This window comes from Salmo trutta, chromosome 18 (assembly GCF_901001165.1).
Source record: "Salmo trutta chromosome 18, fSalTru1.1, whole genome shotgun sequence".
NCBI classification, from domain to species: Eukaryota; Metazoa; Chordata; class Actinopteri; order Salmoniformes; family Salmonidae; genus Salmo; species Salmo trutta.
The window spans coordinates 49,148,732-49,202,880 of record NC_042974.1 but is presented as its reverse complement, the minus strand read 5'-3'; the positions used below and the strand labels follow the sequence as shown (position 1 = coordinate 49,202,880).

Sequence of the window (54,149 nt, the reverse complement as noted above, 5' to 3'; positions counted from 1 at the left end):
TGGTTAAACATCAGTACTATGATAGCAGGGGCAGACTGGGACAAGAATTTGGCCCTGGCATTTTATCCACACTAGCCCACTTCACTGAACGCGCACCAGCCCATGATTTGGTCGAACCCAAATGATGAGTAGACCTAATCATCTTATAAAGTCATTCATAGTGCTTTATTAAGAAATGTAATACTGGACTACTGAGGTATTCAATAAATAAATTAATCTAACACATCCAAGCAGAAATGCATGATTCAAGATATTTTAATGTGCAACCTAATCCAATGGTTGTCATGTATTTCAGGTTGACAATTACACTATAGTTGCTATATTTTACTGTCAAAATAGGACTCCAGAATTTCCTGATAGTTTTTGTTCAATAAAGATGAATTACATATCTTTATGTGCACTAATATCATAGGCTAATTAATTTGGGGTTCAACACCTGAGGAATTGGAGACTCAATACACTAACTAGATCTCTAAATAAATACTTATAGACCTATAAGCCTATGCTCTCGTCTGTGCTGCTCCATATCAGATATCTTGGTTGTAAAATAGTTGCTATTGAGCTGAATATTGAGAGTTAAGAAATAAAGATTATATCTACAGAAAGCTGAGACCCTCTTCTCTTCAACAGGGACAAGGGGATGAAGCTTCCAAAGCGGTGTTTTTCCTACAATTGCATTTTAAATTGTTATACGATCAGAACAAATGTTTCTCTCGAGCGCATGGGGTAGAGGAGTGGCTTTCGCTTCACAGCCACAGGCCCCAGCAAAACAGGGACAGGGACAGTTTCAATACAGGAATAAGGAAAATGCACTTTACTGTTTGACCAAATCCTGGTTTCAGCTGCCCAAAATTGACTTTTGAATGAGGTGATAAGGTAGAATGTGCTCCATCTGCGTTTATAGGCAAACTACCTGCCCTCCAGGACACCTACACCCCCCAATGTCACAGGAAGGCCAAAAAGATCAAGGACAACAACCACCCAAGCCACTGCCTGTTCATATATTTTTATGTACATATTCTTATTCATCCCTTTACACTTATACACACAAGGTAGTTGTGAAATTGTTAGATTACTTGTTAGATATTACTGCATGGTCGAAACTAGAAGCACAAGCATTTCGTTACACTCACATTAACATCTGCTAACCATGTGTATGTGATAAAATTTGATTTGATATTGGACCAGCCAATCTGGCATTTGCCAAAATTGCCAGATGGCCAACCTGCCCATGTGATAGGATGAAGGAGACTTGCTTAACTAAGCTAATCTATTAAATTGCCACTTTTATACTATTCAAGCATAGGCCTATATTTTTAGGACGTGGAACATAATTCTTTACATGTGCACTGACTTATGTGTGGTCCCTTTGAAGGTACATTGTAAATGGGCAGAATTTATCCATCCTTAATATTTAACTTATGAAAGATGTTGACATTGATAAGATTGGTTCCTTTGGAGGTTAAGCCATTCAACAGTAATGTACATTTGGTATGCCACTAGCACCCTCTAGTGAATTAAAGGTCTCATTCCACACTTACTTAGTGCTGTACACAGATTTATTCAATGAGACATTCCAACCAAATGCTAACATTCACGTCAATGCAATACTACTTTCTTAAAATGTTCTACTGTCATGTCAGCACAGCAAATCACACTTCTTTCGTTTTACATTTCTCACAAAAGCAAAAATTATTTCAGACAAATGCAGATATACCACATTCGGAAACGAAATAACCTTTGTTAATGTTTGTAGAGCAGATGGAAGTACAGTTTACACTTAAAGATTAAAATGAACTTCTGTTCACTACATTTACCATGAACAGAAGAAAAATATTTACATATCCAATTACACATCAGATTGCATTTTGTTAGGGTCTATCTGTAACAGTATATACAACTTCAATACACCGGCTTCACCTTTGCAATGCACACAACCAATTCTGTTTTCCATTAAAACTCAATTACACTGAAAAAAACATAAATGCAACAATTTCACAGATTTTACTGAGTTACAGTTCACAAGAAAATCATTCAATTTAAATAAATTCATTAGGCCCTAATACATGGATTTCACGAATGGGAATAGATATGCATATTTTGCTCACAGATAACTTAAACATTTTTAATAAAAGTAGGGGCGTGGATCAGAACACCAGTCATTATCTGGTGTGACCACCATATGCATCATTCAGCGCGACATCTACTTCACATATAGTTGATCAGGCTATTGATTGTGGCATGTGGAATGTTGTCCCACTCTTCAATGGCTGTGCGAAGTTGCTGGATATTGGCGGGAACTGGAACAAGCTGTTGTACACGTCGATCCAGAGCATCCCAAACATGCTCAATGTATGACATGCGAGTATGCAGGCCATGAAGAAGTGGGATATTTTCAGCTTCCAGGAATTGTGTACATATAGATCCTTGTGACATGGGTCTGTGCATTATCATGCTGAAAAATGAGGTGATGGTGGCGGATTAATGGCACGATAATGGGCTTCGGGATCTCGTCACGGTATCTCTGCGCATTCAAATTGCCAACAATAAATTGTAATTGTGTTCGTTGTCCGTAGCTTATGCCTGCACATACCATAACCCCCCCCGCCACCATGGGGCACTCTTTTCACAACATGGACATCAGCAAACCGCTCACACACACACACACGATGCCATATACACAGTCTGCAAGGTACAGTTGAAAACGGGATTCATCCGTGAAGAGCACACTTCTCCAGCGTACCAGTGGCTATTGAAGGTGAGCATTTGCCTACTGAAATTGGTTACGACGCCGAACTGCAGTCAGGTCAAGACGAGCACGCAGATTAGTTTCCCTGAGACGGTTTAGAGTTTTTTTGCAGAAATTCATCAGTTGTGCAAACCCACAGTTTCATCAGCTGTCTGGGGGGCTGGTCTCAGACAAAGAAGCCGGATGCAGAGGTCCTGGGCCGGCGTGGTTACACGTGGTCTACAGTTATGAGGCCGGTTGTACTTACTGCCAAATTCTCTTAAACGTCATGACTTACGGTAGAGAAATTAACATTCAATTCTCTGGCAACAGCTCTGGTTGACACTCCCTCAAAACTTGACTGCACATTTTACAGTGGTCTCTTTTTGTCCACAGCACAAGGTACACCTGTGTAATGATCATGCTGTTTAATCAACTTCTTGACACGCCACACCTGTCAGGTAGATGGATTATCGTGGCAAAGGAGAAATGCCCACTAACATGGATGTAAACAAATTTGTGCACAAAAGTTGAGATAAATATGTTTTTTGTGCATATGGAACATTTCTGAGATATTTTATTTCAGCTCATGAAACATGGGACCAACACTTTACATGTTGCATTTATATGTTTGTTTAGTGTAGTTTGGACCACTTCTTTGTTCAGCCAGATATTTAGGCTCTCTTCTCATGTGCATCATTGTTGATGGACAACACATTAATTCATTGATAACAGCTGTGACAATTGGTTTATTTGCCCCGATTGACTGGGTCTCCAATAAGTTCTGGGCATCGCTCCTCTCCTTTTGCGATACTGTCACACTTGCGGAGTAAGTCATAGTTTATTTTGTCAGTTATTACACTGTCTTGCTTGTATTGAGTGTGCTTGTCGACAAACTCCCTCATCCACTTTGCCATGGTCATCAGTTCACCTACATCAGCAACAAGGAGAAAGTGAGCAATATCAGGATTTTGGGGGGTTTTGATAATTAAGATGTTACACTAACATATACACCAAAAACAAACAAGTTAATGTTTAGCATTTATAATCTTATACATTTTCATGTGGCTTCAGTTCAGATTCATCACTAATGCACAAAGAGCTACCAAACCTTGTTGACGGTGTCAGGGAGCAAAATGTGCCTTCCACTATTAGAATGATGCATGCTTTTACTAAGCTCCACCAATGATGTGGAAATCCCATGGGCCACAACAATACCCCATAAAAACGTGTTACCCAACCCAGTGTCAAATTGTCGTTGTCCATTTGCTAAATATACTGTACCTGAGGCGCGTCTCTTGATGAGCTTCAGGTAGTTCAGGATGGTGCATCTTGTATCGACGTCCACCTCCATGTTTTCCAGGTAGCAGTTAAGGATTGGTATCAGCCCTTGAAAAACACCTTCCTAAATGATAAGAAACAACAACTGTTATAGTTGAAACTCAAGAGTGCACAATGTTATCCTACGAACCAAGCTAGATCTACTCAGGCTTTTAGAAAGCTAGCCAGCTTCACATTCCAGGTCAGGCTTCATCCATACTACAAAGGTGGATATTGTTGTCTGCCCAGGGTTGTCTGCCCAGGGTTGCCATGTCCATGGTTTGCCCGCAAAATGGGCTACTTTGAAAACAATGTAACATGGTGAAAAGGTATTGGTCGGAGGTTGCAGGTTTTTGGGCCACTTCTAAATTGCGCCGCAGCTGCCATGGAATTTTTCTTTAATTATTATTATTTTATTTCACTGTGACCTGCTACTGCTGACGATCAGGCAGTGAGTGGTGGGGAGGGAGGCAGTCATGACAAGTGCTGTGAAAACAACAAACAATTTAATTAGCACTAGCTATATACTTCTCCCCCTATAATTCTTGTTTGCCTCGTTCGTTGTATCCTGACCGCCCCCCAGTCCTACTAATCACTAGCCTACTAGAGGCAACACAGCAAGGGAGAGAAACTGAGAAATAGTCATCCAACAGTTTCAGAGAGAGGATCAAAGAATGTGCTTTCTCACTTGGTATGTTGCCAGGGCTTTAAATGAAGGTTGTCCCGTCATCCCGGGGACGCAAAAAAAAAAACATGTTTGGGATGGTTTAAACAGATTCTGGGACAGTTCTGGGACAACTACTGTACATCAACAAATATTTAAAAGCAATAATGCTAATGCAACAGATCAGAACGTTTATCTTAAAATGTTTATAAAATATTATTTCTTCACATTATAAGTGCAGTAATACGCACACGGCAGTAGGCAAAAAAAAAATGCATGAAATGAAATGTATGCATTCACTACTGTAAGTCGCTCTGGATAAGAGCGTCTGCTAAATGACTTAAAATGTAAAATGTTAAAATGTAAAAAAATGGGAGAAGGTTCCAAAATGCAATTAGCGGTTACACACTGTTCTAAAACACGCATGACACATGCAAGCGTTTTCATGTGACAGATTAAAATATGTTATACATTTAGAAAGAGGAGATCTAAAGATGCAACAACTAGTATGGGTGTCTAATATGAGTAGGATTGTGCCTTTGCCTGGTGGACAAGGAAGTCGATTTGAAAACCAATAGAACAATAGAAAATACTGGTTTCAATAGCACATTTTATAGTGTTTATAAAAGAATTTCCTCAACATATGGTCTGATTTTCACCTTATAAAATGATGTAAAACCTCTAGGTTTTGAACAATTAAGTTTATGTTAAGTTAAGTTTCAAAATGCTGATTGCAAGGTGGGTAATGTGTGCGTTGTGCAACAGACACTGGCTTTTCTCTTGGCTCGTGCCCATTTGATCTGAACGAATCATGCACCGAGTATGTCAACAGAATCAAGCCTTTTAGATGTTAATTATTTGACATTACTGTCAAACATGACTGGCTTTTAGACTATTTCAAAGTTACATTGAAGTTTAGCTAAATTTTCTGCCGCCTCCATGTCAGCATCGGTGTAGACATGATAGGCTGTAGCCAATATGCATATAACCTAGGCTACACTTTTACATGTAGGTTAATTATTTCTGTACAATTATGCAAAATATTATTCCAATGTTGGCCTTTTTAGAGGATTATTTTTTAAATATACATTTCTGGCTCAGTTGACAGCTGCATTTATCTATCAGTAGTAGGCTACTCATTACCTTTTTAAAATCACTGTGAATGACCTAGGTCCTATGACCATAGCCATGTTGGCATATCAACCCCCCAAAAAATAAACTCAGCAAAAAAAGAAATGTCCCCTTTTCAGGATCCTGTCTTTCAAAGATAATTCGTAAAAATCCAAATAACTTCACAGATCTTCATTGTAAAGGGTATAAATACTGTTTCCCAGTCTTGTTCAACGAACCATAAACAATTAATGAACATGCACCTGTGGAACAGCCGTTAAGACACTAACAGCTTGCAGATGGTAGGCAATTAAGGTCACAGTTATGAAAACTTAGGACACTAAAGAGGCATTTCTACTGACTGAAAAACATCAAAAGAAAGATGCCCAGGGTCCCTGCTCATCTGCGTGAACGTGCCTTAGGCATGCTGCAAGGAGGCATGAGGACTGCAGATGTGGCCAGGGCAATAAATTGCAATGTCCATACTGTGAGACGCTTAAGACAGCGCTACAGGGAGACAGGACAGACAGCTGATCGTCCTCGAAGTGGCAGACCATGTGTAATAACAACACCTGCACAGGATCGGTACATCCGAACATCACAGCTGCGGGACAGGTACAGGAAGGAAACAACTGCCCGAGTTACACCAGGAATGCACAATCCCTCCATCAGTGCTCAGACTGTCCGCAATAGGCTGAGAGAGGCTGGACTGAGGGCTTGTAGGCCTGTTGTAAGTCCTCACCAGACATCACCGGCAACAACGTCGCCTATGGACACAAACTCACCGTCGCTGGACCAGACAGGACTGGCAAAAAGTGCTCTCCTCTAACGAGTTACCGTTTTGTCTCACCAGGGGTGATGGTCGGATTCGCGTTTATCGTCGAAGGAATGAGCGTTATACAAAGGCCTGTACTCTGGAGCAGGATAGATTTGGAGGTGGAGGGTCCGTCATGGTCTGGGGCGGTGTGTCACAGCATCATCGGACTGAGCTTGTTGTCATTGCAGGCAATCTCAACGCTGTGTGTTACAGGGAAGACATCCTCCTCCCTCATGTGGTAACCTTCCTGTAGGGTCATCTTGACGTGACCCTCCAGCATGACAATGCCACCAGCCATACTGCTCGTTCTGTGCGTGATTTCCTGCAAGACAGGAATGTCAGTGTTCTGCCATGGCAAGCGAAGAGCACGGATCTCAATCCCATTGAGCACGTCTGGCACCTGTTGGATCGGAGGGTGAGGGCTAGGGCCATTCCCACAGAAATGTCTGGAAAGTTGCAGGTGCCTTGGTGGAAGAGTGGGGTAACATCTCAAAGCAAGAACTGGCACATCTGGTGCAGTCCATGAGGAGGAGATGCACTGCAGTACTTAATGCAGCCACACCAGATACTGCTACTTTTGATTTTGACACCCCTTTGTTCAGGGACACAGTATTCCATTTCTGTTAGTCACATGTCTGTGAAACTTGTTCAGTTTATGTATCTTATGTTCATACAAATACCTATACATTAAGTTTTCTGAAAATAAACGCAGTTGACAGTGAGAGGACTTTCTTTTTTTGCTGAGTTTATATACAGTATGTTGACATTTAAATTGCACCTCAGGAAGATTCTGGGACGGTAAAGTAAAAGTTAGTCTGGAGTCCTGTATGTAGCAAGCTAGCTAGCGAACATTGTCCAGAAAGCTGAAGTCAGAGGAGAGAGAGAAAGTGTTACGCAGCAGCGCATAGGTGAGGACAGAGGAGAACTGATTACGGACTATAAAAGTATAATAGCAGTGATTGAAAGTAGAATAAAACTTGATGTACTAGACTCATGATGGATCTCTTTCCTATCCATCTTGCTCCAGAGGGATGGATGACTGCGACATCAGGCTGCAGCCACACATGAATTGACATTTTTTATGAAGTAAGAAGCTAAAAAGCAAATGGTTGGAGCTATTGATTTTTATACTTCAGTTGAAAATACTATTGTTTTAGAGCAATGTGACTTGTACTAACACGATATCACATCTTAACCATTCACTATCAATCACTTCTGGTTCAGAAAAAATCATTTTGTGTGATGAACAAATAACAAAAGGGAGAAATGCAGAAAACAAGGTAAAGCAATTTGACCAGTTGTATTTAGATTGTCATTATGGAGACACCTTTGGATAAATGTGGCAACTCCTCTGTTGCTGCGAAAAAAAGAAAAAAAACTTGGGCGGGTTTTGAGTGGTCATTGGGATAGAAATTTTAGCTAGACCTGGCAACCCTGCGTCGGCCTGGAGATAAATCTAGCAGGCTTGAACTGCACATGCATGAACAACATTGCTAGTCGAACGCAGAATTCTTCATTGAGACATTACTGAAACATCAAACATGGGTGAATCAGTGCCATTTTCATTTGCGCTGAAATCAAAATGAAAGAACAGTTATCTTGCAAATTCAGCATGCTATGGTGTGAAATAGGCTTTTAGAAGTGCAGTCTATTTTATTACTTATCGTCATTGCCGTCTTTGGTGTACTTATCAATGCATGATCACCTTCTTCCAACTAATATCACTCCTGAGGAACAGCTTGTTGCATTGATGCCATAGACATATAATCCATAGATGGGTTTTGGAACCTCTAACCACCATGGCAATTTGACTGTTAAACTCATGGGTACACTAACAATGGCTACCAGTCTTGACTTGAATGGGTACTGTCATTATGGATTATACACTACATGACCAAAAATATGTGGATGTTGGAACACTGCTGCGGGGACTTGCTTCCATTCAGCCACAAGCGCATTAGTAAGGTCGGCACTGATGTTGGGCGATTAGGCCTGCTCGTAGTAGGCGTTCCAATTCATCCCAAAGGTGTTCAATATGGTTGCCATCAGGGCTCTGTACAGGCAAGTCAAGTTCATCCACACCAATCTCGACAAACCATTTCTGTATGGACCTCGCTTTGTCATGCAAAGACATGAAAGGGCCTTCCTCAAACTGTTGCCACAAAGTTGGAAGCACAGAATCGTCTAGAATGTCATTGTATGCTGTAGCGTTAAGATTTCCCATCACTGGAACTAAGGGGCCTAGGCTGAACAATGAAAAACAGCCCCAAACCATTATTTCTCCAAACTTTAAAGTTGGCACTATGCATTGGGGCAGGTAGCGTTCTCCTGGCTTCCGCCAAACCCAGATTCTGCCGTCGGAATGCCAGATGGTGAAGTGTGATTCATCACTCCAGAGAACGCGTTTCCACTGCTCCAGAGTCCAATGGCGGCAAACTTTACACCACTCCAGCCAACGCTTGGCATTGTGCATGGTGATCTTAGACTTGTGTGCGACTGCTCAGCCATGGAAACCCATTTCATGAAGCTCCCGACAAACAGTTATTGTGCTGATTTTGCTTCCAGAGGCAGTTTGGAACTCGGTAGTGAGTGTTGTAACCGAGAACAGATGATTTTTACGCACTATGCGCTTCAGCACTCGGCGGTCCCGTTTTTTGAGCTTGTGTGGCCTACCACTTCGTGGCTGAGCCATTGTTGCTCTTAGATGTTTCCACTTCACAATAACAGCACTTACAGTTGACTGGGGCAGCTCAAGCATGGCAGAAATGTGACGGACTGACTTGTTGGAAATGTGGCATCCTATGACGGTGCCATGTTGAAAGTCACTGAGCTCTTCAGTAAGGCCATTCTACTGCCAATGTTTATCTATGGAGACTGCATGGCTGTGGGCTCAATTTTATACACCTGTCAGCAATGGTGTGGCTGAAATAGCCGAATCCACTCATTTTAAGGGGTGTCACCATACTTTTGTATATATAGTGTATGTCTATGGTTGGTTGGGGCTGTCAATTATACTTTTGCACATTTTTAAATACAATCGCGCAAATAAATTACAGTTTGGAAAGCAAATGCTATCATTACTAAATGTGTGATGTGTATTTTAACCTTAAAAAAAAATATTAAACACAAAAAGAGGGATGATACAATCTTTGCGAGAGGGAGGGCATCTGATTTAATTAGTCTTCAACTTGTGGCTCAGACACTTCATTCAGGATAAATTGAGTTATCCCTGAGTTAGCCTGTTTGAAGCAGGTTAGTTTTGAAGGATTTGTTGCCATAGAAATTTACCTCGCTAAAAGGTGAGCCACTTTCTTGGTACCGGTTATCCAAATTTGAACTCAAGAGTTGACTAAAGTTACCATACGAACTCCTCAAACCTGACTTGCAGTAAAGGGCTCAGGAGAAAGATATATTAAAATAGAACTATTATTAATAAGCACCTTTCCATTGATGATTGTGTCAATGCTCATCAGTATGTAATGGTCACCCTCACTGTCCAAGCCGTTCTGGGCCGCTGAGGAGCTATCGAGGACAGGGTTACAGCCTATGACACAAGAGAAGAGGAAGCATTAAACTGTTTAGGCATTTTGACAAAAAACGCCCCGACCAGGTTTCAAAACACTGGACTTGTATCATCTCACCTTTATAGATGTCCTTCCGGAAGTAAAACATGCCCTCTTGGACTGCATTTCTTTCCTGGGCCGCTTTCATGTTTTCATCAACCTGTTCAAAGACAAGACAAAACACACTAAAACAAATGGTGTTATATCATACAGTGCATTCGGAAAGTATTCAGACCCCTTACATTTTTCCACATTTTGTTAGGTTACAGCCTTATTCTAAAATTGATTAAATAGTTTCTCATCAATTTACACACAATACCCCATTATGACAAAGCGAAAACAGGTTTAGAAATTTTAGCAAATGTATTAAAAATAAAAAACAGAAATACCTTATTTACGTAAGTAAGTATTCAGACCCTTTGCTTTGAGACTCGAAATTGAATGTACTGGGAACTCCACAAAAACAACCAGTCTAACTTAATTGAATTTCATAAAATTCAGCGAATGAAAAGTCTAACAAGAAGAAAAACCACATTCTCACCTTTGACAAGGGGATGAGAAAGTCCAGTTTATAGGACAGGATAACCCTGGTGAGCAGGACGATGAAAACAACGTAAGCAGAGTTTTCAAAATCGGTAAGTTGCACCTGAAATAAAAGAAAACGTGCACTAAATATTTCTACACTAACATTGAACAAAAAGAAGTTAAGACACAGTACATGTAAATCCTGTTGCAAGTATTGTTTGTTCATGTAACCCTATTTAGCAGACATACATAAATTGCCACTGAGCGCATTTCAGGTAAATATCCAAATTATATTCAATCTTTTGTGTCAGAGTTGTAAGGCTTACGCTACCTCCATGGGGCGGAACTCAACTCGCCATCCGATGTCCGAGTTTGGAGGAGGAGGTTTGAACCTCATTGTCTGCCAGTTGGTTGACTGCAGATTCTACAAGAGAGACGTGACATGGAAAATACATTTTGATTATATAAACTAAAATTCCTCCTTTTAAAATCTGTCACAAGCAATGGTTTGGTTTTCAGCAGTAATGCAGCCACAGTAAGTCAGTATAGGGTGGGTATCATTTTAACCTCAAAGTGATCCGACTCGTTTTCATCATCCAGGTGAATTTTCTCTTCAAAGAGTGACAGCGGATCCCGGATGAAAAGATGGGCTATGTGTTGGGCCAGCAGTTTGTCGATCCCTACAAACACAGATTCTGATCACTTCTTTATAGAACATTTTATGACACAGCCAGTTTCAATGCTTAAACAAAACATCACTTCATGTATGATTATTTTACTATTCATTTTAAAATAATATTTTACCCCAGTCACTTATCATTCACCATGTTCTATTACTGATGTCTTTGTTACAGTGTTTACCTGCATCCAGCAACTCTTTGTTGATCTCCTCGTCTATTGTCAGATCTATGTCATTGTACTTATCGCCACAACTGGAGAGGTAGCTGTCGATTGAATCATATCTTGATTTCAAGATTCGAAATTTGTTGCTTTTCAAAGGCTGCAAAGACAACACATTTTCATAGACATTAAAAGACGATAAATATGAAAAGTAGGAAAATCTTCTGACAATTCAACAAACAAATAACTGAAAACCTGCTCTGACTAACATTACAATTGAACACCAGGAAATCAGAGAAACTCATAATGCCTATCTGAGCCGGACACTCAACCCCCTAAAGCAACTAGCGACAAGCGAGTGGGCCTTATTTGGCAAGGTCATGTTTCTTTAATTAGGGGCCAGTTTTTCCTGATTCATCTGCTCACCTCCAGCCCTCTCTCTTCCCCGGTCCTGTCATCCACCGAGGCAGAAATAACTCCCCAGCGACAATCAATGTCTGACACATAGCCTCTGTAAAACGGCGAAGCAGCACTGAGGGCCATCTGTAAACAGATCAACAGTTAGCTTTCTAGTTTCCACCACACAAAAAGCACTCGAAACAACCAAAGCGTTATTGAATACTGTAATGATTCAAACAAAGCCATTTACGACACCTTTGATAAAGAAAATTACTACTTGATGCAATTTTTTCTGTACATTTTCTAAGCATATCTTACCACTATGGGGCAGAATGTTGCTAGTTGGTCATAAAGGTACCTCGCCTCTTCAATGCTGCAAGCTTGGAATGTCACCTGGAAAAACATCATAAAAAGGTTCAAGTTAATTTAAGGACTAATCAACAGGCTTATATAAACATGCCCACAACCTTTAAAAAATATATTCTCTAGTCTAGTATATGAACATGTAATTTATGATGTGCGACTGTAAAAAGGAACATGCATCCAAAGGCAAACAAATAACAACAGTATACAATGTTACTATTAGTATAATATGTAGCATATACCTGAAGACAGCAGTTGCCCATTCCAAAGCCCATGGCATCCATGTAGATGTGATCAGGGAGAGCTGCTCTGGCGGCCTCCCCATCATCCTCCGGAAACTTCTCCACAAATGGAGATGGAGTGCACTTGTCTTTAAAGACTAACAAGGAGAAAGAAGCACAGTGGAAAAAAAGATACCGATAAGCAAGCCGTTCATAGAAAATTACAAAATGCATTTGACTGAGTGGTGTAATTTTTAAGTGCAAATGGTGAAGACCTGTTTTTATTTACACTTACTGGGTACGTTGATCACTACCTTCTCTCCTCTTCTGTGACGAATGTTTCTGGTCAGGGTGCTGAAAAAACATTCACAACATTCTGTATTCAAGGGAATTCAAAAGAAGAGCTCAAACTTTGACATATCATAGCAGTGAGACAACATACTGCAAATATACACACAAAAGTATGTGGACACCCATTCAAATGAATGGATTTGGCTATTTCAGCCACACCTGTTGCTGACAGATGTATAAAATCGAGCACAAAGCCATGCAATTTCCATAGACAAAAATTGACAGTAGAATGGCCTTACTGAAGAGCTCAGTGACTCAACATGGCACCGTCATAGGATGCCACCTTTCCAACAAGTCAGTTCGTCAGATTTCTGCCCTGCTAGAGCTGCCCTGGTCAACTGTAAGTGCTGTTATTGTGAAGTGGAAACATCTAGGAGTAACAACATCTCAGCCAGACCTCAGTAATGCTCTTGTGGCTGAATAGAAGCAAGTCCCCACAGCAATGTTCCAACATCTACTGGAAAGCCTTCCCAGAAGAGTGGAGGTTGTTGTGGCAGCAAAGGGGGGACCAACTACATATTAATGCCAATGATTTTGGAATGAGATGTTCGACGAGGTGTCCACATACTTTTGGTCATGTAGTGTATATGTGGAACAAAGGTAGCGCAAAGGTAGTCTTATAGTCAGCTGGCCCCTCCCCAGATTATGTGTTAAACGCTATACAACAAAGCTTTCTTAGTGTCCAACATGCTTTCTCTGCCCTTAACCTTGTTCTGAACACCTGCAAAACAAAAGGTCATGTGGTTTGGTAAGAAGAATACCCCTATCCCCATGCTTACTACCTCTGAGGGTTTAGACCTTGAGGTAGTAACCTCATACAAGTACTTGGGAGTATGGCTAGATGGTACACTGTCCTCCTCTCAGCACACAAAGCTGCAGGCCAAGGTTAAATCTAGACTTGGTCTCCTCTATCGTAATCATTCCTCTTTCAACCCAGCTGCCAAACTAACGCTGATTCAGATGACCATCCTACCCATGCTAGACTACGGAGAAGTAATTTATAGATCGGCAGGTAAGGGTGCTCTCGAGCGGCTAGATGTTCTTTACAATTGGGGAATCAGATTTTCCACCAATGCTCCTTATAGGACACATCACTGCACTCTATACTCCTCTGTAAACTGGTCATCTCAAGACCCACTGGTTGATGCCTATTTATAAAATCCTCTTAGGCCTCCCTCCCCCTTGTCTGAGATACCTACTGCAGCCCGCATCCTCCACATACACCTGATCTGCCAGTCACATTCTGCTAAGGATCCCCAATGCGCAAACATTCCTGGGTCGCTCCTCTTTTCAGTTCGCTGCAACAAACACTCAAACTGGACTGTTTACTCTCCATCTCTTCATTCAAAGACTCAATCTTACTGACAGTTGTGCCTGCTTCACGTGATGTATAGTTGTCTCTGCCTTCTTGCCCTTTGTGTCGTTGTCTGTGCCCAATAACGTTTGTACCATGTTTTGTGCTGCTACCATGTTGCGTTGCTGCCATGCTGTTTTCTTAGGTCTCTCTTTATGTAGTGTTGTCTGTTGTCGTGATGTGAGTTTTGCCCTTTTTAATATATATATTCAAAAAACAGCGCCCATCCCCGCAGGAGGCCTTTTGGTAGGCTGTCAATGTAAATAAGGATTTGTTCTTAACCGGCTTGCCTAGTTAAAAGGTTAAATAATATACACACACACACACACACACACACACACAGAGTTGAAGTCGGAAGTTTACATACACCTTAGCCAAATGCATTTAAACTCAGTTTCACAATTCCTGACATTTAATCCTAGAAAAAAATTCTGTCTTAGGTCAGTTAGGATCACCACTTCATTTTAAGAATGTGAAATGTCAGAACATTAGTAGAGAGAATGATTTATTTCAGCTTTTAATTCTTTCATCACATTCCCAGTGGGTCAGACGTTTACATACAATTAGTATTTTGTAGCATTGCCTTTAAATTGTTTAACTTCGGTCAAACATTTCGGGTAGCCTTACACAAGCTTCCCACAATAAGTTGGATGAATTTTCGCCCATTCCTCCTGACAGAGCTGGTGTAACGGAGTCAGGTTTGTAGGCCTCCTTGCTCTCACACGCTTTTTCAATTCTGCCCACAAATGTTCTATAGGATGGAGGTCAGGGCTTTGTGATGGCCACTGCAATACCTTGACTTTGTTGTCCTTAAGCCAGTTTGACAACTTTGAAAGTATGCATGGGGTTATTGTCCATTTGGAAGACCCATTTGCAGCCAAGCTTTAACTTCCTGACTGATGTATGGAGATGTTGCTTCAATATATCCACATAATTTTCCTACCTCATGATGCCATCTATTTTGTGAAGTGCACCAGCCCCTCCTGCAGCAAAGCACCCCCACAACATGTTGCCACCCCCGTGCTTCACGTTTGGGATGGTGTTCTTCGGCTTGCAAGCCTCCCCTCTTTTTCCTCCAAACATAACAATGGTCATTATGACCAAAGAGTTCTATTTTTGTTTCATCAGACCTGAGGACATTTCTCCAAAAAGTACTCTCTTTGTCCCCATGTGCAGATGCAAACTGTAGTCTGGCTTTTGTGTGGCGGTTTTGGAGCAGTGGCCTCTTCCTTGCTGAGCGGCCTTTCAGGTTATGTCAATATAGGACTTGTTTTACTGAGGATATAGATACTTTTGTACCCGTTTCCTCCAGCATCTCACAAGGTCCTTTGCTGTTGTTCTGGGGTTGATTTTCACTTTTCGCACCAAAGTACATTCATCTCTAGGAGACAGAACGCGTCTCCTTCCTGAGCGGTATGACGGCTGCGTGGTCCCATGGTGTTTATACTTGCATACTATTGTTTGTACAGATGGAAGTGGTACCTTCAGGCGTTTGGACATTTCTCCCAAGGATGAACCAGACTTGTGGAGGCCTACAATTTTTTTCTGAGGTCTTGGCTGACTTCTTTTGATTTTCCCATGATGTTAAGCAAAGAGGCACTGAGTTTGAAGGTAGGCCTTGAAATACTTCCACAGGTACACCTCCAACTGACTCAAATGATGTCAATTAGCTTATCAGAAGCTTCTAAAGCCATGACATAATTTTCTGGAATTTTCCAAGCTGTTGAAAGGCAGTCAACTTAGTGTATGTAAACTTCTGACCCACTGGAATTGTGATACAGTAAGTGAAATAATCTGTCTGTAAACAATTGTTGGAAAAATTACTTGTGTCATGCACAAAGTTGATGTCCTAACCGACATGCCAAAACTATAGTTTGTTAACAAAAACTTTGTGGAGTGGTTGAAGAACAAGTTTTAATGACGCCAACTTAAGTGTATGTAAACTTCCGACATACATACATATACATTCAAGCCTACCTGAATCTTGGGTGTCTGTTTATGGCTTCATCTGGGAAAAACAGTGATTTGGACACTCCTTTTTCAACAGGTGTTGGGTTGTACTCTGGCTGGGTGAAGCCTGGACAACCTAACCTAAAACCATTGTTACAAGAATAACAATAATGTTAAGGTACTAAAAATGAAATAAACAAAGTTTCAAATGGTTGAGTGAGTGACAGAATAGGTACTAAACTACCTTGGGAATGATGTGATGGTGGCAAGGGTTTCATTCTTATTCAGCACAGATGAGGCCTCTCGCCTCCTCTTTCCCATGTTGTCCTCCACTGTGTTGAACTCTGACATCGTCCCACCGTATGGCTGCCCTGGAGTCCCTTCGATCATGTAGCTGCCATACTCTGGCCTCCAAAGGGTAGGATGGCTCCAAAAGAAAATCAAAGCATTATAAGAAAAAAATGTAAAAGCCAACTTCCGTTTTTAGAGGCCAATGAATAATGTTGTCTAACAAAACAAGGTCCTTGATCAGATAGAGTCCATTGTATTATGCTGATCTTTCACATTAAAGTAAACATGTTTTTTTAAATCTAATGTGAGACACTATCTCAGCAGGGGGGAAAATGCTGTGTTTGTGCTTCAGGGCACGTGCTCTTCAGTATGTGCGACAGAGGCAGTAATGAGGAATGCTACAGCTCTAGCTACAATTCCCCACTGACACTGGTATTTCCCCTGGGTTAAGTAGGCTTCACAGATTTAGGACGTCATGGGCAGTTAGCAAGCAAACCATTACTGTGGGGCTTGTACAAACACATGTACATCAAATAGAGATAAAGGCTTTAACCTGCAGAAACAATTTAACAGCTCAAGGTGTAGCGGGCAGGGTGACTCAATAGTGTATTTGTAAGAGCATAGTTAAAAAAAGGAGAAAAAAAGAAAGTAAAACTCATGCTGAAGTTGCATACTTGTAAAGTAGCTTTTGCATGAGCGAGCCATAAGGGAAGAGCCTTTATTTATTTTTAAAGTTGCTAAAGGGGCTAACGGAACACCGTCTTATGCAGTGACAAAAGATGTCTTTAGTACCTGCAATGTAAAAAAAAGAATAATAATTACAACCAAATGTCTATTTTTTTATGTAAATGACATGTTATAGAACGGTCAAGACACTTTTTGTGATTTCACTTGTTTGAGAAACCTATCCTAACCAGCGATTCACTTCCTCATTGCGCAGTACAAAGCTCTGAAAATATGAACACTCCAAAAACACCCAAATACGTCCTTTTGAAACCGAAACGCCCTCAGTAAAGTAATGCAGGTCTTTAGATGTTGTACACATGAAATTGTCATTCCAAACTATATCCGCAATGTTATATTAAATTTTGTGCGACTCGAGCAGTTTTCCCCTATCCAGCTGTTCCATTTGAGTCACAACAAAATGTAATATAGCGTTGCTGATAAAGTTCAGAATGACAGTACGGGGAAACAAAATATATATGAAAATACATTTGAAGTCGGAAGTGAACATACACCTTAGCCAACTATGTGTCAACTCAGTTTAACACAATTCCTGACATTTAATCCAAGTAAAAATGCCATGTCTAAGGCTCACCACTTTATTTTAAGAGTGAAATGTCAGAATAATAGTAGAGAATTATTTCAGCTTTTATTTATTTATTTTGTCCCATTCCTCCTGACAGAACTGGTGTAACTGTCTGGTTTGTAGGCCTCCTTGCTCGCACACTCTTTTTCGGTTCTGCCCACAAAATTTCTATGGGATTGAGGTCAGGGCTTTGTGATGGCCACTCCAATACCTTGACTTTGTTGTCCTTAAGCCATTTTGACAACTTTGAAAGTATGCATCGGGTCATTGTCCATTTGGAAGACCCATTTGCGACCAAGCTTTAACTTCCTGACTGATGTCTTGAGATGTTGCTTCAATATATCTACATAATTTTCCTACCTCATGATGCCATCTATTTTGTGAAGTGCACCAGTCCCTCCTGCAGTAAAGCACCCTCACAATATGATGCTGCCACCCCCGTGCTTCACGGTTGGAATGGTGTACTTCGGCTTGCAAGCCTCCCCATTTTTCCTCCAAACATATAACGATGGTCATTATGGCCAAACAGTTCTATTTTTGTTTCAGCAGACCATTGGACATTTCTCCAAAAAGTACAATCTTTGTCCCCATGTGCAGTTGCAAACCGTAGTCTGGCTTATTTTAATGGCGGTTTTGGAGCAGTGACTTCTTCCTTGCTGAGCGGCCTTTCAGGTTACGTTGATATAGGACTTGTTTTACTGTGGATATACTTTTGCACTTGTTTCCTCCAGCATCTTCACAAGGTCCTTTACTGTTGTTCTGGGATTGATTTTCACTTTTCGCACCACAGTACGTTCATCTCTAGGAGACAGAACGTGTCTCCTTCCTGAGCCGTATGACGGCTTTGTGGTCCCATGTTGTTTATACTTGCGTACAATTGTTTGTAAAGATGAATATGGTACCTTCAGGCATTTGGAAATTGCTCCCAAGGATGAACCAGACTACAATGTTTTTTGAGGTCTTGACTGATTTCTTATGATTTTCCAATGATGTCAAGCAAAGAGGCACTGAGTTTGAAGGTAGGCCTTGAAATACATCTACAGGTACACCTCCAATTGCCTCAAATGATGTCAATTAGCCTATCAGAAGCTTCTAAAGCCATAACATCATTTTCTGGAATTTTACAAGCTGTTTAACTTCTCTAGGGTAGGGGGCAGTATTTTGACGTCCGGATGAAAGGCGTGCCCGTAGTAAACTGTCTGCTACTCAGGCTCAGAAGGTAGGATATGCATATTATTAGTAGATTTGGATAGAAAACACGCTGAAGTTTCTAAAACTGTTTGAATGATGTCTGTGAGTATAACAGAACTCATATGGCAGGCAAAAACCTGAGGAAATTCCAACCAGGAAGTGTGGAAATCTGAGATTTGTAGTTTTTCATGTGACTCCCTATCCAGTATACAGTGACTTAGGGTTCATTTTGCACTTCCTAAGGCTTCCACTAGATGTCAACAGTCTTTAGAACGTTGTTTCATGCTTCTACTGTGAATAGGGAGAGAATAAGAGCTCCTGGAAGTAGATGAGTGAGAAAATGACATGAGCTCAGTGGCGCGCACTCACATGAGAGTTAGCTGTGTTCCTTTTCTTTTTTGAAGACAAAGGTCTTGTCCGGTTGGAATATTATGGAAGATTTATGATAAAAACACCCTAAAGATTGATTCTATACATCGTTTGACATGTTTCTACGAACTGTAATATAACTTTTCATCTGAACTTAATGCGCGAGCACAGCGCATTTGGAGTACTCGACCGAACAAAAAGGAGGTATTTGGACATATATATGGACTTTATCAAAACAAACGAACATTTATTGGGGAACTGGGATTCCTGGGAGTGCATTCCGATGAAGATCAAAGGTAAGTGAATATTTATAAATGTTATTTCTGAGTTTTGTTGACTCCACAAAATGGCGTGTTTGGTTTCGTGTCTGAACGCTGTACTCAGATTATTTCAAAGTGTGCTTTCGCTGTTAAGTCTTTTTGAAATCTGACACAGCGGTTGCATTAAGGAGAAGTGTATCTATAATTCTTTGAATAACAGTTTAATATTTTATCAACGTTTATGATGAGTATTTCTGTAAATTGATGTGCTCATTCACCGGAAGTTTTGGGAGGCAAAACATTTCTGAACATCACGTGCCAATGTAAAACGGGGTTTTCGGATATAAATATGAACTTGATTGAGCAAAACATACATGTATTGTGTAACATGAAGTCCTATGAGTGCCATCTGATGAAGATCAAAGGTTAGTAATTCATTTTAGCTGTATTTCTGGTTTTTGTGACGCCTCTCCTTGCTTGGAAAATGGCTGTTTTTTCTTGTCTAGGTGCTGTCCTAACATAATCTAATGCTATGCTTTCGCCGTAAAGCCTTTTTGAAATCGGACAATGTGGTTGGATTAACGAGAAGTTAATCTTTAAAATGGTGTAAAATAGTTGTATGTTTGAGACATTTGAATTATGAGATTTTTGTTGTTTTGAATTTGGCGCCCTGCTATTTCACTGGCTGTTGGCAGTGTGTCCCGCCGGTGGGACGCTAGCGTCCCACATACCGCAGACATGTTAAAGGCACAGTCAACTTAGTGTATGTAAACTTCTGACCTACTGGAATTGTGATACAGTGAATTATAAGTGAAATAATCTGTCTGTAAACAATTGTTGGAAAAATTACTTGTCATGCACAAAGTAGATGTCCTAACCGACTTGCCGAAACTATAGTTTGTTAACAAGAAATGAGTGGAGTGGTTGAAAAACGAGTTAATGACTCCAACCTAAGTGTATGTAAACTTCCGACTTCAACTGTATATGCAATCACTACTGTAAGTCGCTCTGGATAAGAGCATCTAATAAATTACTAAAGGTTTGAGCCCCCGTACTGCACAACGAGGATGAGGAAGTGAATCGCTGGTTGGGGCAAGTTTCTCAAAAATAAGTTAGATCGCAAAAACTGTCTGTACCCTTTTATAACATGGCATATACATCAAAAACAGCGATATGATTGTAAAAAAGAAAGATTCTACTTTAACATAAGGCAGATACATAGCAGACAGTTTCAACTCAACCCAATAATCTGGTCATTTTCTAAACAGATTTAAAGCTGACTTACTTGGGGTTTGTCTTTTCACCTTTGTCTTGAAGGGTTTCCAAAACCTCCCCACCATTGAGAACAAGACGAACCTTTTCATTTTTCTCATCCATTTCAATCAACATGTATTCCACCTAAAAAGGGGAGAAAATAAAAACATTTTGCATAACCAGTTTATATTTGAAGCCTGAAAAACTGTGCGCAAATGCAATGCCTATCATGTTGAAATCCATTAGGCCTACAGCACATGTTGACATCACTGACAGCACCCATTGGCTAAAAACTAATTGAAAGTAGAATCAAAGCTCATGTTGATTAGTGTTAACAAAATGTAGCCTGACGCTGCGTTCATAACCAAGTGGGAAGGTGGAAATGACCAGTTGTGAAGTGTATAAATCCTAGGGTCGTTCCACCTCAAAAAACACAAGAAAGAGGACACCCACCATCTCAGATTGAAAAGATTTCATAACTATCTAATCAATGTGTAGGCTGCTAGTAGACTACAGAGATTTGGCTAAATGAATTGAGCTGCGAGTTGGAGGCTGATCTTTAGTCTCTCGTCACGTGTCCTGTGTGGCTGCGGTTTTACCTCAGTTTTCAAAATGTGTGAAGTCTACTCTCGTCAGTGTTAACTCTAGGAGATGGGAGCGGGAGATACACCACATGACCAAAAATATATGTACACCTGTTCGTCGAACAAAATAATGGCCATTAATATGGAGTTGGTCCCCCTTTGCTGCTATAACAGCCTCCACTCTTCTGGGAAGGCTTTCCATTGTTGGAACATTGCTGAGGGGACTTGCTTGCATTCAGCCACAAGAGCATTAGTGAGTGGGGCACTGATGTTGGGCGATTAGGCCTGGCTCACAGTCGGCATGCCAATTCATCCCAAAGGTGTCCGATGGGGTTGAGCTCAGGGATCTGGACATTTTGCCACAACTTTGGAAGTATGTTTGGGGGCATTTTATAAAAGTGGCCAGTGATATGAGTCTGTAGTTAAACAGCAATCACCAACTCAGAGAGGCTGCTAACAGTCTGATGGGCTTGAGCTTGAAAAACAGCTTCTGTCTCTCGGTTCCAGCTTTGATGCACCTGTACTGACCTTGCCTTCTGGACGGTAGTGGGGTGAACAGGCAGTGGCTCGGGTGGTTGTTGTCCTTGATGATCTTTTTTGGCCTTCCTGTGACGTCGGCTGCTGTAGGTGTCTTGGAGGGCAAGTAGTTTGCCCCCGTTGATGCGTCACCCTCTGGAGAGCCTTGCGGTTGAGGGTGGTGCAGTTGTCGTACCAGGCGGTGATACAGCCCGACAGGATACTCTCGATTGTGCATCTGTAAAAGTTTGTGAGGGTTTTAGGTGACAAGCCACATTTCTTCAGCCTCCTGAGAATGAAGAGGCGCTGTTGCGCCTTCGCCACACTGTCTGTGTGGGTGGACCATTTCACTTTGTCTGTGATGTGTACGCAGAGGAACTTAAAACTTCCCACTTTCTCCACTACTGTCCCTTCGATGTGGATAGGGGGGTGCTCCCTCTGCTGTTTCCTGAAGTCCACGATCATCTCCTTTGTTTTGTTGACGTTGAGCGAGAGGTTATTTTCCTGATACCACACTCCGAGTGCCCTCACCTCCTCCCTGTAGGCCGTCTCGTCGTTGTTGGTAATCAAGCCCACTACTGTTGTGTCGTCTGCAAACTTGATGTTTGAGTTGGAGGCGTGCATGGCCACGCAGTCATGGGCGAACAGGGAGTACAGGAGGGGGCTGAGCACACACCCTTGTGGGGCCTCAGTGTTGAAGGTCAGCGAAGTGGAGATGTTGATTCCTACCTTCACCACCTGGGGGTGGCCCGTCATAAAGTCCAGGACCGAATTGCACAGGGCGGATTGAGACCCAGGGCCTTCAGTTTAATGATGAGCTTGGAGGGTAATATGGTGTTGAATGCTGAGCTGTAGTCAATGAATAGCATTCTTACATAGGTATTCCTCTTGTCCAGATGGGATAGGGCAGTGTGATGTCGATTGCATCGTCTGTGGACCTGTTGGGGCGGTATGCAAACTGAAGAGGGTCTAGGGTGGCATGATCCTTGACTAGTCTCTCAAAGCACTTCATGACAGAAGTGAGTGCCATGGGGCAGTAGTCATTTAGTTCAGTTATCTTTGCCTTCTTGGGTAGAGGAACAATGATGGCCATCTTGAAACATGTCGGGACAGCAGACTGGGAAAGGGAGCGATTGAATATGTCCGTAAACGCACCAGCCAGCCAGTCTGCACATGCTCTGAGGACGCGGCAAGGGATGCCGTCTGGGCCAGCAGACTTGCGAGGGTTAACACGTTTAATTGTCTTACTCAGGTCGGCCACGGAGGAGAGGGGGGGCTCAGTCCTTGTTAGCAGGCCGCGATGGTGGCACAGTATTATCCTCAAGGCGGGCAAAGGTGTTTAGTTTGTCTGGAAGCGAGATGTCAGTGTCCGTAACGTTGCTGGTTCTCTTTTTGTAATCAGTGATTTCCTGTAGACCCTGCCACACACACACACGTCTCATGTCTGAGCCATTGAATTCCAACTCCACTTTGTCTCTATAGCAACATTGCTTGTTTGATTGACTTGAGGGAATAACTACACTGTTTATATTAATTCGGCCATATTCCAGTCCTCTTTTCATGGTTAAATGCGGTTGTTTGCGCTTTCTGTTTTGCGCAAATGCCACCATCCATCCACGGTTTCTGGTTAGGGTAGGTTTTAATAGTCAGTGGGTACAACATCTCCAATGCACTTCCTTATAAACTCACTCACCGAGTCAGCGTATAGATCGATGTTATTCTCTGAGGCTGCTCGGAACTTTTCCCAGTCTGCATGGTCAAAATAATCTTGAAGCGTGGATTCCGATTGGTCAGACCAGCGTTGAGTTGTTCTAGTCACGGGTACATCCGGTTTGAGTTTCTGCGTATAAGACGGTAGGCGCAAGATGGAGTCTTGGTCAGATTTGCCGAAGGGCCTTGTATGCATCGTGGAAGTTAGAGTATCAGTGATCGAGTGTATTGCCCGTGTGAGTGCTGCAATCAATATGCTGATAGAATTTAGGTAGCCTTGTTCATATTTGCCTTGTTAAAATCCCCAGCAACAATAAATGCAGCCTCAGGATATATGGTTTCCAGTTTGCATAGAGTCCAGTGAAGTTCCTTGAGGGCCGTAGTGGTGTCTGCTTGAGGGGGAATAAACACAGCTGCGACGATAACTGACAAGAATTCTCTTGGGAGATAATATGGCTGGCATTTGATTGTAAGGAATTCTTGTTCAGGTGAGAAGGATTTGAGTTCCTTTATGTTGTGATTACACCATGAGTCGTTAATCATGAATTATACACCCCCGCCATTCCTCTTCTCAGAGAGGTGTTTATATCTGTCGACGCGGCGCATGAAGAAGTCCGGTGGCTGAACCGACTCCGACAACGTATCCTGAGAGAGCCATGTTTCCGTGAAACAGAGAATGTTACAATCTTTGATGTCTCTCTGGAAGGCAACACATGCTCTAATTTCATCTACCTTGTTGTCAAGAGACTGGACATTGGTGAGTAGTATACTCTGAAACGGTGGGCGGTGTGTACGCCAACAGTCTGACCAGCAGGCCACTCCGTCTGCCTCTTCTGCGGCGACGTTGTTTTGGGTCGGCTTCTGGTATTAGATCTACGGTCCTGGGTGGTGGTCCGAACAAAGGATCCGTTCTGGAAAGTCGTATTCCTGGTCGTAATGTCGGTAAGTTGACGGTGCTCTGATATCCAATAGTACTTCCCGGCTGTATGTAATAACACTTATGATTTTCTGGGCTAACAATGTAGGAAATAATACATAAACACACAATACTGCATAGTTTCCTAAGGACTCAAAGCGAGGCGACCATCTTGCTAATGATCCAGGTATATTGTGTAGCTGTCTAATAAAATGTTTCTACAAGCACCGAACGCTGGCCAGGCACCATGCAAGCGCCACCACCACTACCAAACCTTGAACCAGCTGCTAAAAAAGGCAGCACAGAAGTAGAAAAGGACACAAATTCATTCTGACCTGGAAAGAGGAGTTCCATGGGTTTGACATGACACGAAGGGAGATGTCATGTACAGCTCGAATTATCAGCATTTCCCCGGTTTTGCAGACACGTACAGCGCATTCGGAAAGTATTCAGACCCCTTGACTTTTTCCACAGTTTCGTTACAGCCTTATTCTAAAATGAATTCATTTTTCCCCCTCAATCTGCACACAATACACCATAACGACGAAGCAAAAACATTTTTTAGAAATGTTTGCAAATGTGTGTGTATATATATATATAAAACTGAAATATGACATTTACATAACTATTCAGACCCATTACTCAGTATTTTGTTCAAGCACATTTGGAAGCGATTACAGCCTCTCGTCTTCTTGGGTATGATGGTAAAAGCTTGACACACCGGTATTTGGGGACTTTCTCCCATTCTTCTCTGCAGAATATCTCAAGATCTGTCAGGTAGGATGGGGAGCGTCGCTGCACAGCTATTGCCACGTCTCTCCAGAGTTGTTCGATCGGGTTCAATTCCTGGCTCTGGCTGGGCCACTCAAGGACATTCAGAGACTTGTCCTGAAGCAACTCCTGCATTGTCTTGGCTGTGTGCTTGGGGTTGTTGTCCTGTTGGAAGGTTGAACCTTACCCCAGTCTGGAGGTCCTGAGAGTTCTGGAGCAGGTTTTCGTCAAGGATCTCTCTGTACTTTGCTCCATTCATCTTTCCCTTGATCCTGACTAGTCTCCCTGTTTCTGAAAAACATCCCCACAGCATGATGCTGCTGTTTTTTTTGGTACTCTTCCCAGATCTCTGCCACGACACAATCCTGTCCCGGAGCTCTACGGACAATCCCTTCGACCTCATGGCTTGGATTTTGCTCTGACATGCACTGTCAACAGTGGAATGTTATATACAGTCATGGCCAAACGTTTAAATAAATAAATAAATATATATTTATTTATGACTAGTAAAAAAATATATATATATATTTAAAAAAATAAAAAATAATTTATACACACACACACACACATACATACATATATATATATATATATATATATATAGTTGACAGAATGCCAAGAGTATGCAAAGCTGTCCTCAAGGCAAAGGGTGGCTACTTTGAAGAATATAAAATATATTTTGATTTCTTTAACCATTTTTTTGTTACTAAATGATTCCAGATATTTAGAACACCTTTGTATTGAGGGTTTCAGGTTCCCATGAAATGTAAATCATCTTATATGAGAACAAAACCTCTCCATTTTCTAAGAGACTAGTATTCATACAAATGGTTCCATATCCTGAATAATAAACAAGTTACTGAACAAAGTTGTCTAAATCAAAGACAGTTATGCAATGGTCAGCTGCTTTGAATGGGTTCAATGTTTATGGACGGAGTATAAACATCAAAGCATCCATTTGCAGGGGTGGAAGTAACGAATTACAACTACTCACGTTCCTGTAATTGAGTAGCTTTTCTGTGTACTTGTACTTCGAGTATTTTTCAAAGGCTGTACTTTTACTTAAGTACATTTTGAATGAAGTACATTTTCAAAACTATCCATTACAGAGTACAATCTAGAAAAAGGATACACATCATGGCAAGCACATAAAGTTTGCGCCTTTTGTAGCAGCTAGAAATGTTCACTTGTTTGCCAGTGACAAGTAACATGACCAGATGGACCAATACAATTCAATTCCACGCATCGCACAAAAACAGCCCAATCATAGCTGTGTATGCAAACCAAATGATGATCGGTAGCAGGATTTTCTGGCAGTAAAAAAAAGGTAGCTACATGCCATGAAAAAAAAAAGGTTTCCTAATAAACTTGAGAAATAAATGGAGCCTAACGAGATTGTATTGTCTCCTGAACCTGCTGAGACACACAGAGACAGGTCTTCTGAAGACCATGAGGAAGGAAATCTCTGGCCGCATCTCAAAGAACACTTCAGCTTCAAGCAGAGAAGAGGAGACATGGAATGTAAGCTCTGCTTACCAAAGATGGTGGAGGTAGCTGCCTACAAAAACTCTGCGTCAAACTTGAGGAAACATGTAATGGTACGAAAAGTAAAGTTGTAAATATATTTTATCACCATTAATGGCGTTTGTTGTGTAGGCTAACAAAGTGTTGTTATTAGCCATTTGCAATCAATCTGTAGCATAATGCTAACATTAGCTAAAACATCCTGTTGCTAGCTAGTTAGAAGCTAACTCTGACCAACGTCTTTACACAGCTGAAGGAACTATAAGCTGTAGTGCGGGCTACTACCACAAGGACATTATAGTGGCTAGTAGCTAGCCATCCACGTGGTGCGTCTCACAGGCAACTGTTGACAAGCTTGTCATTAATTTGTGAGGGCCAACAGCCATTCTCTGTGGTTGAACAACCAGCTTTTAAAGAGTTGGTAACCACCCTGCATCCTCAATGCAAAGTCATCTCCAGACCTACTGTTCGTTCAAGAATACATGAAGCTGCCAATCACCTAAAGAAGACAGTTATGGCACACCTTGGCAGGGTAAATTATGTTGCCACCATCGCTGATTGTTGGACAGCTCATCAAAGGAGTTACATCGTGGTCACATGTCACTGGACAGATGAAGAAACTCTGGTGAGACATTCTGCTGCACTCGCTGGCAAAAGATTGAGAGGTTCCCACACATTTGATGTGCTTGCAGGTGCCCTCGGTGACATTCATTGTGCATACAGGATCAGGGGGAAAGTGGTAAGAACCACAACAGACAGTGGATCAAACTTCAAAGCATTCAATGTTTTTGGTGAGCAGAGCCAGGCAGTCGAGTCAGCAGACCGAGACTCAGATGCTGAAGAGCCAGCAGAGCAGGTTGAATACCAAGACCCCTATTCCATCCTGGAAAATGACAGTGGCCTAAAATATAAACTCCCTCAGCATCAACGGTGTGCATGTCACCTGCTGAACCTCATTGCAACAGATTGTGCGTTGGCAGAAACAAATAGTGATAGCTACAAAAAGTTGTTCAGGTTGTCTTTTGCCAAAAGCCAAGCCATGTGGAATAAAATGGGGCGATCAACCTTAGCTGCTGAAGTTGTAGAGAATGAGTGCAAACTGCAGTTCATCCGTCCAAATCAAACACATTGGAACTCAACTTACCTGGCTGTGGAGACGACCACACGTATCATACAAGAGAAGGGGGAGGATTCCATAAGAAATTAGTGTGAAGAATTAAAAGTGAAAGTGAGTAGCAATTATTTGAATCAATGTTATGTTTTCCTATTACAGTAATATTTATTGTCCATGAAATTTTAGAATTCTAAGAGGTACTACATTTACCTTAGCTTAATCTTTCAGGCTGAGCCCGGCAGAAATGTCCTTCTTGAATGAGTACTGCAAAGTGATGAAGCCTTTGGTATTTATGCTGCAGTAGTTTATGTGTCGGGGGGCTAGGGTCAGTCTGTTACATCTGGAGTATTTCTCTTGTCTTATCCGGTATCCTGTGTGAATTTAAATATGCTCTCTCTAATTCTCTCTTTCTCGCTCTCGGAGGACCTGAGCCCTAGGACCATGCCCCAGGACTACCTGGCATGATGACTCCTTGCTGTCCCCAGTCCACCTGGCCATGCTGCTGCTCCAGTTTCAACTGTTCTGCCTGCGGCTATGGAACCCTGACCTGTTCACCGGACGTGCTTGCTGCACCCTCGACAACTACTATGATTATTATTATTTGACCATGCTGGTCATTTATGAACATTTTAACATCTTGACCATGTTCTGTTATAATATCCACCCAGCACAGCCAGAAGAGGACTGGCCACCCCTCATAGCCTGGTTCCTCTCTAGGTTTCTTCCTAGGTTTTTGGCCTTTCTAGGGAGTTTTTCCTAGGGAGTTTTTCCTAGCCACCGTGCTTCTTTCACATGCATTGCTTGCTGTTTGGGGTTTTAGGCTGGGTTTCTGTACAGCACTTTGAGATATCAGCTGATGTACGAAGGGCTATATGAATAAATTTGATTTGATTTGATTTTTGGTCTCAGCTTTGAACATTCTACAGTCTGAGATCAACACGCATATGTGGTGGCTGCTGCCAGTGATCTTCTTACTAAAAACAAAACTTCAGAGGCTGGAAGCATCTTGCCAAATGTGCCTACCACTTATCAGAGCCATTCAGAACGGTCTCCAAAGCACTTTGGAGAAATGATGGAGGAGCCACAGCTTATTGCTGCTGCAATCCTTCTGCCAAAGTTCAAGACGTCTTGGACTGACAAAGCTGATGTCATCACAGCCGGTATGATTTCTTTACTCCAAAAGGTTTTAACCCCATTGTCCATATGATGATATCTTTTAGTCTGAGTCTTTTCTTAAAAAATGTTTTTTGTTATGTTTTCTTTTTTTCCATTATTTAAGTTGCATTACAGGTGCTGGACAATAACCTTTGCATATAACTATGTTTGGGCACAGCCAGACATGAACTCACCTCATAGAATTTGTTAGGTCTGAATGTATTTGAACAACTCAAATCAATCTCAGTATCTGAGAATAACAAGTTCGGAAGTCTGTGTTAGAGCTATTGCAATGCCAATAATATGATTGTGTTGCCAGCCACATACAGAGTTTGCTGAAACACTGAATATGTGAATGTTGTGTTGTTTCCAATGTACAGGTTTGGCGTACCTGAAGAATCATCTTGACACAATCACACAGGACGAGACTGCTCATCTAAGGCAGCATTCATCTGGTGAAGAGGATTTCTTCATCACTGACAACCAAACAGTCAGAAGGTACAAGGGAGCTGGATGGGTATCTTGCTAGTCCATCGGACAAAATGGATTTACTTCATTTGTTTCCGTACATAAAGAAGTTGCCGCCTGTGAGCGTCTTTTTAGCTGTGCTGGACTACTCTTCACTGCAAAGCGAGCTAGGATAGACTCAATTAACTTAGAAAATCAGCAAATTCAGAGGCAAGTGAAGTGAGTTAAGTGTTCAATAGGCAGTTCCACAGAAAATATGCCTTTTGAACATTTGTATATGTGAAGTTGAAGATTTAATATTAAAATCAGCTGTGCTGAATCTTATCTTGTTGGTTATTTTCTGGTGTTTTATGGAACATTTAGCCTGTCAAGCATTACATGTAAACAATATTACATATAGAGGTCTTCCCTGTGGCTCAGTTGGTAGAGCATGGTGTTTGCAACGCCAGCATGGTGTGTGCAACGCCAGGGTTGTGGGTTCGATTCCCACGGGGGGCCAGTACAAAAAAAATATGTATGAAATGTATGCATTCACTAATGTAAGTCACTCTGGATAAGAGTGTCTGCTAAATTACTAAAAATGTAAATGTAAAAAATGTAAAAGGTATATATAGAAAAGTTTTTGTAAAAGTTATTGTAAAAGGAGAATAAAAATAACCATCAATTTTTACTGAGTACTTAATAAAATGTGCTACTTTTTACTTTTAGTTTACACCAGTACTTTTACTTGATTACAATTTAATTAAAGTAACAGTACTACTGCTTGAGTAGGATTTTACAGTACTCTTTCCACCCTTGTCCATTTGTGTGATTACTGGAAACATTTGAATGATTATCATTTGTATGAACTACTGTACTGATGCCCAGATGTGACTGATATCAACACTAGCTACACTGTTACTGTAAATCGGTTACATCATCACAATCAAGTTGGCACGTTGTCAACATAGTTGCAACTTCACTGGTGATAGAGCACACTCACTGACATTACTGAGATCACATGTAATGCAAAAAATACGTTTAAGTTAAAGTTCAGCCATGGCAGCCTTACCTCATCGCCCCATAACAATACATCCTTCTGTCGTTCTTTCACCTTGTTATAGATGTTGAGAAACTGAACGATTCCATGCTTCCTGACATGGTCTGCATACTTTTTGGTTTCTTCCCAGTTGAGCGGTGACCCTTGTGACAGCAAGCCCATAGCACAAGCGTTCGGCACCAACAGCGGGACTAGCTCGTACTATTTTGTTTAGCTACCGTTAGCTATTAATACTGCTCGTTAGCTAACGTTATTTAGCCAAGTTCGGCGATGTAGCTAGCTAGTTACTTTAAACAAAACAAAACTCGAGCCAAATTAACACTGATTTAGTTATTTAAATTGTAACGCTGATACTTATTAGCTAGCTAGACAAAAAGGGGGAGGCCTTCACATATCTCTTGCTATCTAAAAAGCTAATACAATGAATGTCCCACGCGCGGAATAGAAATGCCAAGGTTGTTACCCCATACAATACCTATTTAATTCAGAATAGCAATTGCACTTAAATATATTTCCCCGTGATTGAATCACTTCCTTATAACGTTAGTGAGAAACGGTCAATTCAATCCGCTAGCCAAGCATCCACTGTTTGAGTGTGCAAAACGTCCTAGTTCACAGACTTAACGTTGACTGAACACACGTGATCGTGTGGCGCGCGTCATGTTATGACTCAGCAATCTTTTCCTCCTCCCTCAAAACCTTCAATGAACATTATTCTTAATTTGGCATGCCAAAACCAGTCTACTAAGTGTGTGTACAAAAAATATATATATCTTTTTTAAAGATTATTATTATTATTATTATACGTGTATGTGTATTTTTTTCATTGTATTGTAAAATAATTAATAAATCTTACAAAAAAACTATATATTTTCGTACACACACTTTAGTAGACTGGTTTTGGTAGGTCTACTATAAAATAATGTTAATTTAAGGGTTTGAGGGAGGAGGGTAAGATTGCTGAGTCATAACATGACACACCTCCACACAGTCACTTGTTCAGTCAACATCACCACCCCAGACGCAGCTGCTCACACCCCATCTCCAGCACCCACATCACTCTGCCACATGGTCTCAAACTGGACCATTTTGTTTCTCTCCTTCACCCACACACTTTCAACATTTAGATCAAAAGCATTTTACCTTTCCATTGTGTTAACAATGGAGGGTTGGCTGATTTCCAGTTTTTAAGTTTGTGTTGACGAGAAAAGTATCTTACTGCACCTTCTTATGCCATATCTTTAAATATGCATACAGACAGATTAAAAATACATTTACATTAATACTTCCAACAGCCAACTTTCTAACTCTGCCCATAATTTTGGGACTTTATAGCATTCCCAGAAGCCATGAATTATTGAGTCATTATTAGTTTTACACTAGAGACACAACTCTGCTATTGTGCTGTAGAATTTGTGAATTTTGTCTCGTGTAATACATTCTATACATTAATTTATACTGGATTAAGAGCACATTTTCGTTAACTGTAATTTAGGGTTTTAACTGTAATTTACGGTTTCTGTGACATTAGTTCTCCATGTGGACCAATTTATGGGTGAATTCTGAATAACTATGAAAGGATTGTTCCATAGAGTTGTGTTTTTAGGGAGTGATATTGGTTCTTGTACAATACGTTTCATTTTCTTCTATATTGTTATAGTATTCTTAACTATGATGTTGTTAATGTTCTTAGCTTTATCTTTTGAAAATAGACATGTGAAAAGATTCTGGGGATGACCATGCGTATCTTCAATATGTGTAAGGATCTATGTGTAGCTGGTGCAGAGGAGTCAGGCGCAGGACAGCAGAGATGAGTAAATAAAAGTAACTTTAAGTGCCGGAAGACATGTGTAAACAGGGCCTCCGCAGTCTGTAGGGCCGTAGGGAGACCGGGCAAAGGGAGGAGATGGCAGAACTTAGAAAAGGATCGTGGTGTTGCCCTGTGAGGGAGGAAGATCCGTCAGGAAGTCCACCGACAGGTGCGACCACGGCCGTTGTGGAACGGGTAGGGGTTGTAACTTCCCTCTGGGCAGGTGCCTGGGAGCCTTGCACTGGGCGCACACCGAGCAGGAGGAAACATAAACCCTCACGCCCTTGGCCAAGGTGGACCACCAGTACTTCCCACTAAGGCAACGCACCGTCTGACCGATGCCAGGGTGACCAGAGGAGGGTGACGTGTGGGCCCAATAGATCATCCGGGCGTGGACAGCAGACGGAACGTACAGGCACCCAGCTGGACACTGGGGGGGTGGGCTCTGTGCGTAATGCCCGCTAGATGTCCGCATCCAGCTCCCACACCACCGGTGCCACCAGGCAAGAGGCTGGAAGTATGGGAGTATGATCCATGGACCGCTCCTCTGTGTCATACATCTGGGACAGTGCGTCTGCTTTAGCGTTCTGGGAACCTGGTCTGTAGGATAGAGTGAAAACAAAACGTGTAAAAATCATGGCCCACCTTGCCTGGCAAGGGTTCAGTCTCCTCGCCACCCGGATATACTCCAGATTGCGGTGGTCAGTCCAGATGAGAAGGGTGTTTAGTCCCCTCAAGCCAATTTTTTATTTATTTATTTATTTATTTCACCTTTATTTAACCAGGTAGGCAAGTTGAGAACAAGTTCTCATTTACAATTGCGACCTGGCCAAGATAAAGCAAAGCAGTTCGACAACATACAAAAACACAGAGTTACACATGGAGTAAAACAACATACAATCAATGATGCAGTAGAAAAAAATAAGACTATATACAATGTGAGCAAATGATGTGAGATAAGGGAGGTAAAGGCAAAAAAAATGCCATGGTGGCAAAGTAAATAAAGTATGGCAAGAAAAACACTGGAATGGTAGATTTGTAGTTTGAAGAAAGTTAAAAGTTAAAATATAAATAATATGGTGCAAAGGAGCAAAATAAATAAAATAAATAAATACAGTAGGGGAAGAGGTAGTAGTTTGGGCTAAATTAAAGATGGGCTATGTACAGGTGCAGAGATCTGTGAGCTGCTCTGACAGCTGGTGCTTGAAGCTAGTGAGGGAGATAAGTGTTTCCAGTTTTAGAGATTTTTGTAGTTCGTTCCAGTCATTGGCAGCTGAGAACTGGAAGGAGAGACGACCAAAGGAGGAGTTGGCTTTAGGGGTAACCAGAGAGATATACCTGCTGGAGCGCGTGCTACAGGTGGGTGCTGCTATGGTGACCAGTGAGCGGAGATAAGGGGGGACTTTACCTAGCAGGGTCTTGTAGATGACCTGGAGCCAATGTGTTTGGCGACGATTATGAAGTGAAGGCCAGCCAACGAGAGCATACAGGTCGCAGTGGTGGGTTGTATATGGGGCTTTGGTGACAAAACGGATGGCACTGTGATAGACTGCATCCAGCTTGTTGAGTAGGGTATTGGAGGCTATTTTGTAAATGACATCGCCGAAGTCGAGGATTGGTAGGATGGTCAGTTTTACGAGGGTATGTTTGGCAGCATGAGTGAAGGATGCTTTGTTGCGAAATAGGAAGCCAATTCTAGATTTCACTTTGGATTGGAGATGATTGATGTGAGTCTGGAAGGAGAGTTTACAGTCTAACCAGACACCTAGGTATTTGTAGTTGTCCACAAATTCTAAGTTAGAACCGTCCAGAGAAGTTATGCTGGATGGGCGGGCAGGTGCAGGCAGCGATCGGTTGAAGAGCATGCATTTAGTTTTACTTGTGTTTAGGAGCAGTTGGAGACCACGGAAGGAGAGTTGAATGGCATTGAAGCTCGTCTGGAGGGTTGTTAACACAGTGTCCAAAGAAGGGCCAGAAGTATACAGAATGGTGTCGTCTGCGTAGAGATGGATCAGAGATTCACCAGCAGCAAGAGCGACATCATTTATGTATACAGAGAAAAGAGTTGGCCCAAGAATTGAACCCTGTGGTACCCCCATAGAGACTGCCAGAGGTCCAGACAGTAGGCCCTCCGATTTGACACACTGAACTCTGTCAGAGAAGTAGTTGGTGAACCAGGCGACGCAATCGTTTGAGAAACCAAGGCTACTAAGTCTGCCGATGAGGATGTGGTGATTAACAGAGTCAAAAGCTTTGGCCAGGTCAATGAATACGGCAGCACAGTATTGTTTCTTATCGATGGCGGTTACGATGTCGTTTAGGACCTTGAGCGTGGCTGAGGTGCACCCATGACCAGCTCTGAAACCAGATTGCATAGCGGAGAGGGTGCGGTGGGATTCGAAATAGTCGGTAATCTGTTTGTTGACTTGGCTTTCGAAGACCTTAGAAAGGCAGGGTAGGATGGATATAGGTCTGTAGCAATTTGGGTCAAGAGTGTCACCTCCTTTGAAGAGGGGGATGACAGCAGCTGCTTTCCAATCTATGGGAATCTCAGACGACACGAAAGAGAGGTTGAACAGGCTAGTAATAGGGGTTGCAATAATTTCGGCAGATAATTTTAGAAAGAAAGGGTCCAGATTGTCAAGCCCAGCTGATTTGTAGGGGTCCAGATTTTGCAGCTCTTTCAGAACATCAGCTGAATGGATTTGGGAGAAGGAGAAATGGGGGAGGCTTGGGCGAGTAGCTGTGGGGGGTGCAGTGCTGTTGAATGCAGTAGGGGTAGTTAGGTGGAAAGCATGGCCAGCCGTAGAAAAATGCTTATTGAAATTCTCAATTATAGTGGGCTTATCGGTGGTGACAGAGTTTCCTATCCTCAGTGCAGTGGGCAGTTGGGAGGAGGTGTTCTTATTCTCCATGGACTTTACAATGTCCCAGAACTTTTTAGAGTTGGAGTTGCACGAAGCAAATTTCTGTTTGAAAAAGCTAGCCTTGGCGTTTCTAACTGCCTGTGTGTATTGGTTTCTAACTTCCCTAAAAAGTTGCATATCGCGGGGGCAGTTCGATGCTAATGCAGAACGCCACAGGATATTTTTGTGTTGGTTAAGGGCAGTCAGGTCTGGGGAGAACCAGAAATTTCTTGAAAGGGGCATGCTTATTTAAGATGGAGAGGAAGGCATTTTTTTTAAATAACCAGGCATCCTCTACTGACGGGATGAGGTCAATATCCTTCCAGGATACCAGGGCCAGGTCGATTAGAAAGGCTTGCTCGTTGAAATGTTTCAGGGAGCGTTTGACAGTGATGAGTGGAGGTCGTTTGACCGCTGACCCATTACGGGTGCAGGCAATGAGGCAATGATCGCTGAGATCTTGGTTGAAAACAGCAGAGGTGTAATTAGAGGGCACATTGGTTAGGATGATATCTATGAGGGTGCCAGTGTTTGCGGCTTTGGGGTTGTACCTGGTGGGTTCATTAATAATTTGTGTGAGATTGAGGGCATCAAGCTTGGATTGTAGAATGGCTGGGGTGTTAAGCATGTCCCAGTTTAGGTCGCCTAGTAGCACGAGCTCTGAAGATAGATGGGGGGCAATCAGTTCACATATGGTGTCCAGAGCACAGCTAGGGGCCGAGGGGGGTCTATAGCAGGCGGCAACGGTGAGAGACTTGTTTTTGGAGAGGTGGATTTTTAAAAGTAGAAGTTCAAATTGTTTGGGTACAGACCTGAATAGCAGGACAGAACTCTGCAAGCTATCTCTGCAGTAGATTGCAACACCGCCCCCTTTGGTCGTTCTATCTTGTCTGAAAACGTTGTAGTTAGGGATGAAGATTTCACAGTTTTTGGTGGACTTCCTAAGCCAAGATTCAGACACAGCTAGGACATCCGGGTTGGCAGAGTGTGCTAAAGCAGTGAATAAAACAAACTTAGGGAGGAGGCTTCTAATGTTAACATGCATGAAACCAAGGCTATTACGGTTACAGAAGTCATCAAAAGAGAGCGCCTGGGGAGTAGGTGTGGAGCCAGGCACTGCAGGCACTGCAGGGCCTGGATACACCTCTACATCCCCAGCGGAGCAGAGAAGAATAAGTATGAGGGTACGGCTAAAAGCTATAAGAATTGGTCGTCTGTGACGTCCAGAATAGAGAGAAAAAGGAGCAGGTATCTGGGGGCGATAAAATAGCTTCAAGGTATAATGTACAGACAAAGGTATGGTGGGATGTGAGTACAGAGGAGGTAAACCTAGGCATTTAGTGATTATGAGAGAGATATTGTCTCTAGAAACATCATTGAAACCAGAAGATGTCATAGCATGTGTGGGTGGAGGAACTGAGAGGTTGGATAAGGTATAATGAGCAGGGCTAGAGGCTCTACAGTGAAATAAGCCAATAAACACTAACCAGAACAGCAATGGACAAGGCATATTGACATTAAGGAGAGGCATGCTTAGCCGAGTGATCAGAGGGTCCAGTGAGATTCAGACAGCTAGCCGGGCCGTAGGTAGCAAGCTGGTGGAAGATGGGAGGGAGGTCTGTTTTTAGCCGCCTCGTGCGTTTCCGTCTGTGGGTTAGTGGGGTTCCGTGTGGAAGGGGGGACCTGTCCAAGTTGGCAAAATAGTTAGTTATAGTGGCCCAAGAAAAGTGTCCGACAGACCTATTCAGATCGCAGCCGAAAAGACAGCTAACGATTAGCTGGCCGCAGATGGGCGATCAGGTTACGTCGCGACGGAGGGGCCCGTTGGACAACTCCCTCGGGCAGATAACGTCGGTGATCCAGTCGTGAAGACCCAATGGGGCTCCGCATCGGCAGTAAAACGGGTCAGGATAGGTGAGTTGTAGCCCAGGAGACACTTCAGCTGGCAAGCTCAGGAATAGCCCACGAGTGGCTGACGGAACTCTTCAGCTGGCTAGCTAGCTAGCTCCGTAATAGTGTGTGTTAATTCCATGACCTACGTTGCCAATAGTCACTCAGGTAGCAGCTAATTAGCTGCAAGATCCAGATGTAAATGTCCAGAGCCTGCGGTAGAAATCGAGGAAAGGAGAGAAAATAGGTCCGATATGCTCTGGTCTGAGTCGCGCTGTACAAAAACTGCCGATAGCTTTTCGAGCTAATGGATAGCTGAGGACAGCTAACCGTAGCTAGCTGAACTTCAACGTTAGCCAGTGAAAATGGCTAACCTCTGGCTAGCTTCTGTCGTGGAATTCAGATGAGGTAAATAATACTTTCTTTCTTTTTTTTAATTGATGAGGCGGGTTGCAGGAGAGTGCTTTGAGGTTGAGTATTTAGAATAAAAAAAATGTAAAAAGATAAGTGAAGAAAAAAATATGTAAATATATATATATATATACACACGGGACACGACAGGACGTCTGAACTGCTACGCCATCTTGGATATATATGTCTCCACGCCTTCAGAGCCTTCAGAGCCTTGTACAGCGACTGCAATTAGATGGCATCATGTTAATGTTAGTACTTAGCTTCGTCTGGTGGAGGTCCTGATGAACCACGTCCAGATACAGCGTCCGGAGTGAAAAAGTTGAACGAAAAAAAGTTAAGTGAGGGAAAAACAAAAAATATAAACGGTAAAAGTAAAAACCGTAAAGTTGTCAGTTAGCAAAGTAAGGTTAGCAACAAAATGCACAGCAGCAGGTTAACAAGTCTGCCAGAAATGTCAGGGAACTTGCAGGGGCCTTGGTGGAAGACTGGGGTAACATCTGTGTGGAACTTGTTCAGTTAATGTCTCAGTTGTTGAATCTTATGTTCATACAAATACTTACACGTTAAGTTTGCTGAAAATAAACGCAGTTGACAGTGAGAGGAAGTTTATTTTTTTTGCTGAGTTTAGGTATGCACGTCAACTTTGACATCGGTTTTGCACATCGGTGTTAAACTAGACATCGGGCCGATACCGATGTTGGCATTTTAAGCTAATATCGGCCGATTCTGATATGCTCACCGATATATCGTGCATCCCTACATGGAACAATTTAATCTTCAAGCTCCTTCCCTGACTGAGATCAGAGAGGGATCTCCCTTGCAGTTGCATGTATTAAAGATTCACTATTATACCTTAAATAGTCTCTGCCTAGATTTTTTGGATACAGTTTTCCACAACAGAGGCATAAGCGGTCACTTAGGGTCCTCGGCCGCTATGGGGCCACCGACTCATGAGTTTTTTAGAAACTCAGTCGGGGATCTCAACTTACTGTTGAGAGTTAGCATAGTAGAATACATCAGGTGCAAGTTCGAAATTTGGTTGTGCATCAGCAGTTTTGATCTTGTTTTGTCAGTCACTGACAGTCTCTCAATTAACCATGTCAGCTAATAATTTTTGATTGGTAAGTTAGTTTAGCCAGTTTTCTATATGGACAGTATGAGAAAAAAAAAAAATGTATGAAGTGAATTGAAATGTATGCATTCACTACTGTAAGTCGCTCTGGATAAGAGCGTCTGCTAAATGACTAAAAAAAAAAAAAAAAAAAAAAAAAAGACTGGGAATGCAGGTCACATGCCCAGGGGCCCTTACCTCCAGAGAGCCCACATTGATTTTCTTAGTCACTCTCACTCAGATATCATTAACATGGTATATGCCATGGCAAAATTAGTAGAACTGCAGGAAATTTGGTTTAAAACTGAAAAAAAAATTCTGCTCTATGGTACAATTAGTAGAATTGCATTAAATGCTGTGCTGATAAACATTTACAATACATGTTTAAAAATTTTCCTCGCCCCATGGCAAAATGAGTAGAATTGCCTGGAATTTGTTATTTATAAAACTGCACAAATGTCTCTCTGCCCCATGGCAAAAGGAGTAGAATTGCATGAAATTTGTTATAAAGTTGCAAAATGTGTAAAACTGCTTTAAACTTGCTTTAAAACTGCAACATTTTCTTTACTTCCAATTGCAAATGTGTCGAATTTCAGTATATTAACTAAAAAGTGACTGCCCCTAAAAAACAACTAATCCCTTGAAAATGGCCTGTGGTGTCGATATGAGTCAGAAACTGTAACGATGTTCGTTGAGAGTCGGGAAACATGTTCAGGGAGTGAGTGTTTTAATAAAATAAACGGAACATAATACAAAACAAGAACTTCGAACAACGCACAGACATGAAACAGAAACAATGACGCCTGGGGAAGCAACCAAAGGGAGTGACATGTAGGGCAGGTAATCAAGGAGGTGATGGAGTCCAGGTGAGTCTGACTATGCGTATGTGCGTAACGATGGTGACAGGTGTGCGTCATAATGAGCAGCCTGAGGACATAGAGGGAGCACACGTGACAGAAACATTTATTTTAGTGGCAAAATTACTACAAAGTGCAAATACGATAACTTTGGAATTAAAATCAGTCTCATCTAAAACAGAGTTTAGAACCTCGAGGTGTCACAATGAGTAAATTATGGTTGGTTTTGGATTACAATTATGTCAACAAATCATGCCCCCTTTTGCCAAACTCCACTTGCAAATCGCCCCTCCGGCCACTTCGCTTCCCATCATTGAATGGGGCTCCCTTGTTTCATGGCCGTTTGAGACCGAAAAGCCCTTTACGGATTGACCATGCAATGCATGCTAGCAGCAGGATGCACTGCCAACAACTCAGCTTTGGCTTGGAAACATTTCAAAAGAAAGCTAATTATTAGTAGGAAAAACATTTGCCATCATTGTGATGTCGCCAGATTGACCTTAGATGCAGTATAACTTTAACCAGCTAACTAAGATTGATGGGACCACCTTATTTTAGCTAGCCAACTTTAGCATTTCTAGTTATTTTTGACTAACTTTGATAGTAACAGTAATGGCAACATTACCATCTCTCTAAAGTAAATTTTACAACATCATAATATGGCAAAGTTGTTTCCTACTAGTTATATGCCTACTTTAGCAAAGTCATCGTATTTCCATGCCACTGTAAATTAGTGCAATTTACATGAAACAGTCACGTTAGCCTCTGAGGTGCAAACCGTGTCTAGGGCACAAATAAATATTGAATGCGGCTATGGTGCAGCCTGGTCTCATAGCCTAGATGTAACATAGTAAATGTAAATCCGGGACAGTAAATTAGCATGTTATGTTTGGTATGGTTACATAAGACAGAAGGTTACTTAATTTGTCCCACCTGGCCAACATCCGGTGAAATTGCAGAGCGCGAACTTTCATAAAATCACAAGTGTAATACATCAAAATAAAGCTTAACTTCTTGTTAATCCAGCCGCTGTGTCAGATTTCAAAAGGCTTTACAGCGAAAGCACACCATACGATTATCTGAGGACAGCGCCCCGCATACAAAACCATGAAAAACATATTTCAACCAGGCAGGTGCGACACGAAAGTCAGAAATAGCGATATAATAAATGCCTTACCTTTGATGATCTTCTTCTGTTGGCACTCCAAAAGGTCCCAGTTACATCACAAATGGTCCTTTTGTTCGATCATGTCCTTCTTTATATCCATAAAAACTCAGTTTAGCTGACGCACTTCAGTCAATAATCCACCCAGTTTCCCTCCATCAAAATGCATACATAGTGAATCCCAAACGTTACTAATAAACTTTTCCAAACAAGTCAAACAACGTTTATAATCAAACCTTAGGTACACTAATACGTAAATAAAAGATAAAATTTAAGACGGACAATCATTATTGTCTTTACCGGAGGAAAATACCAAAGAACGCGCTCTCATTTATGTGCTTGGAAACACTACAGCCAAAATGGGAACCACCTAGGAAAGCAAACATTTCTGGATCATTTTTCCAAAAACCAACCTGAAACTCTTTCTAAAGACTGTTGACATCTAGTGGAATCCCTAGGAACTGAAATCTGGGAGGACTTCGCCTTATAATAAAAGTGACAGCCATTGAAAATAGTGGTAGGCTGAATTATTTTGTTTGTTGGGGGGTGGTTTGTCCTCAGGGTTTCACCTGCCATATCAGTTCTGTTATACTCACAGACATTATTTTAACAGTTTTAGAAACTTTAGAGTGTTTTCTATCCAAATCTACCAATTATATGCATATCCTGGCGTCTGGGCCTGAGTAACAGGCAGTTTACTTTGGGTACGCTTTTCATCCGGATGTGAAAATACTGCCCCCTACCCAAGAGAGGTTAAGGAAAAAACGAAGGAAGAATGGTTGGTCGAGGTGGATGGGTAGAGATATAATGTGAACGTTTAGCAAACCAAAGGTTGCATGTTCGAATCTCATCACTGACAACTTTAGCATTTTAGTTCAATACAAACTTTGCAATCACTTACTACTTTTTTGCTACTTTGCAACTACTTAGCATGTTAGCTAACCCTAATATTAACCCTTTAACCTAACTCTTAACTCTAACCCTAACCTTAACCCTAACCCTTAGCCTAGCTAACGTTAGCCACCACAAATTGGAATTTGTAACATATCATACGTATTGCAAATTCATAACATACTGTAAGAATTGCAATTCGTAAAATATAATAAGAATCGTAATTTGAAACATATCATATGAAAGGGATGATGGACATCCACAAATTAATACATACTATATCATATTAAATGGAGGAAGAAAGATTTATATCTACTATGTTACGTCTACTCCTGAGTCCATGTTGCATGGTGGTACTAGCTAACTCATGTCTGACTACAACAGTATACCAACTAGCAGTAACAAAAACAAACCAACCCAGGGCCATAGCAAACTATGTCACAGTTGGTTTGATAGTGTCACAGGCCTGAATCTAATCCAATCTGGAGCCAGTCATAGAATTAGCTTCCAAATGAGATTACGTTATTTCTTGAGCTATGTTTTATAATTGAGGGACGATGACAATTGTTGACTCTGTTTTTCTGTTAGACAAAGTGCACAGTTGGTTGCCAGACTGATCCCCTGGTCATGAACAGATGCCGGGACCTACCAGAAGGACCAAATGTGGGTATCATAATATGTCCAGCAATGTGATTGCAATGGTGTAGTACCTCAAAAAATATTTTCATTCATTGTTCACTTGCTATTTTCACAGCTTGTCAGGCAAGAGCTCAGAATAAAAGTGTGTAATGCGACACAAGTACTCTTGTGACACCTCCTCCGTTGTTGCCAGAGTCTCCCTTGACTCCTATGAAAAGGACACACCATCATGAGGCCTCTGATATTGTCCCGAGTTACTGCCCTGATGACACAGATGACTTCATCAACAACGACAGGTAATGTGTGTTATGTAAAATGTGAAAAGCTGTATAAAAAAATACCTGTCTTGATAAAATAGTAGGCTAATTCTTCAGTAGACCAGTAGAGTCATTTTGGTTGTGAAGTGCATTATCAAAAATCTTTGTCCTTTCATTAGAACAAAATACAATTTACCATTTGGCTGTCTATTATATCACCCTGTCGCAGGACCTCCCAGTCATCACCACCTCATACGATTGCATGCTGCAGTTGTTTGAGAGCTGTCCAGTTTGCAGGTGAACTTGCAGCATAGAGAAGACAAGCAAGGGGGCCCTCATCAGCATCATGCAGACATGCTCTCGCTGTCAGCAACCTTCACCTGTCAGCGGCAACAGCTTTCACAGGCTCATCATTTGTACAAATACAGAAGGTAACCCACTTCATTACTTTGATACATTTGATAAACTAATTGTGAAGCATAATATATGTAAACTGACATTATTTGTTGCATATTTTCTACTTAGAATGTCCAGGGCATAACCAAGCTTGATGGAGCCAGCCTAAGTGTTGTGTTCACCATTCTATTTCACTTCACATTTTATGATATCTGAAGTGAAATATAAAATGGCTGTTGGTTCCACCAGGCTAATCATAACCACCATTGATAATGAAATCAGTGCTTTCTGTGTGTGTGTTTGTGTGTGACCGACCAGTATCTTTGATGAGAGGCCAGGAGCTGATCTAAGCTGCTATGCCCATCAATGGCAAAAACCTCACCTTCAGCCTTACCTCTTTCCTGTTCACAAATGGTTGCCGATGGGGAGAACAGAATTAGTTACAATGCCTTCAGAAAGTATTCAGACCCTTTTACTTTTTCCACATTTTGTTAGGTTACAGTCTTATTCTAAACTTGATTAAATTGTCCCCCCCCCATAAATCTACACACAATACCCATAATGACAAAACAAAAACAGTTTTTTAGAAAAGTCTGCTTATTTATAAAATAAAATAAATGGAAATATCACATTTACATAAGTATTCAGACTCTTTACTCAGTACTTTGTTGAAGCACCTTTGGCAGCAATTACAACTTTGAGTCTTCTTGGGTATGATGCTACAATCTTGGCACATATGTAATTGGGTAGTTTCTCCCATTCTTCTCTGCAGATCCTTATCAAGCTATGTCAGGTTGGATGGGGAGCGTTGCTGCACAGCTATTTTCAGGTCTCTTCAGAGATGTTCGATCGGGTTCAAGTCCGGGTTCTGGCTGGGCCACTTAAGGACATTTAGAGACTTGTCCCAAAGCCACTCATGCGTTGTCTTGGTTGTGTACTTAGGGTCGTTGTCCTGTTGGAAGGTTGAACCTTCGCTCCAGTCTGAGGAGTGGCTTTCGTCTGGCCACTCTACCATAAAGGCCTGATTGGTGGAGTGCTGCAGAGATGGTTGTCCTTCTGGAAGGTTCTCCCATCTCCACAGAGGATCTCTAGAGCTCTGTTAGAGTGACCATCAGGCTCTTGGTCACCTCCCTGACCAAGGCCCTTCTCCCCAGATTGCTCAGTTTGGCTGGGCGGCCAGCTTTAGAAAGAGTCTTGGTGGTTCCAAACGTCTTCCATTTAAGAATGATAGAGGCCACTGTGTTCTTGGGGACCTTCAATGCTGCAGATATTTTTTGGTACCTTTCCCAAGATCTGTGCCTTGACACAATCCTGTCACTGAGCTATTTGGACAACTCACTTTTGGTATCTGTCATGGCCGCCAGCATTTCTTGAGGAGCAAACCAAAAAATGAGGCTAAATTAGTGGGTGCAGTTCCCCTTTAAAGCGTACATTTTTCTTTCTGCCTTCAATGGGAGGGTCATCATAGAATTAGGAATTAAAATACTAGAATGGACATGAACCTTCTTATGATGGGATAAAGGTCAGCCATTGTGGTCAGAAAATGTGTCAACCATGGTTTGCCAGTGCTATGATAAGATATTGCTTAAATAATGCATTTAAATAATTTATCTGCACTGTATGTTTGTTAGCTAGCTAGCTAGCCAGACAGTTTTAGAGGAATTATTCCATAAATGTTTCTTATTAGCTGCCAGTATGCCAACATTCCAATCAAACAATGCAGTCAATCCACAGGTTTACACTGGCTGAAATCAGTTGATGATAGGACAGTTGTAAATGCAACAAGTACTGATATTGTATCATATTTTAGCAGTCACACAGCTTTCCAAGAAAACCAAAAATGCATATAAAGTATATAAACTGTTTGCATATATTTTAAACCCTATTTATACATACAATTTGTATAAAACCCATATAAACAATATTTATAATTATATGACAATATTTTAGGTTGACAATAAATCTATTACACAATTTCTGATATATCACATGCATTACTTTTATTTTCCTGCATAAGTAAAATCTGGATTATGCCTCTACTGCCTTTCATTCCAATTAGACTGGTATGGATTTCTCACTGGCTGTCATTTTCACCCCATTCTGTAACTTTGAAGGTTTATGACATAGGCTGTCTAGTAATTTAATAGAATCTCTATGAGGGCCACAAAAAAAATTGCCTGCTTGGTGGGGGGGTCCCCCACCTTGCTTGGCCTCTTTCTGGAGGTACAGGGTTCTGGTCTGGAGCCAATGGGCCTTCCTCTCTACCTCTCTTTATTTCTCCCTTTGTCTCCTTCCCAAGTAATATTATTGCTCAAGTTGATCATTAAACATCTTTATAACTTAAAAAGGTTTATTTTCTTAACCAAACTACTATATAGTAAAAAACAACAATATAGGTTTTTCAGATATCAAGACAGAATCGCTCTTTTGAAAATAGCAAAACGGGGCAAGCAAACTTGATGGAATAATGATTAAGTCATATTGCCATTTAGAGTGACCTACATTGCTGACGTTATTGTATCACATATACACACTGTTAACCTTAGATCTGTAATGTATTACTGATAACTCACAGATGTTGGTTTTGAGATTATCTGTATTATATATGCTGCAAATTACAGGGCTAAAATTGTTTTTGCACACTTCGACACTGTGAAGAGGACTGAAAATGTCGCCCTCTGTAGTCTACTACTTGTACTTCTTCTCTACGTGAGGTTTGAACCTGATAGTCACAACGATTCAACAATGGGTGGAGTTAGACCATGAAAGAAGGTGGCTCATGTATGATTATTCAAGTTCATAGGCAAACATGTCTCACAGCCATGGGATTTACTGCAAATAGGCCAAGTAAGCTCAGACCTGTTCAGCAGACCTGGGTCAAATACATGTAATATACTTTCAAATATAGAAAGTATTTGAGGTGTGCTTGATTTAGCTCACTCATTTAATTAGACTATTCCCTTGGTTCCATTGAACAGGTCAAACTAAATAAACTACTCATGTACAGTTATTATACTGATTGATTGATGATGAATCACTTTTTTGTAGATGTATGCCTGCAAATGAAATTACTTGGCTTCTGTGGCCTCATGAAAGTATGAAAACTCATATCAAAGATAAAATGAAATATGTGTTTGCATATATGACAGTAACATATAGCTTTGTATAAATAACAGAGAAATAGTCAAGTTCAGACAATATTTATGTAGTTTTTTTTATAGTGGTGTATAGCCTTGAAGAAAAAGGCTATAGGCGCAGTGAAATGTGTTGTTTTACAGAGTCAGCCATAGTAGTACAGTATGATGAGACATTCCAGCTTCACCTACAAGTGAGGGCACCGTTTAAAAATGTAAACATAAGAACAAGACAAATCATGAGCTTTCAGGGAAATTAAGAGGCACTGTTGCAGAGTGCCCACACCCTTAACAGCTCAGGCTAATAGCTTAATGTTCCAGTATTCACAATTCTTTACAAAACATATATGACCACTGTCAAATTCATTTTTGACCCCATTCAACCTTCATCATAACTACATTCTCCCAGCTTCTTCTGAGGCAGGACAGTACATAGGATCATAATTTGACCTATATTGTCACAGCAAAATAATCCTGCAGCAACAGGATTTGAATGTTTAGTCCACAATGTTGCTTGATCGGTGGTTAGGTTATTAGCTGGCCAAAAGTAGTCTACATGAAAAGTTCTGTTAATATAACCATGTGTTAGTATGGGTTTTCAGTGAATTTATGGGTTTTCACTAAGCTCATCTGCATTTCCTGCTGCGCAGGAAGATCTCAAAAGAGTGATAAAATTCATCCCAATTCACATAACTGTACTGTGTAGTGTGTTAAATGCTCAAGTAAAAGAAGCAACAAATACTAACCAACAGCACCTACTCCTGGTAGATACAATATATCATTTCTTCATGATTTATTAATCCAGCAACAAAGTAATTCCTTTACCTTCTGCATTGACATCTAATTTCAGAGACATTTTCTTTTCAAGTTGAAATGTTATTTCACAGTTGTATATGATGTTTTAAGTATACAGTCTTCCATCATCATATGTCCAGTCTTTGTTTATACAATATACAGTTAATTTAGCTTTATGTCACTGGAAAATAATGATAGTGACATTATAACAAGGGTTCAATATATGGGCATGTTTATGTGTATTGTACAAATAATGCAGTTACTATTAGCACATATACCATCAAATAAGTATTATATTGGGAATAACAGCTATGGTCTGTGGTGTATAAGCTGATTCAACTATTATGGCTGAATAGGCCCCAAAAGAAAATAAATGTTCCCATCATAATAGAAGATTTTAATTTGTCTCACAACACAAAACAACTTCCTGAATTGTCACACATTAAAGCCTTAATTAAACTCATGAAAACAATTTGAATATATCTGATTCAATTCCAAATTAGTTGTATGCGTGACATTTGTATGTTATCACTTTTTTTCTGACCTTAAGTAGGGATGATCACTTTCTGCATTGAAAGCCATAAAGGATTTTCTGAAATGAACTGGCCAGAGGATTTTTGGTCTTGCTTTAATTAGCAAGTAAACTACTTTTCAAACGACCTACCAGACTCTATATGCTGACTGGCGCAGATAAAACTGAGCTGGCCCTGGATTCTCGTGTTTTGCGTGTGGGTATGGTAACGACACAGCATGAGATGCCAACTGTAGCCTCTGGCAACTCATCGTCCTCAGTCCATTCATTGAGGTCAGGGTTATACACCTGGATGCATTTCTTGTACTTCTTCTCAATCTCGTTCCAGCCTCCAAGAAGATAGATCTTATTATTCATGCTGACGATACCAGCAGTGCTCACTCCTGTGTTCAGGGGGGCAGAGTAGCTCCACTGCCCATTGTGAGGGTTGAAACACTCAACAGCTAAGACATCAACCCTCTCTCCACGGCCACCCAGCTGGCTGCCACCAATCACGTAAGCCCGTTCTCCGACTGTAGCAGCGGAATGCCAGCCTCTAGGGGAGCTCAAACTGTTCTTATCCTGCCACACATCAGTGGAAGGATCATAGCTGCACACAGCCCTGGAGTACGCGTTGTTGATGTAACCACCGCTAACAAGGATCTTGCCATCAATGACAGAGCTGGCATGGCAGCACCGGGGGATTTCCATGGGGGCTTTCATCTGCCATTGGTTGGAGGAGGGCACGTAGCACTCCATTGAAGCCTGGCATCCATCAGAGTTACGACCACCAATAGCGAACAAGAGGCCATTGAAGGTGTTGAGGCTGAAGTGGGTGCGCTTCTGGATCATGTTGGTCAAATGAATCCAGGTGTTGAATCGAGGATCATACCTAATTGCCCCAAAAAATGTATTAGATTCATATTATTATTCAATACACAATTGAATGTACAGTGCAATAGCCTGTCATGGTCTGTGTAATATCGGCCATACTTTAAGAGCAGAGAAAATACATTTACAATAGAATAAGCTTATATAGAATCAAATCCTCACCTGCAGAAGTTGCTGACAGCATGTTTAGCCTGGTTCCTGGCATCATTCTGGTCTTCACCACCAGCAACATAAAGGAAGCAATCCAGGACTGCCACACACTGATTGAAGCTCTTGGCTGGCATCTCTGTGAGCCTATTCCATACATCGTCATCATCCCTGTAGAGGACCTCTTTGCTGAGAGACTTCTCCGTCAAGGCCGGTCGTCCACCCACTGTCAGCATGACCCGGAGGCCACCCCGTACCTTTGTTCTGCGGGACTGCAGAATGTTCTGCTGGTAGGGCAACAGGTGGTAATTCATGGCGTCCACTAGGAGACGATGGCACTCGGGGTCCTGCATCATTCTGGGCACACTCTGGACATGGTTGACCAGGTCCATGGCTGAGATGGTCCCGAAGCGGATGTTGGTCAGAAGATCTGGGGCGTATTTCAGCCTCTTCTCGTTGAAGTCCAACCACTTCATGGCTATCTGAAAGGCTGTAATCTCAGAGGGCAACTGCAGGGAATCATCACTGAGGAAGTCATTGATCTGCTCGTAAGTGAGCTTCAGGAACTGCTCCATCTCAGAGAACTCTATAAAGTTCTCCCTCATGAACTTCTGGGAGGCCTGCTTTGTTTCTTTGAGGTTGTAGGTGTCGGCGATGTTGGCCACGTACATGCAGTTCTCCGCACTGAGCTCCTGCATGAGGAAGTCGCTGCACATCTTCACCAGGGTGTTGATCTGCAACAACATGGCTGCTGCAATGGTGCTGCCAATGCTGTACAACGACAGGGTTAGTTTCCCTGAGTAGGCGTATGTGATGGCTGTGGCCAGGCCTGTGGGTGAAAGGTCGTTCAGGTCGATCTTCGTGAGGGCGGAATCCCTCTTTAAGATATTCTGAATGTACTCACTGCAGGAGGCCATGACAACTTTGTGGACATCGAAGGACTTTGACTTGGTGGAGACGGTCAGGTCACAGAGGAAACTGTCCTGCCTCATGGTACTAAGACCCTCCAAGAGATTAGGAGCATAAACAGGGTCAGTGACTTCACTTGAGATGCAGCTGAAGCCGTTTCCTCCCTCCAACAAGGTATTCAGCCCATTGATATTGTTGATCGGGCTATCCTCGACCATTATGGTTATTTCATTGATATCCCCTTTGTTTTTTTTGGCAGTCTTGTTCTTTTTGGGAGCCATGTCTGCAGCAGAGGGACACAGCCCAGACCTACTGTAAATAAATAATAATATGACAGAGAGAGAGCAACCTTTTGATATTAACAATCACAATCACAACACCGAATGGTAAATAATACATTGAAGGCAAATCTGACTGATGTACAGTTTACTAAATATTGTCATACAAAATATTGTCAAAATCAGATGTGTAATATAGTAGGTAATAATCATTACCTGTATTTGTGGTTATAAGTAGGTCTGCTTTTAGAAAATATCAGTCAAATCAAATCAAAGTTTATTTGTCACGTGCGCCGAATACAACAGGTGTAGACCTTACAGTGAAATGCTTACTTATAAGCCCTTAACCAACAATGCAGTTTTTAGAAAAATAAGTGTTAAGAAAGTATATACTCAAATAAATTGAAGTGTGAATAAGGGAATGAAGTGGCTACATAAGGCTGTCTGAATAATAAATAATACAAATTTAAAGCAATTTTGTTAGACATAATCAACGTCAACATGATTACTATAAACTGCCAACTCCCCCCACCCATCAAATAATTTAAACGACAGTAGGTATAGTAGGACTATACCAGAATAATGCTATAGCCCAAGTCAGCAAGTCAACATTCCTCTCTCTGCATCTGTCATGATTTATCAGTACCATGTCCAGGAATAGCAACGCTTGATAGTTCAGCCATGAAGTTCCTTTTATAGACTTTGTGGCATGAGGACCTGGCCTAATGTCCTTCTAAAAACTTCTGTTATTATTACGATTCTTTTTTACAAGAAGTCCCAATGATCAACTAATCAATGAAATAATCCACGTTTCTAGAAATGATAAATGTAAAATAAACTGAAAGGTTAACGAAAAATCCTAAACATTATTGAAAAAGTCAGCAGATCTACAGCCAATAATAATACCAGCCTACAATAAAATATTGAGCATATAGTAAAAACTTGCCTAGTTATTTGGAAATCTGATGGAAATACACTGACAATACAACTATGGTTTCAAACTTACACATTAGGCTACTGTATTGTGTCACTGTGCCAAGAGATTAAACCAAACCTGTTGACACACATATAGGCAACTTTTTTCATTGACAGACACAGAGAAAATTCAGTGACATAGGAATAATATGGCCTAAACGGGGACTTACTTACCAAAGATATGAGAAGCCGGTGAAGAAAAGACTTGCACCTCCAGATAGTGTGCAGGAGAGAGAGACTCGCTATACCCAATGGTGCCAGAAGAGCTGGGCAAGCTCCTCCTCTGAGCATATGCAAATACAAGTATTGCACAATACGTGTGAGGAAGACTCATGAGTTTGGAGACTCTGAAGGCTGAAACCATACTCCTAATCAGGCAATCCGACACCCTAACAATAGTGTATTCATTTGGAATATGATAGCTGGGATCACCCTGAATAACTTTTCATATAGTATAGACTACATTAAAATCCATATTTCTGGCTTGATATCACAGGCCTAGTTGTCAACCAAGTTTAATACCCCAAGAGCATCGAGAGCATCCTGACCGGTTGCAGCAACTGCTCGGCATCTGACCACCTTTACTCCACACACAGAGATGCATACAGAGCTCTCCCCCGCCCTCCATTTGGCAAATCTGACCATAATTCTGTCCTTCTGATTCCTGCTTACAAGCAAAAACTAAAGCAGGAAGTACCAGTGACTCGCTCAATACGGAAGTGGTCAGATGACACGGCTGCTACACTACACGACTGTTTTGCTAGCACAGACTAGAATATGTGTAATGCCCTGGCCATAGAGAGGGGTTTTTGTTCTTTATTTTGGTTAGGCCAGGGTGTTACATTGGGTGGGCGTTCTATGTTCTTTTTTCTAGGTTGGTTTGTTTCGTTGATTTTGGCCGTGTGGGTTCCAATCAGGCACAGCTGTAGTTTGTTGTTGCTGATTGGGAGTCACACATAAGTAGCCTGTTTTTTCTTTGGGTTTTTGTGAGTGATTGTTTCTGTCTAGTGCTTTCTGTTTAGTTTTTGTACCTAGCAGAACTGTAGGCTGTTGTTCTTTTTTTGTGTTTGTTTATAGTGTTTCTATTAATTAAATATTTAATATGAATACACATCCTCCACTGCACCTTGGTCTCCTACTTTCACCCACGACGGCCGTTACAATATGTTCCGGGATTCATCCAATGGCATTGAGGAATACACCACCTCAGTCATCGGCTTCATCAATAAGTGCATCGATGACGTCGTCCCCACAGTGACTGTATGTACATATCCCAACCAGAAGCCATGGATTACAGGCAACATCTGCATCGAGCTAAAGGCTAGAGCTGCCGCTTTCAAGGAGCGGGAGACAAATCCGGACGCTAAAAAGAAACCCCGCTATGCCCTCAGATGAACCATCAAACAAGAAAGGGTCAATACAGGATTAAGCTTGAATCCTACTACACCGGCTCTGACGCTCGTTGGATGTGGCAGGGCTTGAAAACTATTACAGACTAGAAAGGGAAACCAAGATGCGTGCTGCCCAGTGACGCAAGCCTACCAGACGAGCTAAATACCTTTTATGCTCGCTTCGAGGCAAGCAACACTGAAAGCTGGGACCGAGAGACTGAAAAACAGCTTCTATCTCAAGGCCATCAGACTGTTAAACAGCCATCACTAACATTGAGTGGCTGCTGCCAACATACTGACTCAAATCTCTAGCCACTTTAACAATTAAAAATTGGATGTAATAAATGTATCACTAGTCACTTTAAACACTTTAATGGCACTTTATATAATGTTTACATACCCTACATTACTCATCTCATATGTATATACTGTACTCTATACCATCTACTGGATCTTGCCTATGCCGTTCGGCCATCACTCTGCCATATATTTATATGTACATATTCTTATTCATTCCTTTACACTTGTGTGTATATGGTAGTTGATGTGAAATTGTTAGATTACTTGTTAGATATTACTTGCATGGTCGGAACTAGAAGCACAAGCATTTCGCTACACTCGCATTAACATCTGCTAACCATGTGTATGTGACCAATACAATTTGATTTGATTTGACTTTGGGACTAAACACCTCCCTCTGCAACTGGATCCTGGACTTCCTGACGGGCCGCCCCCAGGTGGTAAAAGTAGGCAACAACACGTCTGCCACGCTGATCCTTAACACTGGGGCTCCTCAGTGGTGTGTACTTAGTCCCCTCCTGTATTCCCTGTTCACCCACAACTGCGTGGCCAAACACGACTCCAACACCATCATTAAGTTTGCTGACGACACAACAGTGCCTGATCACTGACAACGATGAGACAGTCCATATGGAGGAGGTCAGAGAACTGGCAGTGTGGTGCCAGGACAACAACGTCTCCCTGAATGTGAGCAAGACAAAGGAGCTGATAGTGGACTACAGGAAAAGGCGGGCCGAACATGCCCCCATTAACATCGACAGGGCTGTAGTGGAGCGGGTCGAAAGTTTCAAGTTCCTTGGTGTCCACATCACCAACGAACTATCATGGTCCAAATATACCAAGGCAGTCGTGAAGAGGGCACAACAAAACCTTTTCCCTTCAGGAGAGGGTCCCCAGATCCTCAAAAGGTTCTACAGCTGCACCATCGAGAGAACCCTGACCGGTTGCATCACCGCCTGGTATGGCAACTGCTCGGCATCTGACCGTAATGCGCTACAGAGGGTAGTTTGAATGGCCCAGTACATCACTGGGGCCAAGCTTCCTGCCATCAAGGACCTATATAATAGGCGGTGTCAGAGGAAATCCCATAAAATTGTCAGAGACTCCAGTCACAGTTGCAGTTAAAACTTAAGCTCAAAGAATCAAAAGAAGCAAGGAAGGTATTTTAGACGCACTAACAACAAGTGTAATTGGCTGTTTTTATCTGATTCTTTATTGTACAATTACTCACATCCTGGACAGTAATAGATTGACACCAATGATTCAAATTTGGTAGCCCTCGTTTGCCTTGTCGACTGAATCCCAATTATTGTACATTAGGCTACTGATTTACGAAAGAAATCACATGGCCTATTATATTTTAAACATGCATATTGTCTGTAGAGCTGCTTCCTAAATCAATTCATGAAATGCTTGTTTTGTTTGACACTAATGAATGTTTGAAAGAGTTTACAAACAACTATAGTTAAAGTTTACATGGGAGTTTCTTGTGACTGATTGTATGCTGCTGTGTCTGAGAAGGCATTGGGAAGGCACCACTTCAGATTGGATTGGGAGTGTCGAGAAGCAGGGGTAGACATAACATAGTAAATGTAAATCTGGGACACGCCATTTAGTATGATGTGTTATGTTTCATTTGGCATTACTTTGTGGATGTCTATCATCCATTTCGTATGATATGTTCTGAATTGCAATTCGTACAATATGTTCCGAATTTGCAAAACCTATGATATAATACAAATTCCAAATTGCTGTGGCTAACAGTGGCTAACGCTGACGTTAGCTAGGTGGCTAACATTAATTAGG

At 41.6% G+C, this 54,149-nt stretch overlaps 2 protein-coding genes across 5 annotated transcripts; both read right to left on the bottom strand.

Moving 5' to 3' along the window:
• Positions 1–3,283: 3,283 nt before the first annotated feature.
• On the bottom strand, positions 3,284–31,307 carry LOC115153437 (glutamate--cysteine ligase catalytic subunit-like). Of its 2 annotated transcripts, none has more exons than XM_029698879.1 (16): positions 30,689–31,307; positions 20,911–21,023; positions 16,450–16,635; positions 16,233–16,346; positions 12,846–12,904; positions 12,572–12,708; positions 12,285–12,359; positions 11,994–12,110; positions 11,589–11,727; positions 11,295–11,407; positions 11,059–11,151; positions 10,744–10,848; positions 10,281–10,362; positions 10,080–10,183; positions 4,013–4,133; positions 3,284–3,659 (listed from the first exon to the last, which is right to left on the bottom strand). In XM_029698879.1, the coding sequence occupies exons 1-16, from the start codon at positions 30,836–30,838 to the stop codon at positions 3,478–3,480; spliced, it is 1,890 nt and encodes a 629-aa protein (XP_029554739.1). In that variant the 5' UTR covers positions 30,839–31,307; the 3' UTR covers positions 3,284–3,477. The 2 variants fall into 2 exon arrangements, with proteins under 2 accessions (XP_029554739.1, XP_029554741.1); XM_029698881.1 differs by having other exon boundaries at positions 16,450–16,632; positions 30,689–31,306.
• A 14,889-nt stretch (positions 31,308–46,196) lies between these two features.
• Positions 46,197–50,913, bottom strand: LOC115153436 (kelch-like protein 31). 3 transcript variants are annotated; one of them, XM_029698876.1, is made up of 3 exons: positions 50,827–50,913; positions 48,506–49,711; positions 46,197–48,344 (listed from the first exon to the last, which is right to left on the bottom strand). In XM_029698876.1, the coding sequence occupies exons 2-3, from the start codon at positions 49,678–49,680 to the stop codon at positions 47,612–47,614; spliced, it is 1,908 nt and encodes a 635-aa protein (XP_029554736.1). In that variant the 5' UTR covers positions 49,681–49,711; positions 50,827–50,913; the 3' UTR covers positions 46,197–47,611. The 3 variants fall into 3 exon arrangements, with proteins under 3 accessions (XP_029554736.1, XP_029554737.1, XP_029554738.1); XM_029698877.1 differs by having other exon boundaries at positions 48,506–49,708; positions 50,827–50,897; XM_029698878.1 differs by having other exon boundaries at positions 48,506–49,682; positions 50,827–50,890.
• Between the last annotated feature and the right edge of the window lie 3,236 nt (positions 50,914–54,149).

Excerpts from the sequence above, each read along its gene's own strand:
- LOC115153437 (XM_029698879.1), bottom strand. The coding sequence starts at position 30,838 with ATGGGCTTGCTGTCACAAGGGTCACCGCTCAACTGGGAAGAAACCAAA. Across the intron at positions 16,347-16,449 it reads ACCATCACATCATTCCCAAG|GTTAGGTTGTCCAGGCTTCA; the intron begins GTAGTTTAGTAC and ends CAATGGTTTTAG. Across the intron at positions 11,728-11,993 it reads GGGAAGAGAGAGGGCTGGAG|CCTTTGAAAAGCAACAAATT; the intron begins GTGAGCAGATGA and ends TTGTCTTTGCAG.
- LOC115153436 (XM_029698876.1), bottom strand. The coding sequence starts at position 49,680 with ATGGCTCCCAAAAAGAACAAGACTGCCAAAAAAAACAAAGGGGATATC. Across the intron at positions 48,345-48,505 it reads GCTGTCAGCAACTTCTGCAG|GTATGATCCTCGATTCAACA; the intron begins GTGAGGATTTGA and ends TGGGGCAATTAG.